At 36.2% G+C, this 71392-nt stretch overlaps 6 protein-coding genes, 3 long non-coding RNA genes and 3 pseudogenes across 10 annotated transcripts; 5 read left to right on the top strand and 7 right to left on the bottom strand.

Annotated features, from left to right (window-relative positions):
- Window positions 1-3116: 3116 nt before the first annotated feature.
- On the top strand, window positions 3117-5008 carry LOC104771596 (berberine bridge enzyme-like 23). Its single transcript, XM_010496146.3, has one exon. It carries the CDS (start codon window positions 3216-3218, stop codon window positions 4857-4859), a length of 1644 nt encoding a protein of 547 aa, XP_010494448.2. The 5' UTR covers window positions 3117-3215; the 3' UTR covers window positions 4860-5008.
- Window positions 5009-7672: 2664 nt separating this feature from the next.
- On the bottom strand, window positions 7673-9188 carry LOC147919643 (uncharacterized). The gene has a single exon (XM_087504264.1). The coding sequence runs from the start codon at window positions 8825-8827 to the stop codon at window positions 7796-7798; it is 1032 nt and encodes a 343-aa protein (XP_087360390.1). The 5' UTR covers window positions 8828-9188; the 3' UTR covers window positions 7673-7795.
- Window positions 9189-14438: 5250 nt separating this feature from the next.
- On the bottom strand, window positions 14439-15507 carry LOC147919642 (uncharacterized). Its single transcript, XR_015592146.1, has 2 exons — window positions 15000-15507; window positions 14439-14885 (listed from the first exon to the last, which is right to left on the bottom strand). It is a non-coding gene; the product is annotated as an uncharacterized LOC147919642 (long non-coding RNA).
- A 1583-nt stretch (window positions 15508-17090) lies between these two features.
- Window positions 17091-19079, top strand: LOC104771594 (tubulin beta-4 chain). Its single transcript, XM_010496143.3, has 3 exons — window positions 17091-17632; window positions 17815-18084; window positions 18185-19079. The coding sequence occupies exons 1-3, from the start codon at window positions 17239-17241 to the stop codon at window positions 18853-18855; spliced, it is 1335 nt and encodes a 444-aa protein (XP_010494445.1). The 5' UTR covers window positions 17091-17238; the 3' UTR covers window positions 18856-19079.
- Window positions 19080-19256: 177 nt separating this feature from the next.
- On the bottom strand, window positions 19257-19793 carry LOC147919641 (protein POLLENLESS 3-LIKE 1 pseudogene; annotated as a pseudogene).
- A 27-nt stretch (window positions 19794-19820) lies between these two features.
- On the bottom strand, window positions 19821-34203 carry LOC104772786 (protein POLLENLESS 3-LIKE 1). Its single transcript, XM_087504032.1, has 5 exons — window positions 34005-34203; window positions 20446-20468; window positions 20198-20349; window positions 20041-20109; window positions 19821-19950 (listed from the first exon to the last, which is right to left on the bottom strand). The coding sequence occupies exons 1-5, from the start codon at window positions 34105-34107 to the stop codon at window positions 19821-19823; spliced, it is 477 nt and encodes a 158-aa protein (XP_087360158.1). The 5' UTR covers window positions 34108-34203.
- On the top strand, window positions 23725-26809 carry LOC104729065 (uncharacterized; annotated as a pseudogene).
- On the top strand, window positions 27932-30443 carry LOC147919640 (uncharacterized). Its single transcript, XM_087504263.1, has 8 exons — window positions 27932-28131; window positions 28201-28290; window positions 28373-28480; window positions 28561-28812; window positions 28893-28931; window positions 29020-29319; window positions 29416-29934; window positions 30012-30443. Exons 1-8 carry the CDS (start codon window positions 27979-27981, stop codon window positions 30285-30287), a joined length of 1737 nt encoding a protein of 578 aa, XP_087360389.1. The 5' UTR covers window positions 27932-27978; the 3' UTR covers window positions 30288-30443.
- LOC109131989 (uncharacterized) lies at window positions 33758-33866 on the bottom strand (annotated as a pseudogene).
- A 5972-nt stretch (window positions 34204-40175) lies between the features above and the next one.
- LOC104771593 (uncharacterized) lies at window positions 40176-41984 on the top strand. The gene is made up of 5 exons (XR_764852.3): window positions 40176-40667; window positions 40778-40846; window positions 40982-41113; window positions 41227-41365; window positions 41456-41984. It is a non-coding gene; the product is annotated as an uncharacterized LOC104771593 (long non-coding RNA).
- A 2258-nt stretch (window positions 41985-44242) lies between these two features.
- On the bottom strand, window positions 44243-48058 carry LOC147919639 (uncharacterized). Of its 2 annotated transcripts, none has more exons than XR_015592386.1 (3): window positions 47901-48058; window positions 47651-47805; window positions 44243-44319 (listed from the first exon to the last, which is right to left on the bottom strand). It is a non-coding gene; the product is annotated as an uncharacterized LOC147919639 (long non-coding RNA). The 2 variants fall into 2 exon arrangements; XR_015592385.1 differs by lacking the exon at window positions 44243-44319 and adding an exon at window positions 47474-47550 and having other exon boundaries at window positions 47901-48039.
- Window positions 48059-64388: 16330 nt separating this feature from the next.
- LOC104772783 (putative FBD-associated F-box protein At1g05080) lies at window positions 64389-65895 on the bottom strand. The gene is made up of 3 exons (XM_019241938.1): window positions 64993-65895; window positions 64773-64907; window positions 64389-64679 (listed from the first exon to the last, which is right to left on the bottom strand). Exons 1-3 carry the CDS (start codon window positions 65893-65895, stop codon window positions 64389-64391), a joined length of 1329 nt encoding a protein of 442 aa, XP_019097483.1.
- Window positions 65896-71392: the final 5497 nt, after the last annotated feature.

Below are 71392 nucleotides of genomic sequence, written 5' to 3'. Positions count from 1 at the left end.
GCTGGATTATATTTATAGATATATTTATTTGGTATAATATTTATAATACAAAATTTTTGGTGTCACTCTTTTTGACATCTGAAAAATTGATGATCTGAAAATGAACTGTTAGAGAATCATACTTTTGTTTATTGACTCACTTGGTTGTTAATTTGTTATGCGAATATATATATTTATTTGCTTACGATAGATACATGAACTAAAATTTAATAAGTTAATTTGTTACTACAGAAAAATATTATTAATACCCAAGAGATAATAGGGGACAAATATTATTAGTGTTTATAGAACAAATGCACAGACACACTAAGCAGGAAGAAGATAAATTTATTGATAAATTTGCTTAATACATAGTTGACTAAATTTGATATATGATTGGAATGACCAAATTTTTGGCAGAAGTAACATCAAAGGCATCCGTCGCAATTACTATCGGGTGAACATTTGGTGTGACAAAGGTTGAAATAGTTATTTTCGCTCACGACTCACCTTAAATTTTTGGCTCCTCGACTCACACATCTCTGCTTCCATAGTGACAGCATACCTTAAAAATCATATAAACCATAATAATTTAATTTTTTTATATATTATTATAATTAGCAAAAACCTTGTCGACGTTGTTGACGTTTTTTGTTGTTGTGGTCTTCATCTTTATCACCTCTCGGTATATTAGGCTTTTTCATGAATTTTGTCTGCTTATGTTCAAGAGAAATACAAAGAAAAAATAAGAAAGATATAACCTAAACAAAAAAAACTACCAACATAGTTTTAAATAGGAAATGAAACTTAACTACGTTTATGTTTTTTGTTGTCACCTTGTTTGCAATATTTGTTAAAATGTTGGGTTGCTTAGTTAGTTTGTACTTGCCAAATAAAATACTAAAACCACATGCATTCATATAAGATCATTAGAGTTATGTTTCTGTCTAACTATGAAAACATTTGTATATATGTTTCGATAATTGAAACCGAACCTTTCTAACTCATGGTGTTGGATATTATAATATGGTTGGACCTCGACAGCAACCATTTACCATTTACCAAGTTACCTGCACACACACAATAACATATTATTAAAGATAATCCGGACAATGTAAAATCATGGTTATGTGCTAATGGTTGAATGTCATAACATACAATAAAAAAAAAAAACTGATCTTACTCACCATTTTTTCACATTCGCATATAAGATCAACATCTGTAAATTGCTAATATGATATACGTGGAGTAGGAAGTAAATTGCGAATGTGAGCCGGTGATGGAAGAGTCAGGAATAGGAGAGTATATATAAATTTTTAAATAAGGAGTAGGTTTTCTAATTTTTTTCAATAATTTGCACACGCATTTAATCCAGTTTATCAAATTTGGAACTACTACCAAGTTAAGCGGGATTATGAAAATATATTTTGATAGGTAATTAATGAATTGATTGGATGCAAAGCTATACTACAACAGATTTCCCGAAATTTTAGAGGCATATGGAATCGAATATATATACCATTATAATTTGAGTAAATAGTCAACGTATATATATTGTTAGTTAAAGAATATCTTACGTATATGGAATGAAATCACTCATACGAATGAATCATGAAAATAGGATACGAATTTAATTTGAATAACAAATAAAAGAAAAATCTTATTTACTTTAAAACGTTAAAATATAGAAATTACAAATGGGAAAGTAGGGAAATATTAGTAACAGCTTACTCAAAAATGCTTGAATCTGTTATGCCTGAAATTTCAGGAAGATAGCTAAATATGAATGATAAAACAACTAATCATGGAATCAGTTATATTCGGGATTTTGAAATTATATACATTCCTATATTTTTGTAAGAAACTCAGATATCAAGATCAAATTTAAAGGTAATATTATGGGAATATGGTAATTTAAATTATATTTGGAAGCATACATGGAAACTATAATATTCATGTTTTGGAAGCATATATGGCAAGTGCTATATTTGATCTGTGTAATCCGCTTATTTGTGGAAATAAGATTTTCTCACTAATTCTTAAAAAAATCGTAGTGGGATTACTATTAGAAACAGCAAAAATTGTAGCTAAGGTGCATCGAACTTGGCACCTTCTGAAATATTAAAGCTTTATTGGACCAATATGCTATTAGAATTTTCTTAACAAAATACACAATGTATTGCTTTTATTTATTATTTAGACGTAAAAAAACCATTTTAAAAGATCCGACCCGGAATCCGCGTGTTTATCCGTTTAGGATATGAACAAAATTTTGTTTTTACCCTTAATGAAGATATATTATTTGGTTATAACTCCAATGGCATACTCTTGTAATTTTTTACAAAACAAAGGTTTAGTCCATAAACTGTGTTTCAAAATAATAGTAGGGACTAATCTAAATTAGTTTAATCTTAGTTTAATAAGCTCACAGTAACACAAATGACTCATGCAGTGGGCAAGAACGATCAGTGGAAGACAACTAACATTAGAGAACGTCGACACGTTGCTTTCATGCCGTTGAGTTGCAGTAAATATAACCTGACGATCGCTTCATTTAATGTTTTGAATGCTAATTTGTTCACAAATACAAATTGTTGAAGTAATGTAAAAGATGATTTAATTAATAACCCTTACATTTACCAAAACTCATGCCTTTTTTACTGCAAAATAAACCACTTGCTTAAGATCCCACAATACAAGAGCTCTTTTGAGACGTTTGGGATCACCAGAAATTATAATACTACTATGATTAAAATAGTATACATATACGCATATATAGTCATAATGAATGCAGCAGGTTGGTAGGTTTTTGCCCGTATATTAACACAATTAGATAGGAAAATTTAAATAATTACTATATACTGGCAAAAATTGTGAATTTTTCTCTTCTTCTAGGTCTTTATTAGGTATAAGTTAATAATGAGAAAATGTTCCAATAACTGATAGATATAGTGGTAATGCATACTGGAACACGTAATTCCCATTGTTGGAATAAAATCACTACTCGAAATATAAAAATTAGTATACTTAATTTTCTTATACCCAAACTTAGAAGCCTATTATTTATAATTGTTTATGTGCAACACAAAATTCCAAAAAATCATTTTCATTGAATTTTATAATTTTAATCTCGTCGTCGGTGTTAGTTGGAACCTAGTTTACTCTTTCTTCCAACTCCATCAGTTCTCTCATTAAAATCCCTGATACTCCTTCTCCCATCACCAGAACAAGAACAAATGATCTATCTCTGTAACTTCAAACACAAGAAAACCAAAACACTAAAGATGAGAACGCTTGAAGCTTTTGCTCTGTCTCTTTTTCTTGTCTTCTTAGTCAAATGGGTCAATTCTGATTCCAATTCTCTTCCTGGTAGAGACCAATTTCTTAGTTGCATGTCTACACATTCTGATTCAAGCTTCAAAAACCCTAAAAGCTTCATCCACAATCCAGATTCAAGACTTTACGCCGATTTCTCGCAATCTTTATCACAAAACTACAATTTCCTGAGCTTGAATTTCACAAGCCAGAAGCCGATTATGATCGTTACACCAAGAACTGAATCAGAAGTCCAGAGATCATTACTCTGCAGCAGGAAACTTGGGGTGCAAGTAAGGACTAAAAGCGGTGGTCATGACTATGAAGGCCTTTCTTACCTCTCATTACACTCGCCTTTCATTATCCTCGACCTCGTTAATGTTCGATCGATCGATATCAACCTCGCGGATGAAACAGCTTGGGTTGGAGCCGGTGCTACGATCGGTGAGCTTTACTATAAAATTGCTAAATTTAGCGAGATCCATGGCTTCCCTGCAGGAACATGCCCTAGTGTTGGAGTTGGAGGTCATTTTAGTGGAGGAGGGTTTGGTGCAATGATGAGGAAACACGGTTTAGCCGCGGATAACATTGTGGACGCGCGTTTTGTAGACGCAAACGGGAGAATCTACAACAGTAGGAGAGAAATGGGTGAAGATCTGTTCTGGGCGATCAGAGGAGGTGGAGCAGCTAGCTTTGGTGTTGTAGTTTCATGGAAAGTGAAGCTAGTTAGGGTTCCAGAGAAAGTAACGTGCTTTACAAGGTACCTACCTTTTACACAGAACATGACGAAAATTGTTCATAGATGGCAGCATATTGCAGCTGATTTTGAAGCTGATCTCTTCATCCGAGTCATCATTTACAATTCCGGAGGATCTGTTCAAGCTACATTCCAAGCAAATTATCTTGGAGGTATCGATAAACTGATTCCTCTGATGAATCAGAAGTTTCCGGAGTTAGGGTTAAGGGTTCAAGACTGTTCGGAAATGAGCTGGATCGATTCAATAATGTACTTTAACTGGAAGAAAGGGCAGCCACTAGAGACTCTTCTCGATCGAGAACAAAGATACAATGATCTGTATTTCAAAGCAAAATCTGATTTTGTCAAGAACCCGGTTCCTGAAATCGGTCTAGAAGGTATATGGAAGAGGTTTCACGAGGTCGAATCTCCGATGATGATAATGGAACCATTAGGTGGTAAAATGTATGAGATTGGTGAAAGAGAGACTCCATTTCCACATAGAAGAGGGAATCTATATAATATACAGTATATGGTGAAATGGAGAGTGAAGGACATTGGGGAGATGGAGAAACATGTGAGATGGATGAGATTGCTTTATAGGTATATGAGCGTTTATGTCTCTGGATCACCACGAGGAGCTTACTTGAATTACAGAGATCTTGATTTAGGTATGAATAGAGGAGTTAATACAAGCTTTGAAGATGCGAGGTTATGGGGGTTTAGGTACTTTGGAAGTAATTTTAAGAGATTGGCTATGGTTAAAGGGAAGATTGATCCAACCAATTTCTTCAGAAATGAACAAAGTATTCCTCCTTTGGTTGTCTAGGAGAAAACTAAGGTTAATTTCTTAGACAAAAATAATGTTTGTTTGTGTTCTTGTTATCAATTGGACTTTATATGTCTCTATGAAAAATATTGTATAGTCCTCATGTAAAATGTTTAATTAGTGTGAAAGTGATCGTGTTATGTGGCTTATTCTGAATCTTAGTAGTATTAGTTTTATTGGTTTGGAACTTGGAGTCAAACCGGTAACGGGGAACATACAAAAAGAAAACAATCAAATCATGTGATTTCTTTCTAGCCCTTCGTTTTTTTAATATGCTAATGTTCTGTGATCGTGTATGTTTTTTTTTTTTTTTCAGTTATATACATTCTAACATGTTTGAACTCTTAAATAATTGCTACAACAACGACACTAATACAAATTACTGACCATGTTGTATACAATTTGTAGTTTTTAAAAACAGCATGGCAATGTCAATATATTATGGCTTCCAAAAAACGTTACAACTAAAACGAACAAGAACTCTTGTTTGCTTTTACTTATCAAGATGAAAACAAACAAAAGAACCTCTAAGATCACAATTTATTTCATATTATAATTAGCCGAAGATTTGAGTTAAACCAAACCAAATTTAGACCTTTTTGCTTCGATTGTTATTGCACTAATAATATATTGAATCGATCGGTTTCGATTTGGTCTATTATTGTCCCCCTTTATATCCATCTTTATCATCATTCTTAATTATATATATACAAATCTTGGCATAAGTCTAATGCTCAATTTGTATTGCTGTCGCTTTTTCGGAAGAAAGATGTTAAGGTACAGTAGAAGAACAAATTATGCGTGGCTACTTTATTAGACATTCGTTGATCATTGTATTTTAAAATCTTTTATAATCACGTCCGACAGATTTAACATTCACGCATGAGCTATTATTGGTTTCACTTATCTAATCTTTTTGACTTGTTTCCAACATTTATCCTAACGCTAACTCGTATAACTCGATTATCACGTTTTACTTTTTGGAACAAGTGATTATTTCCATACTAATAAATTTTCATCAAATACACTCTTGACCAGAATTTTACAATTGCAATACAGTTATCGACTTCAGTACCTCGAAAATCTGATTAAACTGATATACACTTAGAAAATATCCTATGCAAATGCACCACTTAAATATCTTAAGACTATTATGTAATCAAGGGTAAATACACTTACACTAATATGCAAATGCACCACTCCAAGACCCTGATATAAATCATAAGCAGAAAAAGACAAAAAAAATATTTGTTTCTGAAAATACTACATATTACACGTATCACATATCTTGTCAAGTGTTTTGTATATTATAAGTTTTATAAGATATTTTAAAATTTTTGATCAAAATATCTAAGATTTGCTGCCCAAACAAAAAAAACACAAGATCGTAAAATTTTTGGCTTGACTATAACACTTAGTGGTAAGCATGATATGCCCCAAAAAAAAAGACAAGTAACAATAAAATAAGAAAACTTAGCAAGGGAGGATTTGCCACTATAAGTTCATTTTGAATTAGGTAAAGATCTATCGAATCAAAACCCAAAGACACTTTGTCCGAAACTTGTTTAGTAGTATTTCTTTATTTTATTTACAAAGCTTTATAGTAAACACATACAGTATTTTTTATTCCTATTTTTTTCCTTTTTCCAAAAGCATGATTTGATTTCTTTGTCTATTATTATTCACAGCAATCATCTTGTGTTTTCATGTTTCAACAATCTACTGCTCCCTCCCTCTGTTTCGTAAAGAATGTTATTTTGACATAGTTTTTTGTTATAAAAAGAGTGTTATTTTATGTTTTCAATGCAGTTTTTAAGATTAAATCTTATTTTTATCCTTGATATTTTAGCTTATTAATTAGAAGAGAAATTGTTTTAGTGTATTTATAATAAAGGATAAAATTAAAATTTATATAATTTTTTTAATTTGTGTGCATTTTGTCAAAATGACACTCTTTATGAAACAGAGGGAAAATATTTTATTAATAAGGTAGGAAAAAACATTAAGAATTAAGAACTCTCTTATTTATACCATGAATTTCAGGAAACACATTTATACATTTTGACACCACACAAAATAAACCATTCCAAGTGATTTATATATATTTTGATAAAGGGAATTTCCAGAGTGATAATTTAGAAAAATAAGAAAACCATTCCAAGTGTAATACTCAGGTTTGGAGTGATATTGACCAAAATTATCACATCTATAACTCAGACTCCTATCATTATCACTGTAACACACAAACACTTATATTTGGAGTGATATCAACAAACAAACCACATCTCTTACCATATCAGTTTTGACACATAATCATTGAAACTTTTACATTTAGCACAACACTAAGAATTTGATCTTTATCTCCAATCAGAGTGAGTTCTCAAAACTTTTTAGCACAAGCTTAACTAGACTTAATTAACCTAACCATTTTTATTTGTTAAGTGGCTGACAAGAAACCTAATTGGTTACCTTTTTCCGTTAATAATTGTCATGTGATTTGATTAATATTGCCACATAACCTACCATCACTTTTTTTACACAATCTAGTGCTATTTTAGCTTAGTGAAACCTAATTGTCTTTCACTTACCAACTACAAGCACTTCTAAATTTATACTAATACATTACCTAACAATTTCTTTTGGTGCTAAGGTGCTAACATATATTTTCCATAAGCAACACTAATATATTTTCCAAAGCAACCCCAATTTTGATCATTATGAACTTTAATTTGTTTCAAACGCACTTATTATTATGTGAACAAAATAACTTTACGTTTGCAAAGTTTTGATATAAACGCCAAACGCAAACATTATGCTAAAAATTATGGATCATTGGAAAGCTTATTAAAACAAGAAAAATTTACAGTTTCATACACAAAACTACTATACATACCAATAATTTTGTTCAAAAGAATACAAAAAATTGTATGCAAAGATTAAATTTTCTTGGCAACTCCGAATCGAAGAACAAGACAAGATAGTGTAAGAACAATGGCTAAGATCTTCCCAAATAAGAGACTAGTCAGCACAATCACGATCAGAGCAGTCCCACTCAATGACTGGTCTTTCAACTTTTCTTCGTCTCTCTCAGCAGCAGCAGACTCAGTACGCAGCTCGGTTTTGTCTTCTACAACCAAACTCGAGACTTCAACCAAAGAAGAAGACTCTTCTTTGATCTTCATCGTCTTCTTCTTCTTCTTCATATTGTAACTCCTCAGCTTCTTCACAATCTTCGATTTTAGTCTTGAACTTTTACTTCTTGACTTCTCGTCCTTGGACAACAGATCACGAATCGTTGTATCTTTCGAGTTTGAATCCTCTGTTTCAGCTTTTACTGGCTGCTCTGTTTCTTTCGGACAAGGAACCGATTTGGGAACTTGAGTTTCATCTAAAGTTTCGATTTTTACGCGGGAGATCGCGTTTTTGTTTTCGTCGGTGTTACAGAGCTTGGGGCGAGTGAACACACGCGCCGCCACGAGCTCCGTTAAGAGAAGAGCGAAGGTGGAGAGAGTGATTCCGATAGTGAGCTTCTTCTTCGTGCTAAAGGCTAGCAACGCCACTATTAAAACTTTAAACGCCATCAAAACGAACGCACCGCCTCCACCGCAAACGCAAACGTTATTTTTAATCGCGTTCTTATTCTCCGCCGGTAGTTTACCATTAACGCAATTAGATTTCTCGATCTTACTCCTAACAGATTCCCTCTTCGGGGGCTTTCCCAAAATTGTATCTTGATGATTAATCAACGAAGAAGCGTTTGGAGCGGTTTGAATCTGACGTTCGATTCGTTGGAAGCGTTTAGACGTTGGTTTCTTGAAACGATCGCGGTTTTTGAAGAAAAGATCGATCAAAGAAGCTGGGAAGCCAGTTTCGACGAACAAAGAACCGCCGCGTTTCGGAGAATTCTGAAACTCCGATATGAATCTTAAGATACGGCTCGATTTTGGTATTTTCCATGGTTGAGACATGACTCTTTAATCAAAAAGGAGAGACCTTTGAGTTGTCTTTAAAAAAATTAATAAGTTTGGGTTTTTTTTTCCTTTTTTTAAAACAAGAGAGATTGATGAAGAGTTTGGGTTAGTCGAAGCAATTTAAATACTACTATGGGAAGTGAAGAAGGATCGCAGAAAGCGAAGTTGAAGAGACCACTTTTTTTTTTTTGAGTGTGTGATTTTAAAACACGAGCTAAATGATGAGTAATTGTGGAGAAAACGGAAAGAGAGAAATATAAAACAATTTAAGTATTGTAAAGTTTTAAACCGAGTTAAGGAATTAGATTATAGTAAAGGAAATTTAGCTTTTTAATTACTTTGATTTTGTTATAAATGGAAAAGATGATTTAAAACTTGGAAAATTCTTTTAAAAAATTTAAAGAAGTACGTTAAAGATCTTTATATTTATTTTTAATTTAGTGACTTTGGTTTAAAAGTTAACACCGAGTTAAGGAATTAGATTACATAAAGGTTTAATTACTTTAATTTCTTTAAATGAAAAGATGTTTGGAAAATTGGAAATTCTTCTAGAATTCAAAGAAGTACGTTTTTTTTTTTTTGGAATTAAAAATTTGAAGAAGTACCTTATCGATTTATATATTTTTAGTTTTAAAATAATTAATTTAGAATATTAGGAAATAGGAGCACACCCACCTTAGTTTTGAAGTTAAAACAGAGTTCAGGAATTAGATGTATTCAGCTTTTTCATACTTTATATTTTTTTTTTTGGAATGGAAATATGTTTGAAAGTTGAGAAATTTGGGAAATTCTTCTAAAGAAAAAAGTACGTTTTATAAATATTTAATTTAGAATATGAAGAGTACGCCAAAATTCCAAATTAGTGACATTGATATGGAATCTAACCTACAATAGGCAATTTTTATGGGTTGGCATGAGCCTGTAAACCATTTTATTTACAAAGCTTAGAACATTCCATAAAGTTTTTTTTTTCTTACCACAATCGTCCATTTTATATCAAAATTTGAGTAAAAGAATCAATTGTTTTAGATGGATACAAAGTGCAATCCTATTACAACAAACATCATCCATCTAGCATCCCACTAAAGAGGTTCTATATTTGTTTTTGGTATGTTTTCTCAAATTTTAGCTTAGAACAACCATTGCCAACTGTAAACAAGTAAACAAGGGAAAACAATTATCCAAGAAGGTTAATGACAGTAATAATATCCAACCTAGAGCCAGACTAGCTAGTCCTTGTTAATTAAATCACTTGCAAAACCTTCACGTCCTCTGTATGGTTTAGAAATATGCTAACTAGTTTATAAGGAAACACTTCAGTTCCTTGGATTTGAAGTCTTATGATTGTTTTTCTCTAGATATTGTAGAAGAAGTGGTCGAAAGGCACAATATAGCACGACGCCAACACAATTTCATTCGTCCGAGTCACTCCAACAATGTGTACGCCTACCACAATCTTGCCCAAAGCTGGTTGTATGCTTTGACCATTAAGCCTGTAACTGATTTACCATTGTAGTTAATCATATTTACATAACACCTTCGTCTATTGAAAGTTCCCTCAATTTGAATAAATCTGAACTTCCAACTGTAAGGAAAGGCTTAAGTGTATTGATTCAGAGATTACAATATATATACTCATGTGCATAAGGGTTTTATACAACACTAATTACATATTTAGCCTTAGCTATATTTCTCTACTCTATACGCCCCCTCAAGATGGAGGCAGTTTCTTGACTCCAATCTTGAAATTTAACTCGGTGAAGCGCGGTGGTGGTAGTGGTTTAGTAAGAGCATCAGTGAGCTGATCATCACCCGAAATGTGAGCCACACGAAGTGTACCAGACTGAACGTTTTCGCGAACGAAATGATAGTCAAGCGCGACGTGTTTCATCTTAGAATGGAAAACAGGGTTAGCACAAAGATAGGTTGCCCCAATATTGTCACAGTATATTACCGGAGCCGACGGAAGTTCAATACCCAACTCAGTCAACAAGGAGTATATCCATTTAAGTTCTGATGCGGTGTTAGCAACCGCTCGGTATTCAGCCTCAGTGGACGAACGAGAGACACTTCGTTGCTTCTTTGAAGACCAAGACACAGGACTGCCACCAAAATATATGATATAGGCATTTGTGGACACATAGTTCGCTTTATCTCGACCCCAATCAGCATCAGAAAACGCATGTATTGTAAGAGGAGCATCACGACGCAGAAAAATACCATGGGTTCGCGTGCCAGCAAGATACCGTAACACTCTCTTCACAGCTTGCCAATGGAGGTTAGTAGGCCGATGCATAAACTGTGAAAGTTGATTAACCGGGAAGGCAATATTAGGTCTTGTGAACGCAAGATACTGCAAACTACCAACTACCATCCGATATTCCTTCGCATCAGCCAGAGGTGTACCAGAAAGAACCGTGAGCTGAGAGGAAGAAGACATTGGGGTTGGTACTGGCTTCGCATCCTGCATTTTTGTTTTGGCGAGAAGATCAGTAATGTACTTCCGTTGCATCAAATGAAGGCCAGACGAGGTGCGTATTGCTTCTATACCCAGAAAGTAACTTAAAGGACCAAGGTCCTTCAGCGAGAAACGACGAGCAAGGGATGAGTGAAAAGCACGTACCAGAGACGGTGGACCAGTGATGATGATATCATCCACGTAAACCAGAGACGGTGGGATCTCGTAATGCAGCCGCTACGGTTGTCGGAATGGATGGTGTTGTGACAACAGCAAGACCGTACTTAGGATTCGGTTTGTGAATATTGTTTTTGGATCGTGTGCGCATAGAGTGAGGTATCGGAGGCGGAGGTTGCAGTGGCGAGGAAGCAACTGTCGGTGTGGAAGTTGCAGAGGAATCCGATCGAGTAGGAGATGGATCTATTGGACTTGGAGCGATATGTGATGGGCTTGACGAAGATGGGCCTTCGGAAGAAGAGGGTTGAGTTGGACCTGGAGAGGCCCGTATCGAAGAGTCATCGTGAACTCTCTTTGTTCGTGTCTCGTGAGTCAAATCAGCAGAAGTCGACGACGAAGCCGGAGACGAAGCCGGAGACGAAGTCGGAGATGAAGTCGGAGAAACCACGGATGGCGAAGACGTGGAATCGGGAACCGCAGAGGAGTCAGGATGAGAATCATTGCACGGGGGTGAGTCCGACGGAGGCAGAGAAGAAACCGGTGGCTGCGAGACCGGAATCAAAACCGAAGGAGAAGAAGACGACAATATCGGTGAGGAGACCGTCGTGGACAAGGGAGTCGCAGAGAGTGGGAACCGATTCTCAACAAACCTCACATGACGCGATGTATAAAGCCTCTTAGTAACAGTGTCAAAACAGAGGTAAGTACTCTGTGTGAGTGAGTAACCGAGAAACAGACACGGTGTCGAGCGAGGCTCAAGTTTGTTGTTTCGATATGGGCGTAACCAGGGATAGCACTCACAGCCAAAAACCCGCAGTTTGAGATAATTCGGATAGGTGCGGAACAACTTATGATACGGAGAATCACCTCCAAGAACATCGGTAGGCATCCGGTTGATGAGATAAACCGCCGTAGCAAAGGCATACGGCCAGTAGCTCTGTGGGACACAGGCATGACTGAGCATAGCGAGACCTGTTTCTACAACATGTCGATGCTTTCTCTCCGATAAACCATTGTGCTCAGGCGTGTGAGGCGGCGTGGTGAGGTGAGAGATACCGTGTAATGATAGGAATGGGCGCAAGGCAATGAACTCACCACCATTATCAGAGTACAATGTTCTAATCCGCGTTAGAAACCGATTCTCAACCAATGCTTTAAAAGCAATGAAAACATCTTTGACTTGGGACTTGAGTTTTAATGGGTAAAACCATGTATATCTGGTAAAATGATCAACCAAAATAAGATAATACTTGAAGTTTTCAGAGGAGGTTATTGGAGAGGACCAAACATCTGTATAAATGTATTCAAGTGGTTGAGTAGAAGAAATTGTATTTGTGGAAAAAGGGAGTTTATGACTCTTATTGATAAGACAATCGGAACAAGATAATTGTTTTTGTGTTTGTGTAGAAGAAGATAGAGGTAATGAAAACTTAGAAACAAGAGTGTTTAAAACAGATAACGAAGGATGCCCAAGTCGAAGATGCCAAGATGAGAGGTCGGTTTTGGATGTCACAGACGCGGAGAAGACATTGATGGTATCACGATCAACCGGCCACTCATATAGTCCGTTCTTAGTTCTGCCTTGGAGTAATCGGACCCCCGTGTTCAGATCCCTCACCTGAAAGTAAGCAGGATAGAATTCCACAAAAACCTTATGAGCATTACATAAGCGATATACAGAGATAAGGTTCTTGCAAAGATGAGGAACATATAGAACATCTTTTAAAGCAAGAGAACTAGAAGGTGTAGGGAGTAAGGCGGAACCCGTATGTGTGATTTTTAAACCAGAACCATCGGCAATCTGAACCTCTTCACCGCCGGAGTATGGTTGATGTAGGGCAAGGTTTGATAGATCAGATGTAAGATGGTGAGTGGCACCGCTATCCATCACCCAATTTGCCGAGTTGTACGGAGGAATAGTAGCAACGTTAGCATGCGGAGTCCCATGCGAGCCAGAAGACGGAGAGTATCCGCCACCAGTAGGTTGAAAGCCGCGAGCAGAGGCAGACAACTGAGAGCACCACCGGGCACTATGACCAACGACACCGCACAGCTGACAACGACCCTGGTAACCTCGACCTTGGCCATTGCGTGGGTTGGTAGAGGAACTACCACGAGAGGAAGAGCGTTGAGAGCGGGAGTTGTTGTTGTTGGCATGACCATATGGCTTGTTGAAGACAACATTTGCCGTGACAGGCACGACAGAGGAGATGGAGGCATTGGATTGAAGCTTCAACTCGAAGTTAATAAGCTTTTCATGAATCGCAGCCATGGTGGGAGGGGTATCACGACCCTCGATTTGATCAATGATCGATTTGTAATCGTCGGGTAGACTACTAAGAAGATACTCGATCTGTTCCTCATGTTCATATGGTTTACCAAGTGCAGCAAGTTGATCAAAATGAGAGACTAACCCTTGAACATATTCATCAATTGTGCGAGTACCTTTTCGCCAAAGTTTGATCTGTTCCCGTAGTTGCTTGATATGACCCCAAGTTGGCTTGCATAAGTGGCAGAGAGAAGACTCCAAATTTGGGCTGTAGTGGAGGCCTTAGAGAGGATTGGCTGAAGCTCAACAGAGATCGCACCGAGGAGACTAGCCACCAGAAGCTGATCTTGACGTACCCAGAGATCATACGCCGGATTGGGAGCCGATGCACCGGCAACAAGAACGGTGGAGTCCGGAGCGGCAGTGGTACCGTCGAGAAAGCCCGCAAGACCGTAACCAGCAAGCAATGCACGGACCTGGCGGTTCCACATCAAAAAGTTAGAAGCAGTAAGCTTTGTAACATTTGCCATGTTGATATTGTGGAGAGTATTAGGAGAAGAGGTGTTGATAACATCAGAGGAAGCCATTACAAGAGATCGAAGAAAGAAAGAAGAAAGAAGAAAAGAGAAGAAGAAGAGAAGAAAGCGCAGAGCGGCGAAAGAAAAAAAAAAATTTTAGGTCTAGGATTCACTGCTCTGATACCATGTAAGGAAAGGCTTAAGTGTATTGATTCAGAGATTACAATATATATACTCATGTGCATAAGGGTTTTATACAACACTAATTACATATTTAGCCTTAGCTATACTTCTCTACTCTATACCAACATAAAGCAAAACGACCACAGAATCCTCTGAAAACTTGTAACTGAACGTATGTAATTATACAAAACACCATTAATGGGTCTAATATAGATTCGATCATTAATGTCATAATTATTTGATGCTTCTCGAAACTATCAGACACAATGCCATTGACAACACCTTGTATTGTTTTGTTTCTCAACTGGATCATAGTATCATACCCAAGATAGCTCATCACCTTAACACTACTCGTCTCCACTTTTGGTAAGTTCAAGGATTTGTCCTGTGCCAGGGTTACAAATTACCTGAAACGTTTGCTTCATTTCCTTTTGTACATGTTTTAGACAGCTTAAGCCATTGACATCACATAATTACAAAATTTTATAAGTATATATATATCAAAAAGAAAACTCAAATGATAATTAACTAGCGACTAGAGTCTAGAGGAGACGAACAACTTACTGTCTTTTCTGTCTTTTAAGTAGGCAACCAATAGCTGCGGCAGAGCCAAGCCACGCTGAATAACAACTCAACGCTTCAATACACATCGACATCTCGAAATAGACAACCTCGATAGCTAAGGTTAAAAACAAAACCTATACAACCCGTTTCTTGTAGAGTAAACTAGAGGAACTAGGTTGCTTTTTTTGAAAAAAAAAAAAAACACAAAAAGAAACTGGAGGTGGAGAACGAAGATCTAGGTCTTAGATCATTTTATTTGAGATTGAGACCATAATATTTGTCTTGGTACACTGAAAATGAGGTTTTAGATCATTTTATTTGAGATTAATCGAGACCATAATATTTGTCTCGATAGACCAAAATGAGATCGTAGATCATGTTATTTGTGATTGAGACCATAATATGTGTCTCGAGTCTCGACACACCAAAAATGAGGTCTTAGATCATTTTATTTGAGATTGAGACATTAAGCTATTGAGAGGGCCCAACTCACACATGGTTTGTTTGTAGAGTAAAAAAAACAATGATTATGCATATTTTTGTATTCATATAGATATTCAAACTTTTGTAGCTTGAATTTTTTGGAACTAATCTTTCCCTTTTAAAAAATAATATTAATTATTATTGTTTTATTAAGACAATAATATAATATTTTGAAAAAACTGAGATTGTAAAAATTAAAATTAATACTTAGATATAATTTTGTTTGTCAACATTATGATATTTTGATAGAATCTTATCTAATTACACAATTTTTTTTTGTTTGCTTTATGATGTTATCAATTATAATGGATTACATTGTAACTATTGCTATAAGATTAAGATTATTAGTTGTCAAAAAAAAAGATTAAGATTATTAATACTTATGTTTTTCTTATTTCTATTTTATTAATATAAATATTCATAATAGTATATGTTTAGTAATAAATAAATTTATCTAATGAAAGAATTAAATCTATTTGAGATGTAATTTGATATGTTTAAATTTTTTTGATGAATATTTAATATTAATAATTTAATTTTTATCCCATCAATGGAGATATACTTTATTTAGCAATGAGGTATTTAATTTAAATTATACAATATATGCTAATATTTTGTTGGTAAAACCTATATATGTTGGTAGAGTTTTTCTCACTCTGTCAACATTAGACGAAAAGTTTTGAAGATGTCAGGCTTTGAAGATGTCAGGCTTTCAATAAACGGTTTTAAAATATCCCCTGATTGCTCAGATAATAAACCAACATTTTCAATTATTTTCAATTACAAACCAGTATGTATATTTATTTATAAAATTTATTATTACAGATTTTCTTAAAATAAAATGTTCAGCCCGCGGTATACACGCGGGTTAGTATATATATATTTGTTGAGTCTATATTTTATGTTATTAAAACCCAAACAAACTTAATAAGTTTAAAGTCCATAAAGAAAAGTCCAATAACGTGGAAACTTAAAATCAAAATTATGTTCATGTAATATCCATGGACGTGTGACTTGGGTTACACCAAATAAAAATCCCAAATAGCAAATGTAATGTAACGTTTCAATCTTCTTCTTCGTCAACCTTATTCACGAGAGACACAATTCTTCTTCGTCAACTTTATTCACGAGGCTATACCAAAAATGATGGGCCTTTTTGGATTATAAAGAGGGCCCAACTTTATGATCTCCCTTGGATAGTCAAAACTTTCATTTTGAACAAAAAAACCACTAAAATTTTGCTGTCTTTTAGTAGAAGAACTAATCTCTCTCTCCCTTCAATACATTGAAATTTCAAAATAATGTAATTTGTCATTATGTTATAATTTTGTAAACGGCGAAAAAAATTAATTATCCTTTGTACTATTCACAAACGTAATTAATATAATATTCTTGTTTTTAAAAATTTTACTTAAATACCAAAAATATCTTATAGACAAGTGGGACAGTACAGATATATTTTGAAATCCTCCGCTGTCATACAGCGCAGAGTGTACCAAAAAACGAAACAAACGAAACAATAAGGGTACCAAATAAAAACTAAAAGGACTAAACTGCAAATAATTAATTTAGAAAAGCTTATTGAAGAAGACGTAAACTATATATAGCTGATTATTACCCATTCCACAATCCCTTTTTAAACCTATTCCAAAGGACAACAAACAAAAAAAAAAAAAGGAAAAAAAAAAAGGAGTCGCCCATTTCTCTCTTTTTTTTTTCTTTGACAACATCGAGAGAGAAGAAGAAAAAAAAAAAAATGAGAGAGATCCTTCACATCCAAGGTGGTCAATGTGGAAACCAGATCGGAGCAAAGTTCTGGGAAGTGATCTGCGACGAACACGGCATTGATCACACCGGTCAATACGTAGGCGATTCTCCGTTACAGCTTGAACGTATCGATGTGTATTTCAACGAAGCTAGCGGTGGGAAATACGTTCCTCGCGCTGTTCTTATGGATCTGGAGCCTGGTACCATGGATTCCCTCAGATCTGGTCCCTTTGGTCAGATTTTTCGTCCTGATAACTTCGTCTTTGGCCAGTCCGGTGCTGGTAACAACTGGGCCAAAGGTCATTATACCGAAGGTGCTGAGTTGATTGATTCCGTTCTCGATGTTGTCAGGAAGGAGGCTGAGAACAGCGATTGTCTTCAAGGTGCCAACCATTTTTTTTTGAATCTCGATCTGTTTTTTTTTGTTTGAATCTGATTATTGCATCGTAGCCGCGTAGGAAACGAGAACAAACGAAATCGATTTAGGTCTTTGTTGATTGAGATGGTTTTCTGTTATGTACATTTTTGTGATATATATATATGGTTTTGTTTATTGGATTTTTAGGTTTCCAAGTGTGTCATTCGTTGGGTGGAGGAACCGGATCTGGAATGGGAACTCTTTTGATTTCTAAAATTAGAGAAGAGTATCCAGATCGTATGATGATGACCTTTTCAGTGTTTCCTTCTCCTAAGGTCTCTGACACTGTTGTTGAGCCATACAATGCTACTCTCTCTGTGCATCAGCTTGTTGAGAACGCTGACGAGTGTATGGTTTTGGACAATGAGGCTCTTTACGATATCTGTTTCCGTACCTTGAAGCTTGCTAACCCTACCTGTGAGTATATTATTTTACAATCTCTTGTAACTGGTTTATTCATGTGATGTGATGTGATTTGAGTCCTGACTTGTTTTGTTTCTTTTGTGTGTTTCATTAGTTGGTGATCTTAACCACCTCATCTCTGCTACAATGAGTGGTGTTACTTGCTGTCTTCGTTTCCCTGGTCAGCTAAACTCTGACCTTAGGAAGCTTGCTGTGAACCTCATCCCCTTCCCTAGGCTTCACTTCTTTATGGTTGGTTTCGCTCCATTGACATCGAGAGGATCACAGCAATACAGTGCCTTGAGTGTCCCTGAACTGACCCAGCAGATGTGGGATGCTAAGAACATGATGTGCGCTGCTGACCCTCGTCACGGACGTTACTTGACTGCATCCGCTGTGTTCCGTGGAAAGCTGAGCACCAAAGAGGTTGATGAGCAGATGATGAACATCCAGAACAAAAACTCATCATACTTTGTTGAATGGATCCCAAACAACGTCAAGTCCAGTGTCTGTGATATTGCACCAAAGGGTTTGAAAATGGCGTCCACTTTCATTGGTAACTCAACTTCAATCCAGGAGATGTTCAGGCGTGTGAGTGAGCAGTTCACAGCTATGTTCAGGAGAAAGGCTTTCCTTCATTGGTACACAGGAGAAGGCATGGACGAGATGGAGTTCACTGAAGCAGAGAGCAACATGAATGATCTTGTCGCAGAGTACCAGCAGTACCAAGATGCTACAGCCGGAGAAGAGGAGTACGAGGAGGAAGAAGAGGAGTACGAGACTTAAGATGTTGTCTAATGGCTCCCTTGGATTCGTAAGCTGTGTAAGCAAGCAGCATTCTCTTTCTTCTCTTTCCCTCAACCCTGAATTTTTTTCCGTAATATCTCTTTATTTCGTTCATGTGTGTTCCTTCTGTTATTGAAACCCATTCTCGTTCTGGATTTGTTTAACTTTTGCGTGTATTGCTTATTGTTTTTGTCAGTGGAAAAATATTGCTTTTGTTCTTTCAAGTTTGTGTCGCATTTTGCTCAGAGCTTTCATTTCCCTACTCGAAACATACACTCTCAATTTCAAAGTAACTCTATAATAGTGATAAAAAAAAATTCATTTCTTCAGTTGTTCAAACTATACATCATTTAGTGTAGTAATTAGTGGTAGTAATTGTCAAGCTTAAACACTTCGTTGACCTATGGAGAAGATTCTGAAGCAGTTCTCTGACATGCTTTTTCGTGATCTTCCCTTTCTTTGATTAAATCTGCACACAACTTCCTTGCTTTGCTTGTCATGCAATCTCCATCACCACCACCACTGATGAATTGATGCAGTTCGTCAATCAAATTCTGACCCAGTGTCTTCCCTTTAGTAGTCGAGGCTTCTGTTTCAACGCTCTTCTCATAATGATTCCCAAACCTTAGCCTTCGAGCAGCATCAACTGTCACATTCCATTTTCTCTGATCTACTTCCTCATCTCCTCCCCATTTACATTCCCGGGGTTGTGTAATCAAACCTGGCGAGTTTTGTTCAACCGATTCAGAGGAAGCATGTGAGTTCGTCTTGTAAATGTTATCCACTTCTGTGCTAGTTCCAGCTAGAGCCTCGGTTTCTTTCATCACACTTGAACACCTTGAAGAGATGTTATCTGCAGAGCTACTTCTCAACAATTCTTCTGGATTATCCGCTACTTTGGGACGTTCTCTTTCTGCTAACATATCATTAGCCCGTTCAAAAGACTTCCAAAATGATTCGTTGCTTCATTGATTCCCTAGAGACTGTCTTACATCCTCAAGCAGAGATTTAGCTTCCAGGATTCTCTCCATACGTATCAAACAGACCGCAAGATTGCACAGCTTGTTATTGTCAGGCTCCAAAGACAAAGCATTCCTATCACAGTAAAAACCCATTTCACATGTTAAGGCAATGAAAACAATAACATGTTTAATTATAAGCTCAATGGTCGTCTGTCACACAAACCTGTAATACTGCTCTGCAATTCCATAGTTATGAAGCTGTAAGTGAACCCAAGCTAAGTTCCCTAGAATCCTATATTCAACAAAGTCAGAGAAACTACTCTTAAAGCGGAAATAGGAGATATCTGTAGTGGTGGGAATGCACAAACTTCAGTTCTTACCGCGCTTTCTGTTGCTCAATAGTCTTGTTGTTCTGCTTCCCTCGGTTTCTTTTCGCAGCAATGATCCTACCACCATAGTGCGTGTCTTGTTGCTCAAGTGTTTTCAGTTTGTGTTTAAGTAACTCTGCTTCCTCTTGAATCCTCCCTGACTTCTGCAAAACTCACCAAACCAATCATATTTGTTACATACATGAGCATAGAAGTAGCTTCACATTAATTAGTCATCAGACTGAGAAAGTTGTTTATACCTTGTAGAGGTCAAGTAACAAGTGTTAAGGATACACAATATCATGACATTACTATTACGATATCTTCTTCCCTTGTATATTAACTTCCATATCTGTTAGACCTAGAGGCTCTTACGAGTACTGTATATATATGTTCTCTTGTAATTACTCTTGAGATATACAATAACATTCTCTCCTTACATGGTATCAGAGCCTATCGATACCCTAATTCATTTCTCTTGCAGCCGCCTCTCTTTCTGTTCTTTCGTCTCAGATCTCTAATTTTCTTTCGTCTTTTCCTATTTTTTTTTTTCTCTCTCTATCGTTTCTGTTTGCCATGGCTGCTGCTGCCGAAGCTGTTGACACCACTCAAGGTCTTCTCAACATCAACATGATGAACATTACCAAGCTCACCTCTACGAACTACATGACCTGGAGTCTTCAGGTCCATTCCCTCCTTGACGGATACGAGCTTGCTGGCTATGTTGACGGATCCTCTGTTCCACCAGATCAGATGCTCACCAGCACCAACCCACCAACACCAAATCCGGCGTACAAGATGTGGAAAAGACAAGACAAACTCATCTACAGTGGTCTTCTGGGCACTCTCTCTCCGACTCTGCAACCGCTGGTGTCCAAAACCAAATCCTCTGCAGACATGTGGAAAACGATCTCCACAACCTATGCCAATCCTAGCTGGGGACATATTCAGCAAATTCGCCTGCAACTCAAGCAAGCTTCCAAAGGTGAAAAATCTATTGATGATTATATGCAATCTCTTACCACTCGATTCGATCAACTGTCTCTTCTTGGCAAACCTCTTGCGCATGAAGAACAACTTGAATACATCTTTGGTGGTCTCTCCGAAGACTACAAATCTGTTATTGATCAAGTGGAAGGTCGTGAGACTCCCCCGTCAATTCTCGAAGTGCATGAAAAGCTCATCAACAAGGAGGCCAAGCTCTTGGCCGTCGCTCACTCCACCACAACTACGGGACCAACCTCTGCTCATATCGCCACCTCTCGTCCTGGTAATTCTGGCAAACAGTCTCCTCGCCAAAACCAGCACTGGAACAACAACAAACAGAACACACGACAGGACACCCGCATGACACGAGGATATCAAGGTAAGTGTCAGATTTGCGGTGTGTTTGGTCACAGTGCAAGACGTTGTTCGCAACTCCAGCAACCGCGTCAATACGGCAATCAGAGTGGTATGTTACCATCTCCGTTTCGTCATTGGCAACCGCGAGCCAACCTCGCACTTGGTCAATCCCAGCAGACAACTCCATGGTTGCTTGACAGTGGTGCCACTCATCATATGACCAGCGACCTCGGCAATCTCTCTCTCCACCAACCATATCATGGCAACGACTCTGTTCTCATTGGTGATGGTTCGGGTATTCCAATCACTCACACTGGTTCACTCTCCTTATCCTCCCTCTCTAAACCATTATCCCTTACCAATGTTCTATGTGTTCCTAACATTCACAAAAATCTCATTTCTGTTTACCGTCTTTGTAACTCTAACGAGGTCTCTGTTGAATTTTTCCCTGCTTACTTTCAGGTGAAGGATCTGATCTCGGGGGTCCCATTACTCCAAGGGAAAACTAGAGGGGAGCTTTACGAGTGGCCGGTGTCTTCATCTATCATCCAATCCTTCTTTGCGTCCCCATCCTCATCCCATCCCTCTTTAAAAGACTGGCACTCTCGCTTAGGCCACCCCTCACACTCTATTCTTAAATCAATTGTTTCCTCTTTTTCTCTTCCTCATTTACAATCAGATGCACAGTCTATGTTGTGCACTGATTGTGCTATCAATAAAAGCCATAAGCTACCTTTCTCTCACACCTCTATTGTTTCAAATAACCCACTCAAAATTATTTTCTCAGACGTTTGGACCTCTCCAATTCTATCTATCGACAACTTCAAATATTATCTTGTCTTAGTTGATCACTATACCCGCTATACCTGGATCTATCCCCTCAAAACAAAAGCTCAAGTTCGAGACACATTCATCACCTTCAAAGGCCTGGTTGAAAACAAATTCAACAAACGCATTGGCACCTTCTACACAGACAACGGAGGGGAATTCATAGCTCACTACAACAAATATGTACATTGATAGCAGACGGATATAGCTCATTTTCCGTCACTGCTATGAAAGATGAGATTTTTTTTCGCTTACTTTTTAATAGCATCTTATTAACGCTATGATAGGAAAATTATGTAGCGGGAAACAAAAGTGACTTTTGTCCGCCAATACTTAGTGAAATTATTCACTTAATCGCCAAATAAAAAAAAAACCCAAAAACTCGACACACTCTCTCTCTCTCTCTCGTTACAACCTAAGCTCAACCTAAGAAGATTTCTTCTTCTAAATTCTCTGTGTGTGCTCAAATTCTTCTAAATTTCTTATCAATTCTTCAGTTTTATCGCCGTTTGTGAAAAGCCCCAATTTCGCCGTTTGTGAAAAGCCCCAATTTCGCCCTAAATCTCCATATCCATCGCAATTGATAGCTCGAATCCATTTTTGAGGCATGTCTTTCTTCTTCCTCCTAATTTCGTTATTTGTTTCGATTATTTGTGATTTCAAACAGCTTTTGATTTCGATAAGGGTCAGATTTAGTTATCTGTTTTGTTAGGGTTCGATTTATCTAGATTTATTTCGTTATCTGTTTTTTAGGGTTCGATTATTTACAGATTTTGAGAATGTGGAGTTTCGAATCCATCTGTTTTGTTAGGGTTCGATTATTTACAGATTTGACTCAAAAATAGCTTTTGGATTTGAGTATTTGCGCCTTCATAAACTGAACGATTTTTTTTTTTTCCCAAGTGTTGGTGATTGAAATGTTGGGGAACTGAAGCTTCTCATTTCTCTGTACTCACACAACAGGTTAGTATCACTCAACCAATAGTTAAACATTATTATTACACACGAATATTGGTGATTGCTATGTTTTGTCCTTTGAGTCTGATTCGTATAAATAGTGATTAGATTAGTGAGATTTTACACAGTTAGATATTGGTTTAAGAGCATCTGTATGTGTCTGAAGTAGTGCAGTATTGTCTGAATTGTTGCTTAATGTGAGCTTTGTATAATATGTATCTCTATTTTATCTATAAAGGTTAAAATTTATATTATAACATATAATGTTAGACAAGGCATGGGTGCATCTATGCAGGTAAGGAATTATATTTCATAATTAGGTTTTATTTTGGGTTTGGATACTTTAAGATGTTCTTTTAGTTATGATTTTTTTCTTTAATTATCCATTGAAGAGCTGATCCTGGTTATAAAAGTGGAGCTTGGAAATTTGTAAGGGATGTGTCTGCGGCTTTAGGTGACATAGAAATGATAATATGTCCTTGTAAAGACTGTCGTAATGTAGTACGACAGTTAAACAGTGTTGTGGTTGAGCATCTTGTAATAAGAGGGATGGATGAGGCATACAAGGTGCATAGTGATTGGTATCATCATGGAGATGTGAAGTCAGTAGATGAATTTCAAAGTAAACCAACTCAGTGGAATGAGGAAGTTTTTGAGTTATATAAAGCTGCTGAATTTTTTGATCAAGAGTTGGCTTTTAGAGGTGACTTAGCTGACCAACCTGTGGGCGACTTAAGTGAGATTGCAGAGGGTGAGGACCAACAAGAGGATGAGTTCCTTGCAAAGATCCGGGATGCTGAAACCCCACTATACCCTAGCTGTTCAAACCACAGCAAGTTATCGGCTATTGTGACTTTGTTTAGGATTAAGACACATAATGGCTGGTCGGATAAGAGCTTCAATGAACTGCTTCAGACATTGCCAAGCATGTTGCCAGATGGTAATGTCTTTCACACATCATTGTATGATGTCAAGAAATTTTTAAAGAGCTTTCATATGGGATATGAAAAGATCGACGCATGTGTTAATGATTGCTGCCTCTTCAGAAAGAAGTTAAAGAAGCTTGATAAATGTCCCAAATGTAATGCTTCACGGTGGAAGACTAATAAGCGGACTAATGAGGTAAAGAAAGGTGTCCCACAGAAAGTATTAAGATATTTTCCAATTATACCAAGGCTGAAGAGAATGTTCAGATCAGAGGACATGGCTAAGGACTTACGGTGGCATTACACTAACAAGAGCACTGATGGAAAACTTCGACATCCAGTAGATTCTGTTACATGGGCTCAGATGAATGAGAAGTATCCTTCATTTGCAGCTGAAGAAAGGAACATACGGCTTGGGCTGTCCACAGATGGATTTAATCCATTCAACATGAAGAATAGTAATTATAGTAGCTGGCCTGTGCTATTGGTAAACTACAATTTGCCTCCTCACCTTTGTATGAAGAAGGAGAATATAATGTTGACATTATTGATTCCTGGTCCACAACAACCAGGTAATAATATTGATGTCTACCTAGAACCTCTTATTGAGGATTTGAATCATCTGTGGAAGAATGGAGAGCTAACGTATGATGCTTTTAGTAAAAGTACATTTACTCTAAAGGCAATGCTTCTCTGGACCATTAGTGATTTTCCTGCGTATGGAAATCTTGCTGGTTGTAAAGTAAAAGGTAAAATGGGATGTCCTATGTGTGGGAAAAATACTGATAGTATGTGGTTGAAGTTTAGCAGGAAACATGTCTACATGTGTCATAGAAAAGGTTTGGCTCCAACACACAGATATAGGGAAAAGAAGACTTGGTTTGATGGAAAAGTTGAGCATAGGAGAAAGTCAAGAATTTTAACTGGTCATGAAGTTCATCAGAATCTGAAAAACTTCCAAAATGATTTCGGAAATGTGAAAAAGGCTGGGATGAAGAGAAAGAGAACTGTCTATAAAGAACCAGTGTTTGACAGTGATGATGATGAAAGTGAATCCGATGAAGATGAGGAAGTAGAAGTAGATGAAGATGAGTTATCAAGGTGGAAGAAAAGATCCATTTTATTTACTCTGCCTTATTGGGAGGATCTACCAGTACGGCATAATTTGGATGTAATGCACATAGAAAAGAATGTGACTCACAGCATTGTATCCACATTGTTGCATTGTGGAAAATCTAAGGATGGTCTTAATGCTCGTAAGGATCTTCAACATCTTGGTCTAAGAAAAGAGTTGCATCCTACCACAAAAGGAAAGAGAACATATCTTCCAGCAGCACCTTGGTCTTTGTCCAAGAATGAGAAGAAGATTTTTTGCAAACGACTATTTCATTTTAAAGGTCCAGATGGATACTGTTCTAATATTTCAAGAGGAGTTTCAGTAGAAGAGTGTAAGGTAGGAGGTCTGAAATCACATGATTATCATGTCTTGATGCAACAGCTTCTCCCGGTTGCACTTAGAGGATTGTTACCAAAAGGTCCTAGAACAGCAATACTACGGCTATGCGCATTCTTCAATCATTTGTGTCAGAGAGTTATTGATATTGAGGTTATTACAGTATTGGAAGCTGAAATTGTAGAAACGCTTTGTATGTTTGAAAGGTTTTTCCCTCCAACCTTCTTTGATATCATGGTACACTTGACTGTTCATCTAGGAAGAGAAGCTAGACTAGGAGGACCTGTGCATTTTAGGTGGATGTACCCATTTGAGAGGTATATGAAAGTTCTAAAAGATTTTGTAAGAAATCCTGCAAGACCAGAGGGTTGTATAGCAGAGTCATATCTTGCAGAAGAAAGCATGCTGTTTTGTAATGAGTTTCTGAAAAAGACAACCAATGTAGAAGAAAAACCTGAGAGGAATGTAGAGTATGTGAACAGCTCTATATTAGAAGGTCGTCCAATATCAGCAGGAACGTCATTCACTCTTACTGAAATGGAGAAGAATATAGCCCATCTTGCTGTCATTCAAAATACAGCTGCCTTTGATCATTATGTGGAGTAAGTTACTTGTGTATTTCATTCCTTATAAATTATAAGGTCAAAATTATGCTGCTGATAGTTTCTTTTCGTATTTATGATTTGGTAGTATGCATTTGCAATATCTACAAGACTCAAATCCAAGGTGTAGACGTGATGCAACATATTTATGGTCTATGCATTCTAAGAATTTTGCTGCTTGGTTAAAAGGACAGGTGAGTAAAGTTATGAATTTGATGAGTCTGTTTATAAATCTATAGTAGACTCATTCATAATTTTGATTAGTCTGTTTAATTTTGTAGATATCTATTACTTCTGATGGACATGAAGACATAGTTAAATGGCTAGCATATGGTCCACGGTGTACTGCAAGGTCCTATACTGGTTATATAGTTAATGGACAACGTTTTCACACATACTCACTTGAAAGGCAGAGTCAGAACAGTGGTGTTTATTATGAGGCAACGGCTATGTGTAGATCTAGTGCTAAGGATACTTCACAAGTAGTTGATTTGGTGTCATATTATGGGAGAATTACTGACATCATATTGTTGGACTACCATGTGTTCTATGTGCCGATATTTAGATGTAACTGGGCAGTAAAAGGTAATGGAGTTAAAGTGGAAGATGGGTTCACACTTGTTAACTTAAATCAGAGCCAAGTAAGCTTTCAGAAGGATCCGTATATTCTAGCATCTCAAGCAAAGCAAGTATTTTATTCAAGTGAAGATGGATCAAGTTGGTCTGTTGTTATGAGAGGTGCTTCAAGAAGATATAGTAAAGAAGATGTTCAGTCTGGAAATGCAGATATAATTGGTCCATTGCCAGTAGATGTTGACATGGATACTGAAATGGATGAAGCTGAATATGCTAGATCTGATTGTGAAGGCATATATGTGCAAGAGTAGATTCTTGATTCATTTATATATATATATATATATATATATATATATGTTTTTGTTTATGGTTGATGTTTGTTGAATGTTGTAGATTTTATGATGTATTCTATTATATAAGTTCTACGTGATTAAGTTTCTGTTCTAAGTGATTAATTTTCTGTTTACGCAGGTGAATTAAAATGGGTGGAACTAAAAAGAAGGTTGGAGGGAAGAAGGGTGGAGGAAAAAGAAAGAGAAAGTCTAAGGATGATGACGAACCTGAGTTTATTTGTACTGTGGAGGCCCAACCTGTAGCAACAGAACAGCATGTGGAGGCCCAACCTGTAGCAACAGAACAGCATGTGGAGGAAGAGGAGCATCATTCCGAAGAACCACAAACTCAACAGCAACCAGAAGAACCAGTAGGAGAGTTTGTGTTGTCTGAAGAACATGAGCAGCCTGCTACGCGTAAAAGAAAACGAGGACCAACAAAGATGAAAAACCTAGCCAAGGATCCATCTGTTAGAGTGAAAGTTGATTACAATGTACTTGGAGTAGCGGTTGGTCCAGGGTCAGTCAAGTTGGCATCATATGTAGGGACATTGATGCGAGAACACATCCCTATCAACATACCTAACTGGAAGAAAGTGAGTCCAGATCTTAAAACACTTCTCTGGAGATCTGTTCAGGTAACAAGAATTTTTTTTTGTTTTTAAAAAGTCTCTCAATTGAACATGTTTACTTTTATAGTTATGGTGTGAGTGTAAGTGAATGCATGTGATTTGAGCTTGATGAAGATTGGCAAAGGATATCTGTGATTCACCAGATGGGACATTTGTGGCGATCACACAAGTCTGTCACGGTGAAGGCTATAAATTTGGCTGCAAATAACCAAGAGAGGATGAATTTGAGACCACCAAATATTGGTCCTGTTGATTGGCAAAAATTTGTCAAACTCAAAACTAGTGCTGCATTTAAGGTAATTACTTGTGATTATAATTGTTTAGTAGTTGATTGGTGATTAGTAATTAACATGTTTCATTATTAGGCCGTGAGTGAGAAATATAAAGCAAAAAGAAAGAATCAGATACCTCACACCACTAGTCGTAAAGGGATCAGCAGACTAACAGAAGAAATGGCAAGCATATATACTACAACTATGTTGTTTATTATTATACATAGTGCTTGTACTGTTACTGAAAATTTGTTTTCTGGAACAGAAAGCTGAAAGTGAAGATCCTTCCAGCGTGACAAGACTAGATGTTTGGATCAAGTCTCGCACCAAAAAGGATGGTACACCAGTAGATACGAATGCAGCTGATTTGATTGTAAGTCTGAATAGAGTTGTACACCAGTAAATAGTGTGTTATCGACTAGTAAAACCTGAAACTGTCTTTATGTTTTTCAGCAAAAAGCAGCTGAAATTGGTGGAAGTGATGCTCCAGCATTTTTAACAAATCCAGATGAAGATCACCTCGCCAAGCTTTTAGGACCTGACAATTCTGGTAGGCTGAGGGCAATGGGTAGAGGCATGAGTAAGACCAAATTAGCTTGTTTACAAATGCAGAGCAAGTGTATGGCTGAAATGGAAGAGCGGCAAGTAAAATTAGTAAAACAGGTCAATGCCTTGGAAAGTGAACTTGGCAGAATCAAGAATCAGGTTAGATACTTAAGAGTTCTCTACTATTCATCAGCCAGTTAGAGTAATATAAATTGATGTTATTTTTGTTTATGTTACAGAGACCAGAAGCTGAAATGGATGAAAACTCAGCTGCAAGAGTAACATATTCTTACTTCTTTTCATATCAGCTAAGTGATTCTTCTTAGTGTCGTTTATGATTCTTAGTTGCTCATGAAATTGTTGCAGAGTGTAAACAAAAGAGCACATCCTAAGTGTGTGTTTGTTGATTGGTCTGACATTGATGAAAATGTTGGTGAGGGTCGGATTCTTTCTTCTGATCCGGATGACATAGTGAATGACTGTCGTCTTGGCCCTTATGATCTCAAAGTGTTAGTTGAAGCTGCATATAAACCAGATGCATTTCTATGGAGACCTGCACAAAAGATCTTTCATATGAAAGAAGCTGTTGGACATATAATCGCATGGCCAACTGATAAGTGTAGACTGGTAGACAACAACATCCAAATGGAAGACATTGCCCCTATGGTATTTATAATTTCTAGCAATGTGTTAGCAATGTATTACCCCTGTCTATAATGCTAATTAATTATATTGGATTTGTTTACTGATTGTGTTTAACAGGGTATACAAGGAAACAAATGTAAACTATTGGATTTGTCTAAGGGTGACGTCATTGTTGCTGAGGGGCGTTGGGAGACACAAGAACCAAGTGCGTTGGTTAACGGAATTCCTCTTGGACCAAAAGCAGTTAAAGTATTTGTGGATTCAGTAAAGCAGCCTGATACATCACTATGGAGACCTACAGCTGAAATGTCATTTCTTGAGGACTGTTTGATGGCTTACGTATCTTGGCCCCTGAGTAAGGTTGATTTTGAAAATCCCTCAACTCCAACTGGTCAGAATGCTACATCACATGCTTCTTTGTCTGCATCAAAGGCCAAGTCTGCAGCCACAGCTTCTAAGTCTGCTACAGAGTCCAAAACTTCAGCAACAGCTTCAAAGGCTGCATCGCAGGCCAAATCTGCATCTATGTCTTCTAAGTCTGCATCTGGTTCTGAGTCTCCTGTTGATGATGCAACGGGTCCAATATCACCAATAAAGAATACTTTACCATCACAGTCTCCTCTCAGGAAGTCTCCAGTAAGTGTTTTCATATGTTATGAAGTTGTTTTTGTTAATTATATGATGACTGATGGTTTATATTGTAAACATGGCAGCGCATTAATAAAGTTATTTCCAAGGAGAATAAGAAGTGCAAGTTGATGGATTTAACTGAAAAGAATAGGGTTGTGGCTGAAGGACGATGGGGAACAAATGATCCAGAACATAAGGTTCACTTTACTCGCTTGGGTTCTAATGCAGTTAAAGTGTGGATAGATGTTGTGAAGGTGAAAAATGTAAAAGTTTGGAGGCCATCCGATGAAATAGAGATTATTGAAGATGCACTTAGCTCCTGCATTGCTTGGCCAGAGAACAAGGTCATTATGTCTTAAACTGATGGTTTTATTGTGTAATGTTAAGTACTTGAGATTGCTTGTTTATTTTGGATGTTCTTGAGACTTTGATGGTAAACTGATGTTCTTGAGACTTTTGTTATGTATTTTGGATCTGAGACGTTTATTAATCAGATTTTATGAGATTTTATAAAACAGGTTATGTGTGCTATAATCACATATCAGAAAATGCTATAAAAGTACAGGTAAACGTTATGATAAAAGAATATACCATAGCACAGTAAACAAGATAAAACAGCATTTCGCAACAGCTATATTAGATATGTATAACATAGCACGAAAAATTAAATATTGTATAAATTTTTGCAAAATTATAATCTTGATAATACAGCAGTTTATTAGAGCTATGCTATAAAACTATAACATAGCACGAAAAAACAAATGTTGTATAAATTTTTTCAAAATTATGATCTTGATAATATAGCAATTTCTTAAAGCTATGTTATATTTTTATAACATAGCATACGTAATAAGTGCTATTGTATATGGGGTACATATAATAACAGTGCCCTAAAACAGCGCTCATGAAAACGCTATCAAAGACCTATGATAGCGTTTTTCTCTGGTTAACAATGTGCATATTTGTTGTAGTGGCTCTCAAGTCATACCTGTCTGGTGCCGGCATCACTCACCTCACCACTCCACCTCACACTCCTGAACACAATGGAATATCTGAAAGGAAACATCGTCACATAGTGGAAACCGGTCTATCCCTTCTGACACACGCTGGAATGCCCAACAAGTATTGGACTTATGCCTTTGCTGCTGCTGTATATCTCATCAATCGCCTTCCCACACCAGTCCTAAACATGGAGAACCCGCTACAGAAGCTGTTTGGCACAGCCCCAAATTACACAAAACTTCGTGTCTTTGGGTGTCTATGTTTCCCATGGTTACGTCCCTACACCAACAACAAATTAGAAAATCGGTCAACACCATGTGTGTTCTTGGGCTACTCTCTCACCCAAAACGCATATTTATGTCTTCAACCTACCTCTGGTCGGATCTATGTCTCCCGCCATGTCCGATTTGACGAACAGAGCTTTATGTTTCGGAGTCCAGGCTCTCCAATCGCACCCACCACCGAATCTCCATCTGACTTCTTCCCGCATCCTGCTGCCGTTGTCATTCCGTCAAATACTCTTTCTCCTCCGACACAGCCTCAACCCACATCGCCGTCACCTCCTTTGCCACCACCGTCGCCACTCGTAACGCCACTTCTTCCCGACCCCTCGAGCTCGGAGCTTCACCGGACAGTACCTAGGGAGACTGACAACAGAGATCGTGTTAGTGCTGCAACAGATGGACCCTCACAAACATCACAAGCCCACCAACCGGCCCAACTACGACAATACACTCGCCGTAACTCATCTACAAATCCGACTCCTCAAGCCCGTCAACCTTCGTTACAGCCCATTAACAATCCATCATCCACAAACCCAAATCCACAACCTCCTATTCCATCAAACCCGAGTTCATTTCCTCAACTCCCAATTAATCCTCAACCTCAACCGCAACCCACTCCTGATAATCACCATCCGATGAAAACACGCCGGAAAAACAACATCACCAAACCAACCTCAAAACTCAACCTCTCTGTTGCCCTATCCAAACACATTCCACCAGAACCCACAACTGTGAACCAGGCTCTCAAAGACAAGAAATGGAGAGGCGCAATGTCAACGGAGATTGATGCTTTTGCTCAAAATCAAACCCTTGATCTAGTTCCTCGACAACCTCACTTTAATGTCGTTGGTTGTAAATGGGTGTATAAGAATAAGTTTCTTCCTAATGGCTCTCTTGGCAGGTGCAAAGCGAGGCTCGTTGCTAAAGGCTACTCTCAGCAACTTGGACGTGATTACACAGAGACATTCAGCCCCGTCATCAAATCCACAACGATTCGACTCGTTCTAGATGTTGCTGTCTCCAAAGCCTGGCCGATCAAACAGCTTGATGTGAACAACGCCTTCCTCCAAGGGACTCTCGATGAAGAAGTTTATATGGAACAGCCTCCCGGGTTTGTCAACACTGACTTTCCCACTCATGTCTGTCGTCTTCGGAAAGCTATATATGGACTCAAACAGGCACCCCGGGCATGGTACAATGAGCTTAGAAATTACTTGGTCGGTCTTGGCTTTGTCAATTCCCTGGCGGATACATCTCTCTTTGTGCTTCAGAATGGAAAAGATTATGTTTATCTTCTTGTTTATGTTGATGGCATATTAGTCACAGGAAGCAGTGGAGCTGATATCACTCGGATTCTCACTCTCTTGGCTGAACGATTCTCTGTCAAGGACCCTGAAGATCTTAACTATTTCCTTGGTCTAGAAGCACACCGCACATCAAAGGGACTCCATCTCTCTCAAAGGAAATACATTGTCGACTTGCTTCATCACTACAATATGACATATGCCAATGCTGTCACTACACCGATGGCCTCGTCTCCGAAGCTCACGCTCACCACAGGAACACCACTCTCTGATCCAACGACGTATCGCAAGCTGGTTGGAAGTCTCCAATATCTTGCCTTCACTCGCCTCGACATTGCGTATGCTGTCAATCGGCTCGCACAATTTATGCACAGGCCGACAGATATCCATTGGCAGGCAGCCAAACGAATCCTTCGTTATCTTGCTGGCACTCCAACACACGACATTTTCTTCTCTGCTACAACACCCCTCTCATTACACGCTTACTCTGATGCTGACTGGGCTGGGGACTCACATGACTATGTGTCCACCAATGCCTACATAGTCTATCTTGGATGCAATCCCATTTCATGGTCTGCCAAGAAACAGAATGGTGTGGCACGTTCTTCGACTGAAGCAGAATACAGGGCCGTGGCAAACACGGCATCGGAACTACGGTGGATTTGCAGTCTCCTCACTGAACTCAGCATAACACACACTGCTCCACCAGTCATATACTGTGACAATGTTGGAGCCACGTTTCTTTGTGCCAACCCTGTGTTCCATTCCAGAATGAAACACATTGCTATTGATTATCACTTCATCCGGGGTCAGGTACAGAATGGCAGTCTTCGTGTTGCACATGTACATACCGCAGATCAGCTTGCAGATGCATTAACGAAGCCTTTATCTCGTCAACGGTTTCTCCAACTACGGTCCAAGATCGGAGTTGCTTCAGCCCCTCCATCTTGAGGGGGGATGTTAAGGATACACAATATCATGACATTACTATTACGATATCTTCTTCCCTTGTATATTAACTTCCATATCTGTTAGACCTAGAGGCTCTTACGAGTACTGTAATATATGTTCTCTTGTAATTACTCTTGAGATATACAATAACATTCTCTCCTTACATATTAGGGATACAATATCCCACATTGGAAGTTGAGTAGGATCTTAAGTAGTATATATAAGATATGGGCCTCTCCACTCATTGCCAATTGGTTTTGAGTTGGAAGCCCACTATCTAACATGGTATCAGAGCCCGATCTGCACATACTCAACCCAATCCACAGTCGGCCCAGCCCAATAGTTGGCCCGCCGATTCATGTCCGAACATATCGAGATTGATGCCTAAAAGAAGCCATCATCTCGAGGGGGCGTATTAGGGATACAATATCCCACATTGGAAGTTGAGTAGGATCTTAAGTAGTATATATAAGATATGGGCCTCTCCACTCATTGCCAATTGGTTTTGAGTTGGAAGCCCACTATCTAACAAAGTTATCAATGGAATCTTGGGATTCAAAAGGGCAGAGATATCGATAAGACTTGACAGCTTCGATTCCTTCATTGGTTCGATCCAACTGGTTCATAACTAGAGCCATGTCTTTCAATGCACTATCAACTCGATCTCCAGCATTAATCGCAGCCCAATACAACGAGATTGCTCGATTCAGGTCTTTAGAAACCAACTGTTCTTGAAAACAAATCCAATGTCAATAACAACAATAAATTCATCATACACTAAAAAAAAAAAACTTAAATTTATCAAATTGATTAACATTACCTGAGCATGTTTGGCTCTCACGTAAGGAGAATCACCAGAAGGAACCTTGTGGAACGATTCTTGATTCTTGATCGAAGACGTTCGTTTTCTCTCTGACATTGGCATCGCAACGTAAACTCTTCTCTCCGTGTTCTGTGACGGTGGTGGAGTCGAGAAACCTCCTCCCGAACCACGACGGCTCTCGCGACGTGGCATACCGGTTTACAACCGGTATGTAAATATATAACCCATTTCGATTGAGAAAATCAATTCGGTGTAAATCCAAACCAAACCATATTTTTACTAGACGATTAGAAAAACGACATCATTTAACTGTATGAGATCAAAGTGGGCTTAAATTCTTATGACAATATAACCCATAAAGCCCATCTCACCTTCGTCCCCAATTTTATTAGGATTCATCGTTGACAAGATAAAAGACCTGAAGATCTTCTTTCATGTGGTGGAGTTGAGTGTTATGACTTATGATCGTATCACTCCTAAAGCTGAACATAGACTTGAACGTTTCAAGAACACGAGCTTGCCTTTAAGGTTACTACAAGTGATGATCTTGTGATTAGACGTCTCGCTAAGGATGATAAAGTTACTGTTTAGGTTTGTTTCATGGGTTCATCCTCGTGATCTTGTGATTATTAGATGTCTCGCTAAGGGTTATATTATCGGTTTTGGGGTATAAGCCAAAGGATTTCGCTGGACAGTTCAATCTTAACAATAACAACATGTGGGGAATTGTGAAGCCGATCGTTGATCAGTGTATGAAGCTAAGCGAAGGAAAGTATGTTCTGGTGAAGGATCCATCGAAGACACAAGTTGAGGATTTACTTAATTAGTTCCGGCTGATGCATTTGAAGATGATTATGTGGAAGAGCCTCTCCCTGAAGATGAACAGGTTCAGCCACCTGTGGAGAACACTAAAGTAGGAGCAGAGACTAATGGAGCTTCCTCTACTAACGTAGCTGCAGAAGATAAGAAACCCGTTGATCAAGTCTGATTTTGAGTCGTGTTCTTGAGTTAATATTTAAAAATGTTCCCAAATATTAATTTTTTTTTTTCTACCTTTCTTGGGTGGAGTTTGAATATTCCACCTTTCCATCAATGTGTTAAAACATTTATCTATCTAGGTTTTGAACTTTCAGCTCCTCTTGGTTTCTAAAAAGCTCTGTTTACTCTGTTCACGAGTTTATCTTGGTTCCTATTTTCCTCGTTAACTAAAGTTTCATATAGCAGAAATCTTGATTAGAGGAAGCTGAGCCGTGTAGTGTAGACACGACACAGACACTTGGATGTCTGAAATGATCATTTTATACAGATTGGATAGGGTTATAAATATCTGCATAGCATTAGACCACATTTATATTATTCTCTCGATTAATATGCAGGATTACATGTGTCCCTACTGTTACTGCCAGCCCAATCACTGCAAATGTACAAATGGATTGGTTTCTATAGTAGTCCCATGGACGGGAAAAAAAAATGAAGACTTACACATAAAGGTGTGCATAGGGAAAATAGTAAATAGTAAGTGCTGATGAACCTTGGGAGAATCTTGTGAAGTGAAATAGGAGAATCCATAAACTCTTATTCAAATAAAATCAAAATTAATTTAATGTTATTTATAAGTTAATAATTAATAGAAAAGAATAAAGATAAAACTGGAATTTTTATTTTGTTAAGAGATCGTACGTAGGTATGAAGATGACAATATGTAATACTTTGGATATTAAATTACACGGTTTTTTAAAACTATGTATTATTCTTCCAACCAAAAAAGACCAGGTATTAAACTTCCAAATAAAAAATAGATGAAGTATTTTTTTGGCTTTTTTCCCTCTGATGATAGGAAGCATGTTGAACTCATTCTTGTTTCTACTTATTATGCTAGTATTTCAGATCTTTAATAGTTTATGGCAACTTTTTAAAATCGAAGTAAGGCAGGTAAAAATTCATTTGGTTGTCATTTTTGCAAAATTTTTAGTTTGGTTGTATTAGTAAAACCGAGTTATTATAATTTTTTTGAATAAAATAATATTTCTTTAGTCTTTATTGAATTTCTTGTTAACATTTTTTTTTTGTGTTGTGCTTACATTGATCTCTTGATAGTTTTACCACAAAAGTTTTGTTGAATTATACGTTGAATGGCTAGAGATTATGAACCAATTTATGGTTTTTGATTTCATTCTAGTTAATTAGCCATTTATGATTCCAATAAAAATCTATTTTCTAAATAAATTGAAAAACCATATTTTAGGAAATTTGGCTTATTTGTTCACAGAATCTAAAAATCAAATATTGGTTGGTTTCTTATAATGCTTATGTGATATTTTATTTTTTAAAAAAATTAAGCCCAAAAAATAACTAAAAATTAAAATATAATAACTTAAAAATATTTTTAAAATATAACTATAGAAAAATCCAAAACCTAAACGAGTTACCATTCAAGTTATTATCTTGGTTTTTGATTTCGATTTAGTTAATTAGCCATTTATGATTCTAATAAAAATAGATTTCCTAAGAAAATTGGAAAACCATATTTTAGGAGATTTGGCTTATTTGTTCATAGAATCTAAAAACCAAAAATTTGTTGTTTCTTAAAAGGTTTATGTGATATTTTATTAAAAAAAAAACATTTAAACCTAAAACAGTAACTAAAAAATAAAATGTAAAAACTTAAACATATTTTTTAAAAATATAACTATAGAAAAAACCAGAAACTAATACCAATTAGAAACTGTAAAACATTCAATAGTTTACAAGCTTTCTCTCTCTTCTCTCTCTAGATCCTTCAGAGAGGGAAAGCTTTTCGACAGATCTCTTCCGGCGGTGATTAACTTTCATAGTTACATCGGCCGGCTCCTGACTCCGGCATCGGTGGCTTCTTAGCACCCTTGGCTGGCTTTTGACTCTGGCGATTTTGGTTTTCATAGCGAGACCGGCCGGCTTTGTTTGTCCGGTTAAATTCCGGCTTCTATATCCATCATTCTCTGGCTACTGTAGCGGTGCTTGGATGGATTTTCACTGGTGTCGTTGGCTTCCTCAGCAATCTCAGCCAGTTTGGATGGTTTTTTTTTTGCTCCGGCATGTGAGTTTCTCTCTCTTCTCTCTCTCAAATTTTTCAGAGAAAGAAAATTGTACGGCTTTGCTTCCGGCGTGTGTTGGTCCCTTCGATGATGTCATGTCCGGCTTGATCCCGGTTTGAGTTGGTCTCCTTGGCAACGCTAAGACTGGATTTTGTCTAGATTTCACCATCATGATTTCTCGGTGATTCATCTAGCTTTTGGATCCGGTTTATTCCGGTTAAGGTAAATTTCTTATGGCAATGAATTCTAAGATGCTCGATTTTAAAGAAAGAACGTATCTATGGGTATGCTTTGCTGGAGGGTATCGAGTTTCGACTTCAACTTCTAGTCGGAAGAAATCTCAAATCACAAAAGGCTTGGAAGTTCAATAAGTGCATCAAGATCTGTTATTCATAAAAAATCTGATCTTATGGTATTTTGGAGAAGATTCAAGCAAAGCAGAACTGAATTGTATCCTCAGTAGGAATCAGAGGAGATTCAGGTTCTGTTTTTGAGAATCATTAAGTTCTTCATTTTTATCATACCATTCTGTCTGTGTCTCTCTTTTTCCGGCGAATGATTCGTCCGGCGTAGACATGACAGCGATGACAAGTTGCACAGGTGTCGATGGAGTCGTGCGGCAAGTTTCCACCGAGCTCTTCAGTTTTCCTTGCTTAAGGGTTTCTTTATTGGGTTTGTGGGCTTTTCTTTTAATTGTTGGGTTGTTCTGTACTTTAGTTTTTTGGCTGTAATATTGGCCTGTTTTAGTCTTAATCAATAAAGACACTCTAGTGACAAAAAAAAAAAACTGTAAAACATTCATGGCCTAAAACTTTCCAAAATGATACGAACAAAAGTTTGTGGTGTTCTGCGTGCTTCTCCTATATTTGATTACTTTAATATGTTGCGAAAATATAATTTTCTTATTTGTGTTATCAAACTTTTTGAGTTACCGTACATTATTATGGGGTTAATGAAATTATCTATATTTTCAGAAATTGATGTATATTATGCAGCGCAAACTTATGAATGAATAAAGTACTTTTAAAAGAAACGTGGAAAAATTGTAACCAAACCAAAATATTAGGTTAAGATTGTTTAGAAAATCGCAAACAGAAAAACCTTATTTGGATTGGTTTAATGTGATCCATTGGTTACAATTATTGGTTACAATTGTTTAATGTGATCCATTGGTTACAATTGAGGGATCCGGGGAAGACTAAAACCAAAAGCATAGCATTGGTTTATTAAAGGGAAAAGGGCCATTTCATACCCGTACATACCCCAAAAGTGCGAATTGCTGCCTGTACAAACAAAGAGTGCCAATTTATACATGTACCATAATACATTTCAAATTTCATACCTGTACTCACAAAATTGAGCCAATTACAAAGTCTACATTAACGGATTTAAGTCAGCTGTTAGAGATGCTGACTCAGAATCCACGTGTGTATTGACGTGCCATCGAAAAATCAAAACAACGTCGTTTTGATATGTTTTCTTCACAAAAAATTATGGAAAATTCACACTTCGGAGATTCGAACCCGTGATCTCGAACATTTCCAGCGTAGGACTTAACCAATTGATCCCACAACAATACTCAATAATAGCATACAAATATATTCTTATAAACCTAAGGTAGCATCTAAATCGAAAAAAATTGTGGGAAATCCACACTACCGCGGTTCAAACCCGCGTTCTCAGACAATAATAGCGTAGGACGTAACCAATTGATCCCACAACAATACTCGGTTATATCACACAAATTTATCCTTATAAACCTAAAAAATATCTAAGTCCCAATTAAATGAAACGACGTCGTTTTGAATTGAGTTCGATAAACCTAAATAATATTCTTCTTCTTCTCTGATACCGAATTACAGTGATCGAACCTAATTACAGAGTATAGTGCCATAAATGTCCTCCTCTCCTCTTCAGATGCTGAATCCTATAAATCGCCGCCCTAAACGCCTTCGCGTTCACCGTCCAGCCATCCCCTACTCCTCCATAGTCTGTTATCGAGATCTTATTGTTTCGGTACCGTAACGGCACTATACCGGAAGACGTCACCTCCGAATCGCCCAACGACAACGAAGAAACGATTAGACATGAGAAGAGTAGAGGAAGAAGAATATTATTTAGGTTTATCGAACCCAATTACAGAGAAGAAGAAGGAAAAAAAATCCCAAATCGCGATTTGAGAAAAGAAGAAGAACCATAGGATTTTTATTTTTCCCCTAATTCAAAACGACGTCGTTTCATTTAGTTGGGACTCAGATATTTTTTAAGTTTATAACGATAAAGTTGTGTGATATAACTGAGTATTGTTGTGGGATCAATTGGTTATGTCTTATGCTATTATTGTCTGAGAACGCGGGTTCGAACCGCGGTAGTGTGGATTTCCCACAATTTTTTTTCATTTGGATGCTACCTTAGGTTTATAAGAATATATTTGTATGCTATTATCGAGTATTGTTGTGGGATCAATTGGTTAAGTCATATGCTGGAAATGTTCAAGATCACGGGTTCGAACCTTTGGAGTGTGAATTTTCCACAATTTTTTGCGAAGAAAACATATCAAAACGATGTCGTTTTGATTTTTTGATGGCACGTCAATACACACGTGGATTCTGAGTCAGCATCTCTAACAGTTGACTTAAATCCGTTAACGTGGACTTTGTAATTGGCTCAATTTTGTGAGTACAAGTATGAAATTTGAAATGTATTAGGGTACATGTATAAATTGGCACTACTTGTTTGTACATGCAGCAATTCGCACTTTTGGGGTGTGTACGAGAATAAAATGGCTCTTTTCCTTTATTAAAGGTGTAGTATAAAACGGCGTCATTTAGGTAAAGTGTGAGAGATTAGAGCTTAATGGGTTTCATAAAAAGGCTAAGGATGTTTATGATAAGATAAAAGCCCATAGGTCCATCTCGAAGTGGTTCTCAAATTTAGGGTTTTCCGAGTTGATGATACACATCTTCTTCTTCTCGACAAGATAACATCTCTCTCTTCTCTCTCTTCCTCCGGTCGTCCTAGTCCGATCAAGCAGTTAAACCGTGCGTGTTAGGAGCCAGGAGCTTCAGCAAGCGACGGATCTGGTCATCAGATTTGTGTGCGGTGGTTGGAGAAGAGAGATGGGCCCAGATGATCCGTTTGGCGAATCTAGCCAAGCCCGAAGATGGTTTGTTCGATCTCTACCGTGCGTCCGACCGTAGCTGATCCCACCCAGCTTGGTATGAAGTCCTTACAGTGCGCCTGATCGTAGCGGATCCCACCCAGTGACGGTTGTTTCGTACAATTCAAAATGTTCCTTAAGGTGAGTCCGATCGTAGGTGATCCCACCTTCCCATTGCAGTTAGAGATTCCGTTCAATTTTTGTTAGTCCTTACGGTATGTCCGATCGTAGCTGATCCCATCCCATTGCAGTTAGAAGTTCATGAATTCAAAATCTTCCTTATGGTGCATCTGATCGTAGCTGATCACAGCCCGATGAAAGTAAGTTTATATCTACTCAATCCTTTAGCTTTCCCTCTTCAGCTCAATTTGTTTTTTTTTTAGTTTCCCTCTCTAAATCTCTCTCTCTCTCTCCCCCCATCTCAATCTCAAATCCTCTCTCGTCAACAATGGCAGAAGAAGGAGGAAAAGCTAAACAGCAGACCTGGACTCCGATCAAAGAAGCTGTGGATGATTTTTGGACAGCTTTTCTCACTCCACCTCAAGGCCATTTGCTCTCATGGAGCATGACAAGAGATTCCCAGATGAGTGAGTTTGATTTTGATTTTGTTTGTTAGGTTTGTGTATTCTTGTTTTCGGATTTTTGATTTCTGATCATAATTGTCAACTTCTCTTTCTCTCTCTCCCTACGCTTGTTGTAGCTTCCTCCCTGGATTCATGGAAGAGTTGGAACTACGCCGTGGCTTGAATCCATCGGATGATCCAGTGTATAAGGCGATGGCTGACCTCGTTGAAGAGTACGATCTTGGCTGGAATCCATCGGATGATCCAGAGTATGAGGTGATGATAGTTGTGTATCTTTGTTTTTTTTTGTTTTTAATATCTGTGAAATCCACTAACAGATCTCTCTCTCTCTCTCTGCTTGCACAGACTCCAATGAAGATCATGAACCAACATTACAAGGAGCTTAGAGAGACAAGATCAAGAAAAAGGAAAGAAAGAAGAGGGGGAAGCTGACGAAGAGGGAGGAAAAGGAAATGGAGATTGAAATTGTCCCTACAGCTCAAGAGATCGAAGAAAACAAGAAGAAGATGAGGAAAAATTTGGAAGTCTCTCAAAGCCAATATGAAGAGTCTCAGAGAGCTCTTGTTCGTTCCAACAAGTTTGCAAGATATGTGACTAGGTATGCAGCCAAGGTTAAGAACGTCACAAGTCAAGGCTAGTCACTTTTCTGGTATAAGTCTGTGGTCACTTTTCTGGATTAAGTCTGTGTAGTGTTACCTATATGGAATAAGTAGTGTTTTGATATGTTTTCTTGCTAGTGTTACCTATATGGAATAAGTAGTAGTTTTTGATATGTAGGCTGCTACTGTTTACTAATCAACGTTTTCTTGCAACTGTTCTTCTTCTGTTCAACAATATAAATATCAATGAAATTGTGCTTCTCTGCTGTGGCTAATTGATATGCTAGTGAGTTTATTGCAATTTTTTTGTTCTCTTCTTGCTGATTAAATATGATTGCTGTGGAACTGTTTCTCCACTTATACTAACTTAGTCAAGAGAGTGAGTTTTGGTCATGGTTTCCTGATTTATATATTCTCCTCCAAGCAAGTTGTTTAAACTGATATCCCATTATTTGGTCTTCTTTTGTGTTCAATACAGCATGGTCAGCTTGCTTAAAACGAAATACCTTTTTTTTTTTTTTCTTAACAGTTCACAGCTTTAATTTGCCATCTATCTCAAGTTTTCCACTATGTATATATCTAAACAGTGCCATCATCCTCTTAGGAACAAAGATCAGTTAACATTTACTGTTTGTTTTGACTGATATTATTATTCTTTTACCCTAGTTTCAAACACATTCTGTTGCATCTCTTGTCACCCAACACATTCTGTTGCATCTCTTGTCACCCAACACATTCTGTTGCATCTCTTGTCACCCACCCTTCAAGGATGTTGATACTATTATAGTCTCTACAAAATTTTTTAATGCATGCTTCACTAGTTTCACTGCCTAGTCTTTGGATGTTTAGCTCCTGTCCTCCTCCTCACCTTCATACACTGATCAACGATCGACTTCACAATTCCTCACATGTTGTTAGTGTTAAGATTGATCTGCCTTAATACCCCAAAACCCGATAATATAACATGGTTAATGTAAAACTCTGATTAATGTAAAGGCTCTTCCGACGTTTCATGAACAACTAACAAATCTAGCGGTGACCCTGAGTCCTGACCCATCTCTCTTATCAAAGAAAAGCTTATTCCCAACACGTTGAATCACAAGATCCCAAGAATAAACCGATCTAGGAGCACATATAAGCGCAGCTAGAATCGCATCAGTAGCAAAAACAGTAGCTTTATCATCTTTAGGTAGACGTGACGTCTAATCACAAGATCATCACTTGTAACCTTACCTTAAATCTCCAGTTCTTGAAAACCAAACCCTTCCTCCATACAGTTAAACTCGTTTGAAGCAAATCCTTTTAGTAAAATCATGGTATGGTTTGGTAAGGAATTTACCAAGCAAATCCTTCCTCCATACACCGGATTGATTTTCTCAATCGAACTGGGTTATCTTAGACCGTAGATTTGATAAGGAATTTACGTATCGGTTTACAGCCGGCCCTTGATTTACAAGCGTTTGGGAAACTGAATAGACCCGTCAAGATTCAAAATTTTATAAGATGTGATTAAATTACAAATTTGTCTCCGTCTCAAATTAATTTAATTTAGACCAGTGTTCAAGAAAGTGCTAGGCGGTATCTGGGCGGTGATCCAGCGCCTAGCGCCTAGAACGCCTAATCGGGGTCTAGATGGGTTTTAGGCGATTTAGGCGTTTACAACATAAAACATTATATATATAAAATTATGTTAGAAAAATAAAAATAAATATAAATTATATACAAAATTAAGAAAAATACATTTATTTAAGTTATATTAACAACATATAAACATTTATAATTACGTATATAGATATAAAACTTAATAATTTAAATATATATAGTTAAAAATCAAAAATAAATATTAAAATTAAATTAATGTAATTTTAAGCAGTTTAGGCGGTTATGTAGGCGCCTGCTGAGCGCCTAGCGCCTAGACGACGCCTAGGTGGCCGCCTAGCGCCTAGACGACGCCTAGGCGGCCGCATAGACTGCTTTCTTGAACACTGATTTAGTAAAACAACCGGACCCGTTTTTTTTTAAAATAAGTACAATATATAATTAAGCATCTCATACTACTTAATTAACCACACAAACCACAATTCCTCATTAAACCGATAACAACCAATATGCACAGCGGAAACATACCAACATACAGAACCAACACATCATCGATGCAATAACATTCCTAAGCATTCTATCCATCAACCTAGCATAACTCTATCCAAGGTTCCAACATAATCAATATAACCAAGTCCAACAACACACAACCGAGACCCTAGATCATCCTCCTCCTCATCGCCATGATTCTACACTACACAATACCTGCACCACAAACACAATGAGATGCGTGAGTATTACCAGAAATATCCAGTGAGACGATCCTCCCATCTACGAGCTATACACACAAGCAAATCAAGAGTACAACCACAAATAAAACATAACAAACCAGACATTGAACAGAACATCCAATAACACATTCATCACACCTACACAACTTCACACAAAACAAGTTATACAACCCAATCGCTTAGATAAGCTCATGGTCACGCACTCACCTTATCAAGCTGATTCTAACAACAAATACAACCAGGAGAATTCTCCTTGCGTCTGAAACAGTCCAGAAACGTCCTACAACAAGTGACACAACCAAAAATAACCTTGAAGCAAACTGGACAGAAACATCAGAAAAGAACAATCTTAAAGACGAAACCCTAAAATAAAAACCAACCGTTAACTATCAAATCCCTCCGGTGAAAAGCTAATCCGAGACGTCACGAAGCTTCCCACAAAATCTCGTGCCGATCAGAAATCAGACGAGACCACGATCTCAGTTACAATCCCCGATGGTTCCAACTCGCGTCTGAGAAAACGTGTGTCACGAAACTGCACATAACTCATCGAGTTTAAATCCAAATCCACTTCTGTAAAAAGGAGAATGACGATGAAAGGCTTGAGATAACACTACCAAATTTCGTTACCTTTGACAACGATTTGATATATCGAAACTGTTTCTTCCCAAACCCTAACGATTCTGCTCCTTCTCCTTTAATCTCCTTCACACCACAATAGGCTCTCTCCTCTCTCTATATCTCTTTCTTCCTCTCAACACAAGTATTGAATAACAGCCACGACCAAATAGAGAGAAGAGGCGTCCATTTCATTATAAATATATCACTTAGGGTTTCCCAAAACCTGCTCTAAACCGGGTGAACTTAAACCAAACCGGGCAATTTCATGATTTCACATAAATTGATCGGTTCTTCCACTTTTCTTTGGGACACGGGCGTTACAATTCTCCCCCTCTAACAAAAGATTCGTCCTCGAATCTGAGAGCATTGTCCCTCCACCAAGGACCTCCGTGCAACCGTCACTACGGCCCGCACATTCCCCGACCGGACTGAATACCGTCAGTAAAGGTTTTCCGTGCAACTGTCGCAACAGCCCGCACATCCATATGACCCAACAGTCCACATAACCCTGGCCCCACTAGTCAAGACAACCCAAAACACGAGATCAATCCCGACCTCCGAAGTCTACATCCAGTCACTACGCTCATAACCACGTTCTAGACATTGTTTGCTCTCTCACTCATACATTCTTAGGTAGCAACCTTCGAACTGCACCGCCTGCACTCTCAGACCGTCGTCCTCGAGCCATACCGTCTCACTCTCGGATCGTCACCCTCGAGATCTCGGTAGCAGGGGAACTACTCATCCCCTCCGGGGAACTAATCATCCCCTAGGAGAACTAATCATCTCCTCTGCCGCCCTCAGGGTCGCAACCCATCAAGCCCGCGGTGCACCAGGGGAACTAATCATCCCCTCAGGAGAACTAATCATCTCCACAGGAGAACTAATCATCTCCTCTGGAGAACTAATCATCTCCACGTGAGCAAACAAGTCCTAACGTCAATAAGCATCTCCCGACGGGAACTACCTCATGTGATTCACGTAAAACATCGCAATGCACTACCAATCACCATATTCTCTCACCAGAATATCACCACCACCATGACCACTCTTCAGGCCAACTCAAAACATCTCAACCATTTGGGTGTTTGCACACGCTCTTTCCATAAATAGACAAGCTTTAACTATTCATAAAACTTCTCATTTTTAGAACCCACACATCTCGTAGCACCGTAACACCACCAATCAAAAATCTTTGAGAACCAATCATCTCATCTGTGACCACTCTTCAGGTCAACCTCTAAACATTCCCGCCACTCCAGGCATTCCACATCCCCTTTCCAAAAATAGTCAAGTCCTATCTATTCATAGAACTTTCTATTTATGGAAACTTCCCTTTTCTGGAACTTTTTATTTTTCCTTTGCAACGACACTTTCCATAAATAGCAAAGCTCTATCTCCCTAAACACTTTCCATATTTAGAAACTTTCTATTTATGGAAACTTCCCACTCCTAGAATCACATAATCCCTTAACCCATCCCTCGTCAAAATTTCATAAGAACTAATCATCTTATTAAATCTGCAATAAGGTCATCTCGGTCTGAGCAAAACCTGTTACCACACTCACAGAACCTGCTGGACCTCCAACAACACCAGTAAGCACATCGGCCACACAATGTCTCAGAAGACCGCCACACACGGGCACACACTAACTCAAAATTCGGCCACAAGGGCCACACAAGCCCCTCCAAGGCACACACCGCTAAAAATTGACAAATTCTAACTTCCATAAAACTTCCCATTTTTAAAACTTCCCTCTTTTGGAAACTTTCCACTTATAGTAAATTCTATTTCGGGAAACTTCTCTCAACACCACCGCTTCACGAAAATTTCGGACTCCGAACACCACCTCATCTTGTTAAATAGTGGCACTCCAGCCACTCTAGGCGAAGTAAGTCTCCAACTTAACTTCTTGGAAATCCCTTTCCAACACATCCACTTTCACAAATCACCGCCAACGGTATTTCCCGATACCGGCGTGGTCCACCAATTTCCAACAACTTGTCAATAGCCAACTGCACCTCCCGTACAGAAGCTAAAAACACTACACAACTAACAACACATAAAACAACTTACAGTGGAATCTCATTGAAGGCTCGAAGAGGATGATACTAGGACTCCATACCACATACAAATTGACTAACTACTCATAATCAATTCCATCACACATCAACATGTATCAAGCAACAGGAAAATATTCACCCAATTAAATTCCTAACCGCTCTAACCATCCACTTAACCATCCTAGAACCGTAAAGGCTCTGATACCAAATTAAAACAACCGGACCCGTTTTTTTTTAAAATAAGTACAATATATAATTAAGCATCTCATACTACTTAATTAACCACCCAAACCACAATTCCTCATTAAACCGATAACAACCAATATGCACAGCGGAAACATACCAACATACAGAACCAACACATCATCAATGCAATAACATTCCTAAGCATTCTATCCATCAACCTAGCATAACTCTATCCAAGGTTCCAACATAATCAATATAACCAAGTCCAACAACACACAACCGAGACCCTAGATCATCCTCCTCCTCATCGCTATGATTCTACACTACACAATACCTGCACCACAAACACAATGAGATGCGTGAGTATTACCAGAAATACCCAGTGAGACGATCCTCCCATCTACGAGCTATACACACAAGCAAATCAAGAGTACAACCACAAATAAAACATAACAAATCAGACATTGAACAGAACATCCAATAACACATTCATCACACCTACACAACTTCACACAAAACAAGTTATACAACCCAATCGCTTAGATAAGTTCATGGTCACGCACTCACCTTATCAAGCTGATTCTAACAACAAATACAACCAGGAGAATTCTCCTTGCGTCTGAAACAGTCCAGAAACGTCCTACAACAAGTGACACAACCAAAAACAACCTTGAAGCAAACTGGACAGAAACATCAGAAAAGAACAATCTTAAAGACGAAACCCTAAAATAAAAACCAACCGTTAACTATCAAATCCCTCCGGTGAAAAGCTAGTCCGAGACGTCACGAAGCTTCCCACAAAATCTCGTGCCGATCAGAAACCAGACGAGACCACGATCTCAGTTACAATCCCCGATGGTTCCAACTCGCGTCTGAGAAAACGTGTCTCACGAAACTGCACATAACTCATCGAGTTTAAATCCAAATCCACTTCTGTAAAAAGGAGAATGACGATGAAAGACTTGAGATAACACTACCAAATTTCGTTACCTTTGACAACGATTTGATATATCGAAACTGTTTCTTCCCAAACCCTAACGATTCTGCTCCTTCTCCTTTAATCTCCTTCACACCACAATAGGCTCTCTCCTCTCTCTATATCTCTTTCTTCCTCTCAACACAAGTATTGAATAACAGCCACGACCAAATAGAGAGAAGAGGCGTCCATTTCATTATAAATATATCACTTAGGGTTTCCCAAAACCTGCTCTAAACCGGGTGAACTTAAACCAAACCGGGCAATTTCATGATTTCACATAAATTGATCGGTTCTTCCACTTTTCTTTGGGACACGGGCGTTACATTTAGACACAAGTTACAAATTTGTCTCCGTCAAATTAGTTTCGTTTAGACACAAGTCCTTGTATTATATCATTATTTTGATTAATTACCCTTTGTTAATTGAAGTCCAACTCTATATATATACAAGGTAATATTCCGCGCATATGCGCAGGTTGTTGTATTAGTTATGTTAATTTATTTTACTTTATGTAATAATAATAAAACTATGAGAACTTTCTGAGAAGGTATTATTAATAAAGTTTTTTAAAATGATATTTCTGAAAATAGTATTGAAAAAGATGTAATTTTGAAATTCTCCTTAAAAATACATATATAACAAACAAATTTTCTAAATGTCAATAATACACTTTATTTATTCAAATAAAAAAATATTACCGGTTATGTAAAAAATATTGTTAATGATAAAAATAATAATTTACTATGATATTCAAAATTTACCTACAACATTTACTAATTAAATTGCAAAATTATTTTTGAAGTATCAATTAAAAATCCCAAATAATAATTTAATTTATAATCTCTTTTATTTTCACCTTAATTTAAGCTATATTGCTATGTTAAATTCTAATGATTTCCTCTTTGTAGGAAAATTTTAGGAAATGGAATATCAAATTGTTTTTTGTATAGAATATCATTAAATTACAAAATTTTGAATTAAAGAAACATTATAATGATCATTATATAATTATATTTTTGATCACAAGAACTAACTATAATGATGAGCATACAAATTCTTTAAAAAAACAATTGGAGGTAAGAGAGAGTTAAAATTTTTGATATAATAATTATATTATAATAGTTAACTTTGTTAAAACATTGCATACTTAAAAAAAAAAAAATATATATATATATATATATATATATATACATGTATGAAGATGATTTCTTTAGCTTGATTCCCTCATTGGTCTTTGGCTGAAATTAGTGTTGTTGAATCTGCATCAATAATTGTTTTTTTTTACAGCCACCAAAATTTTATTATACATATGTAATTGAAAATTTAAAATAATAAGAAGAGAAGAAAGAAGGAAGAAATACATTAAAAAAAGAAATAAAACTGAAAAAATTTAAGATAAATCCAGCAAAATGTATAATCATACTCTTACCATGAGTTTTGAATTTATGCAATAACATAAACATAACAAAGAAAATATTTAGAATTTATGATATGGTGGATGATGATGTGAGAATGATTATTTATAAAATTTCAAGGGTGGAAGTTACATTTCTAAAATAATTTAATTAGAAGAGTTACAATTATAATTTATAGTGTATTTGAGTGAAAATGAATGGAAAAAGTCAATTCATAATTTATGTAATTTCAGTTACAATTTAGTAGTAAAGTGTGGATTTACTATTACATTTTTATTCAATTAAAATAAATATAATTTTTAAGAAATTAAATGCTAAATGGACAATAAGGAGAGAGTGAAACCTTATAAAATCATATGAAATGCAATAAAAATCTCAAAGATTAATTTAATTAAAAAATTGAAAACAATGTCAAATATATATATATATATATATATATATTAATACTTTCAAAATTAAAATATAGAATCAAACTCTTACAACACATATGACATATAACAACATTTGATATTGGTGGGAGAGGAGGAGAGAATGATTACTTATAAGATGATAATCCAAATTAGATCATGGAGATGAATCTTTTAAAATAAGAACAATGTAAATATATATTGTGTATTCTCTAAAATTAAAATTTATCACTAAAATTTTACAATGATATTTCATTTGGTTTTTTGTAACCTATACAACAAAAATAAGAAATCGAAAACAAAAAAAACGAAAAATGATTTGGGGTATTGTGGAAAAGAATGAGAAAATGAGCTAATGTGAAAATGAAAAAGTAAAAGAATGCTAATATGAGAGAATGAGAGAATGAGAGAATGCTTATTTATATGATAAGAATTAGTGTAAGTTACATTTAGAATAGAATTATGAGAGTTACAATTATAATTTATTGTGTTTGAATGAAATTGAGTAGTGGAATATGATTAATGCATAATTTATTTTATTTTCAGTTATAATTTTATTTTAATGTGTGATTTAAATATATTGTGTTAATTGGGTCTTAAATATTCTTTAAAGCAATTAAACAATTGGAAAGCAAATAAAAAATAAAAAAGAATTAGAAAACATTAAATAAAAATCAACCAATAAAGAGAGACCAAAACTTACTTTTATATATATGATTCCCTCCGTTTCAAAATATAGTATGTTTTAAGCAAAACACGCAGATTAAGAAATCTTTACTTTTAACAAGTTCAACCAATCAAAAATAATACTGCATAATATAAAATACTAAACTAATCTAAAATTTGCATTGAAATTTGAAAACATCCTATATTTTGAAACAACAAATTTTTCCAAAAAATCTTATATTTTGAAACAGAGGGAGTATTTTTTTTTTCACTCTCTTCTTCAAAGAAATGTTCAAAACTTTGGGTTTTAACTCCAGTTTTCCAGGAAAAAATTTCTCATTCAGTCTCTTCTCTTCTTCCGGCTCGGAATTGTTGTGGGTTCTTGATCTTTAAACAAAAACGCTCTACGGAATCAAAGAATCTGACATCAGAAACGTTTTTTCTCGAGAAAACTAAAGTTAAGTCCGTGAAAAAATTCTTGATTTCCCCGAGAAAATCGAAGAAGGATTCACGCTATGCCGCGTCGCGAGAGCCATCGTGGGTCAAGAGGAGGTTTCTCGAAATACAGCGAGAAGTGCTTGTTAGGAGCGCAAAAATCAAATTGAGAAAATATGCGAATCATATATATGAAAGTAGGTGAACTCTCTCCCTCAGCTTGACACGTCAGCAAGCAAGAGAATGACACGTGTAACTCTTAAAATTGGTTTACCTTCCATAGGTTACATCTATTGGTCTTCTTCCGCAATTAGGGATTCTAAACTGCTAGGTAGCCAACCTAACGTCGATTTGTACAGAAAATCCCTTCCACTTTTTAACAATCAACATAAATTGAAAACGCCTTCATCAGTGAGATTCTTAAGATCTCTCACTTCGTGTAAATAGCATTCCCCCCTTTGAAAACCCAAACATCCTCACAACAAAAATTGCATTGCTTCTCACCAAGACGAAGAAGAAAGTATGCCGGAAAATAAAAGACTTGCTGAGAGAGTGCCGAGACGGCCCGCTGGTACAGAGTAATCTCGTCGATCAGTGATGGAGAATAACTTGTCAAGATGCTTAACAAGTACGTGTAATTCTTGAGGTTCGACCATTGTTTCCTATTCTTTAGGAGCTACAGAATTGCTATAATTGCCTGCTATGTCTTGAGGTTTTGCATCTATAGTTCTACTCTTTAGTATTATCCCCTGCTTTTATTTATTAACTTTTGATTAGGATATCCCAAATTTGGCGTTTACAGATTGGATTTTGATAAAGCATGTATTGTGAATTTGTGATGACTATTCTTACAATGAAAAACATGTACCATGCCTCCAGGTTTATATTTTCCTCACTTTGAAGCTCGTCGTGTCTGAACATATTCAGAATTTCGGGAGAAAAAAGCTGTGAGTATTTTCGATACTAAGTAGACTCATCTGGTAGGTTCATAGATTTTGTTGAACCATAAAGGTTTTTTATGAGGCATGTTGCCTTCATTCTTAACTTATACCGTGATTCTTCTCAAGTGTTCAGCTGGATACAGAAGCAACGATGGAATATATATTGCCAATAGCAAAGTGTACGTTTGCAAGCGGTGATGTGGAATAAGAAGGGTCATACCAGAGCGGTGTGGCTGTTTCAAAAATAAAAAAAACGAGTCTTTGCCTAATAGATTATTGTCCATAAAGGAACCATGAGTTTTGAAGTCATCATTTTTCTAATGATTATTCTTTCAAGACCGAATATTATTTCTCTGAATCATGGAAAAGGGCATACTCCTTTGCATGGTAGATCTTACTACCAAATGATAGAGTGTTTGGGTGCAAGTTTGGTATTGTCTTTTTTACTAAAGCTTATTTGTTGTATATAATGCCATTCTATTTTTATGGTATATGGGCAATCATTTGGTTATATGCTTGTGGTTTGAATTGCTTACCTGTTTCACTAGAAAGTGCTTATGTCTTAAGTATGCAAGATAGATAGTTATTTGATGGAGCAAGAATGGTCTAAATGCAAGCCATTGTTTATTTATCTATTATTGTTGTCACGTTGATTGGTGTAGTCTCTAATAGAGGAGAACAGGTTTGTGATGGTAAAGGAAGAGGCAAACGCTTCAGAACTGCCACGTCCTAGACCAACTACTGCTTCCCGTGGGTCGAGGCATATATGAGACAAGACGTGCGCTTCTCCATTTGAAATATGGTGGTTGGGTCTATTCTTTATCTCCATTTTTGTAACAACATATCATTAAAAATAAAAACAAAAATTATGATGCATTTTGTTATATTCACTCGAACATTACAATATCAATTAAAAATTTGTGTTCGATCTTAAGTTTATTTCGTTTAAATTATCTTCATTTTGACTCTGATGTGTAGTTTCTTAAAACTCCTTTCGATTAGATTGCTGAGATTCATTTTTTTGAGACTACTCACAATTTGAAATCATTTCACTCACTTCTACGTTACATGTTTCTTTAAACATCTAATAAGATCTATCTAAGCTCCATCATGCTATTGATGACATTTCCAAAACTTACAATATATAAAATACACTCTCCACTTACAATGTAATGATCGATGGATTAAACTATGTTGGTCATTTACTCATTTTAATTGAATTACTAATACAACTTAAGGAGCAGAAATAAACCTAAAAATAAAAGGAGTTAAAAAATAATAATTGTTGGAAAAATGATCATCACTATGCAAAACGAACAAAAGGTACACGAAATGTAGAAGACATCAATGTTCATTGCAATATGAAAACAAAAACTGATGTCTATGTAAATTTGAACTTTCAACATTAGCGCATGAAAACAAAGATTAGAAGAAAATATCTGGATACAGTTTTTTTAACAAAAAGTAAAAAGTATGAAATTTATAAAACTTAAACCGCGCGTAGCGCAGGTATTCATGTAAATAATTAAACAGTTTTTAAAAAACAAACAAATACATTACAAGCAATGACTTAAGCCGAGTAGACAACCTACTAACTATTAAATTGGAAACTGTTATCTACAAGGGCAGTAATAAAGGACCTAAAATACGAAGTTTGGAACTACTAAACCTTTTCGTTTTCTAAACATCCAAATTATTAATAGCGCAGAATTTGGAGAATATTAATACACAAATACGGTAGTGAAATACTAATAAATTGAAATAAATACATATATCCATGATTAGGTTGTAACGACTCAAAAGACACATTAAATCCCATAACCACGATTAGGCCGTCACGAAGCTACATTACATATGTGGACATTACATAAACAAAACTTAAACACCAAGCCATACTGTTTATATTTATTAGTTATACAAAAATGTTTTGAACTTATATATCATCAAAATTCAAACGTTATGTTGTCCACCATTACCAATATAAATAGCATCACACACATTCTCAAGCATAAACCTTCACATTCTTAATTAGTGAGATAGCAGGTATGTAAATCTTCAAAATTTAGGTTTTGCCTTTTTTTTTCTTAATATAAACCCCGTATGGACTACTTGAAAATTTATCCATGGCAGGTTAACTAATAAATTGATTTTCTATGTATTGCTAAATCAGAATCATAATCACTCTAAAGCAATATGGCTGTAAAACAATCACCATCTACAAAAGGACAACTTGAAACCATTGATATAAACAAGCATACAATCGGAACTTCTATACATCATATAACTGTGCGATTCATGCGTATGTGGGAAGCTCATAATTTTAAACGAAACGGTGAGCTTATGAGCTTAGATCTCCTTCTACTCGATATGAAGGTACGTACGCCACAGATAGAATTATACTTACATTATTATTTTTAAAGAATTATTAGTGTTGTTAAATTTAACTCTTAAGTTAATTGTTTTTAGATTTAACCCGTGAAATAATTATATCTGTAAATGTTATCATGAGGTATACTGCAGGTTAAGTTCAATTACATAAGTTCAATTTATTAGATATAGCCCGTGAAAGAATTATTCTTACATTTTTTATCAGCATATTAATAACCATTAAAAAATTAATTGTTTCATATCAGACAGTAAAGTTATTCTCAAATATTAGAGTTTTAAAGGAAAATAATAAATATATTGTATATATATATATATATATATATATATATTTGGAATATGTTATTAAGTGTAATAATTTTTTTAATATAAAAATTGTTTTAGGAAATTATAACGCAAATTGTTAGAGATATTTTAGGAATCCAATTGATTTTCTTTTTTTTTGTGCAATTTTTTAGGGATTAAATTTGTAAATAAGTATAATTCAAAGGTTAGAACACCAAATGTGCTTAATAAATTTTAATATAGATAATTCAAAAAATTGCTACAACTTAGTGTTTTATTTACTTCAATTTAAATACTTTTTAACTTGTAAAAATAATTTGGGATTTTTAGCAAACAATTGAACTCTGTAAAAAGACAATGTGGTTAGGTTTTGTAATTATAATTACAATCTCACTTTACCAATTTAAAAATCTTATGCAAAAACAAATAAATAAATAATGTAAGAAAATTTAAATAAAATTTTTTCAATTGTCTTATTAGTTTCTTCTAAAGTTATTAACGGATTATTATGAACCAACTTAGTAATACAATCAATTGATTTGACTAATTACTATTTTATAACTTATGTCCCATTTCAATTAGATACAACTGATGTACAAGTTGCTGACTGCTGCAGATGAAACTGTTGCGGCTGAAAAGAATGTGTTTGATATTGTTGTTTGTGCGGTTGTCGAGAAAAAGGAATTAGTATCCTACTATTCTTCAAGCATCTATTGCTGAGTTTGAAATATCAGTTGATGCGTCGATATTAAACACACAAAAACATAAAAAATTATACACAAACCATACAATAAACAAATGTCAAAATACCAAAAAACAAAACCAAAAAAATAATAACATAAACGAAAACAATAACCCGCACGTAGTGCGGGCTCCCACCTAGTTATATTTAAAATAACAAAATTATGAACGAATTACAACAACATAATATTAAGCAGAAAATAAATCATGGAAGCGAGATATGATATCTCTTTAATTCAATAAATCGGCCGTAAGTGCTTTCGGACAATCATGATTTATGAATCTCAGGATACAACCGATCACGAACTATAACAGTAGCACACCAGTAATAGAACTCAAGCGAACAGATATACGTTATACTCTCAAGACTACTAAACTAAGAACTTACTTTGACTAAGCAAGGGAGAGGGAGAGAGAGATCTTCAGAGGAAGGAGTCTTTGTGTTTTTGAGTGTGAGAAATAATGAGAGACTATGTCTCTATATATAGTAGAAGGAGGGAGGAAGAATATATTCTCGGAGTACTGCCCAAGTTTGCTTGGAGTTCACACCAAGTCTTTCCAAAAAATTAAATGAGCCTACAGCAGTTTCAAGAGCCCAAAAGCCCAAGAGTCCAAGAGGCCATGGTCCGTTTCCGATGTGAGACTTTTTCCTAAACATCCCAAGTAGCTCACTTCACACTCCTATTTTGCATTCAAATCAACTCCGTTTTGGACGTATGAGTATACCATCTTGTAGTACTTGTTACCAGCTTTCCATTGCACTATTGACCCGACAATTCCGATCAGCCATTGGGCCGGAATTGGGCCGGAAAGTCGCCAGAAAGTAATTGTACTAAAACCTGCAATTTTCTTAAACTTGTTTCTGAAAATTCAGTTCTAACAATCCCCCACATGAATAGAAATAAGTCTAAACATATAACTAAAAGACTTAACCCTATAGACTGAAACTACTAGCTAGACTAGACAGACTTTCGAGAGTATATGAGAAAACTAACTGTATCTAAGTTGTTGGCGTTTTTCAACCTTGAACCGACTCATTATTATACATGTCGAGTTTACTCGGCCAGATGGTGAACATGATGTCTTGAACCATCCGGATTTATATGTAAACTTAGACAGCAGGCATAACACAGCTTCGTTTTCTCGTAGAACGAGATTCTCTATTGTGTTCATTGTGGCTGATATGCTCAAATTGTAATACCCTAATGGTACTAAAAGCCTTACAGTTGTAATACTCTAGGGGTCGAATCCGCAGAGACTCTAGTTCACACAATAAACTTATTATTCTTTTAATTATACTAAATCATATTAAATTAAAGACAATGCAAAAACATAATTAAAAGTGTTGTAAATTCAAAGGATCAAAGAGCTAGGCCTAGGAAATTTTTCAGGAAACTACAGAATATTAAATCAATAAATTACTAGGGTTCAAGCAATTAAAAATCAGATCTAGAACTCTAAACTCTTATCTAAAATAATTAAGTTCTCACTGCAAATATTATCTAAATTTAAAACCAGAAAATCCAAATCTCTTTGCAAAATTCTAGGTAATAAATCAGCTTTCAAATCAAGTTTAGATTGTTCACAAAATCACTAAATCAAATCTCTTTGCAGAAAGTAATTTTGCTCATCAAAAGGTTTTATCAGGAAAATCAATTATATTCTCATATCAATTTATTTTCCTAAAGTATTAATTCTAGGTGATCAATCAAGAATCAATATGAAGAACAACCTAAGATGAAGATCACAGAAGATAATGAACCCTAAAAATAATAGATCTAATAAACCATAAAAACCCTATAAAAAAACCTGAACCTAACAAACAAACTACTCAGACATGTTTAATAAAGCACAAAACATCTTTCTGAATAATAAGCAATTGATATTAAGAAGTAAGAAGGGAGTTCAAGAATCTTCTCTCTACAGATGAAATCAGATTCATCTCTCCCAAAAGCTCTCTCAAAAAGGTGGCTGGAATCAAAATTGCTAGAATAAAACTTAGGTCTAAACAATGACCATAAAAATCCTATTAATAATCTAAAACACGTCTTGGCCTTAATTACAAATAAGGAAAACTTGGGCATATTTTGTAATTCTTCTAAAGCTTGTGGAGACAACTTCCGTTTGGCTTTGTGGCAGCTGCATCGATCAATGCTGAGGGTGCATCGGTCGATGCATAGTCTTGATCTCGTCTCCCAACTTCGTTGATCAGCCTTCATGCTTTGATTATGCTCCAAATCGTCCTCTTTTAGCTTCTTTATGTTCCATCCGTGCAATTGAGTACCTAAACCTATAAAGACTCAAAAACAACCTAGAAAACAAATCAAAAGACTCAAAAACACACTTATACCATGGTTAAAAACCACAAAAACTATGATATATCAGTGGCCTTGAACATGCCTGGTTAATCATGAGTGAACTTAGAGAGTATAGCCTCATATATTCTCCTAGAAACGGCCCCATTTCACACTCACAAGGTGATTTTATAAGCTGCTTGTATTTAAAGAAATATCCTGTAATTATTTCAAATATTTTACAAAGCCACATTTCAAATCATTAAAAGCATATGCTTAGCCTCTAACATAAATGAAGCACTTTACATCATTTTAGGAACTGGGAAAAGACAAAAGTCTCTTAGTGCTTGTAGCAGATTCAGCTTGATTTATTGTCCCTTAAACCTAGGTTATGGAGTCTCCAATCTGAGTAGGTGTGGTTACCATCAAACCTCCTCTTAATTCGTAGGCTTTAAACTCATTCCTCCTGATGACTTTATAACTTGATCTCGCGCCAAACCTTTTGTAAATGGATCCAATAGGTTTTCTTTCGTATGGATGTAATCAATCGTAACTACACCAGTTGAGATAAGTTGTCTAACAGTTTTATGTCTCCATCTGATGTGACGAGATTTGCCTGTAATGGGTATTCCTTGCCCTGCCCAAAGCCGATTGGCTATCATAGTGTACACGTATTGCAGGCACAGGGTTCCCCCATATTGGGATGTCTTCCAAGAAATTACGAAGTGATTCAGCTTCCGACATAGCTATCTCCAAAGCTATGAATTCAGATTCCATAGTTGATTTAGCTGCAAGAGTTTGTTTGGAAGATTTCCAGGAAACTGCTGCACCTCCAAGTGTAAAAACGTATCCACTCGTGGATTTTGTGTTTCTCGATTCTGCGATCCAGTTGGCATCACTGTAACCTTCCAAAACTCCGGGTTCTCTACCATAGTGCAAGCCATGATCTTTGGTATAACGCAGTAGCCCAAAACTCTAGTTATAACCATCCAATGCTTATGTCATGGATTACTTGTGTAGCGACTAAGTACATTTACATAGTGCGCTAAATCCGGTCTTATACAGTTTGTCAAGTACATTAGACTGTCAATTACCCTTGCATACTCCACCTGTTGCATAGGTTCACCAGAATTTTTGGTCAAGTGAATTTGAGGATCCTCTGGAGTTTTTGCAGTCCCATTTGAGTAATGCTTGAATCAATCAAGCACTTTTTCAGCATAGTGGGTTTGAGACAAGATAAGCCCTCATCAGTTATGATGATTTTTATCCCTAAAATTACATCTGCTAAACCTAAGTCATTCATGTCAAAATGTCTTTTGAGCATGTTTTTCGTTCGAGTTATGATGTGTTTGTTGCTTCCAATGATGAGCATATCATCTACATATAAGCATAACAAAATGTACACTGATGGAGTAGTTTTGTAGTATATGCATTTGTCACATTCATTAATGCGAAAACCATTAGACATCATCATAGTGTCAAACTTCTCATGCCACTGCTTAGGAGCCTGTTTGAGTCCATATAATGACTTCACAAGTTTACACACTTTTTGTTCTTGTCCTGGAATAACAAATCCCTCTGGTTGTTTCATTTAGATTTCCTCTTCTAAATCTCCATGGATAAAAGCAGTTTTTACATCCATTTGATGGATTTCAAGATTTCTCAAGGCTGCAATACTTATGAGCATCCTGATCGAAGATAGTCTTGTTACCGGTGAATAGGTATCAAAGAAATATAAGCCTTCTTTTTGCCGAAATCTTTGCACTACAAGCCTAGCCTTGTACCGCTCAATATCGCTATTGGGTTTTCGTTTTATCGTAAAAATCCATTTATACGCCAAAGGCTTAAATTCTTGTGGTAGATCTACCATCTTGTACGTATCATGTTGCATGATAGAGTCTATTTCAGCTTTGACAGCTTCCTTCCAATAAGGTGCATCAGGTGTAGACATAGCTTCTGCGTATGTTCTAGGTAGATTTTTAACTAGAAATGCCATCATCAGAAAATCATCACCAAACGATTTAATTTTGCGAGCTTGTTTGCTTCGTGTAGGTTCCAGTTCTGTTTCTACAGAAGTAGTATTACTCAAAATATTGCCAGCTTCAGAGGTCGCTGCATCTCGTTGTTCACGAGTCCATTTTTGAGTTTTCCTACAGGGAAAAATGTCTTCAAAAAATGAAGCATTTCTTGACTCCAAAACTGTATTCACATGGATATCTAGAATATCTGATTTATGAACCAGAAATTGATATGCACTACTGTTATGTGCATATCCGATGAAGATACAGTCTACGGTTTTTGGCCCAATTGTGACCTTTTTAGGAGGTGGTAAAGCCACTTTTGCTAGGCACCCCCACACTTTGAGGTATTTGTACGAAGGTATTGTACCTTTCTAAAGCTCATATGGTGACTTGCCAGTCACCTTATGCGGTATCTTGTTGAGGATGTAATTTGTGGTAAGCAAAGCTTCCCCCCACATGTTCTGGGCTAACCCAGATTCCCGCAACAACACATTCATCATCTCTTTCAGAGTTTGATTCTTTCGTTCTGCTACTCCATTAGATTCTGGCGAGTAGGGAGCGGTTGTCTGATGTATAATGCCTTTTTCTCTGCAAAATGCATTGAACGGATCATTATATTCTCCTCCTCTATCACTTCGAACTACTTTTATAGTTTTCTGAAGCTGATTTTCTACTTCGAGGGTGAACTCTTTGAATTTTTCCAGTGCTTCATCTTTGCTATGCAAGAGATATACATAGCAATATCTTGTGCAATCATCAATGAAGGTAACCAAATATTTCTTACTTTAAATCACATAAGTCTGTGTGAATTAAGCCTAGAGGTTCGGTTGTTCTTTCAACACGTGGTGAGGGAGTTTTAGTGAGTTTGGCATGTACGCACACTTCACATTTTTCTTGGTTAGTTTTGAATTTCGGAATCAAATTCAAGTTTTGCATTTTTTGCATTGTTTTGTAATTGACATGTCCTAAACGTTCATGCCAAGTAGTAAACGACTCAACCAAGTAAGCAATAGGGTTTTCTTTCATTTCAGCAACAGAAGCAGAAGCTACAATTTTCGGATAGACTGTCGTTACAGACAACTTGATCAGTCCACCCTTAACAAAACCCTTTCCCAAATACATCCCATTTTTCTTAAGAACTAACTTATCAGCCTCAAAATTGATGGAAAACCATGCTTTCTTAGCACTGTTCCAGAGATGAGATTCTTCCTCATGTCAGGTACATGCTTCACGTTCTGCAAGGTGAGCTCACGATCAGAAGTTAGTTTCAGAACCACTTTTCCCTTACCTTCAATCTTGGACATCACCTTGTTGCCCATGAAAAGCTGCTCATTTGACTTGTTATGCACATAGGTGGTGAACATGGTCCTATCAGAGCATATGTGTGTGGTAGCACCAGTGTCATAGTACCACTCCACTAGGTTGTTTTCCACCATGTTACATTCCGTAACCACAAAAACCATGTCTTCTTCAGTTAGGTTTGCCTGCAACTTGAGATCTTTTGCTTTGCTTTTGCAAACATCAGCCTTGTGTCCAATCTTACCACAATGATGACACTTTCCTTTGAACTTCCTCTCAAGGTTGCTCTTCTTGAAGTTTGGTCCAGATGACACCTTCAACGGTTTATGAGGAATAGAGATCCCTTTACCCTTGCCTTTATACTTGGCCTTATGCTCAGCTACATGAACATCATGCCCTTGGTTTTGAGCATCCGAATGAGCTCCACGATTGTTGTCCTCAACTCTCAACCGATGGATGAGATCATCAAGAGACATTGCCTTACGCTTGAAGTTAAGGTAATGCTTGAAATTTGACCATCCAGGTGGAAGCTTCCCCATCAAGCAATTCGTTTTGAAGACATTGCAGATCGACATCCCTTCCAAATCGGTCTCCTGAAAGATCCGTTGAAGAGCTTCCACTTGTTCCATAAATGGTTTGGAATCCACAATCTTGAAGTTCAGGAACTTCGTAGTTGAGAATTTCTGCATCCCATGCTCATCAGTCTCGTATTTGGTCTCCAAAGCTAGTCACAATGCTTTTGAAGTCTTGTACATACTGTAGAGGTCATACAGATCATTGACCAAACGGTTCAGAATCTGACCTTTGCAACAATAGTCTCCTTGAGCCCAGCTATCCATACTTCCAACCACCTACACATCAATATCACCTTGTGGAAGCGTTGGTGGATCCTCTGTGAGATGTCGTTCCATGTTCATGCTGGCCAAGTAGTAGCGCATCTTGTTTTGCCACGTTTTGAACCCAGCTTTGCCATCGAACTTATCTGGCATCATCCCTTGGAAGCCGAAGGTGGTATCCCCATGTGGGTTGATCCATTACCGAACAGATTTCGGCGCACGTTTTCCATACCCGAATTGGTAAGCTTTGTGTTTTCAAGTTCTTTAACAAGACGTAAAGCCAACTCTGCAGGAGTTTCAATAGGGGTTGCAGGAACCCTAGCACCGTCAACGTTGTTGGTGTTAATAAACATATCTGATTAATATATTAATCAAATAATTCAAGTAATTAAAATACACTGAATTAGTTTTGCAAACTCGCTTAACAAGCGTTCGCAGAAACTTGTTTCACAAACTCACTCAATTAAGAGCGTTTGTGGAAATCAGAGAGAGTAGAAAAGAAAGAATTAAAGTAAAAGTGTTCTTCAAAAAACTTTCCGCGTAAGCACCGAAAGATGAAAGCAGAAACAGTTTTTCAGAAGATTTTGAAATCGTTTATAAAAAAAAAATCGAAAAATTCTCAATCCGTTTATAGCGATAAGCAGAAAGCGGATTTATTGAATTAAGACTGTTAGGAGCGCAAAAATCGAATTGAAAAAATATGCGAGTTATATTTAAAATAACGAAGTCATGAACGAATCACAACAGCATAATATTAAGCAGAAAATAAATCACGGAGGCGAGATATGATATCTCTTTCCTTAATTCAATAAATCGGGCGTAAGTGCTTTCGGACAATCACGATTTATGAATCCCAGGATACAACCGATCACGAACTATTACAGTAGCACACCAGTAATAGAACTCAAGCGAACAGATCTTCATTATACTCTCGAGACTACTAAACAAAGAACTTACTTTGACTAAGCAAGGGAGAGGGAGAGAGATATTCAGAGGAAGGAGTCTTTGTGTTTTTTTAGTGTGAGAAATAATGAGAGACTATGTCTCTATATATAGTGGAAGGAGGGAGGTCTCAGGAAAATATTCACTGAATATTCTCGGAGTACTGACCAACTTTGCTTGGAGTTCACACCAAGTCTTTCCAAAAAATGAAATGAGCCTACAGCAGTCTCAAGAGCCCAAAAGCCCAAGAGTTCAAGAGGCCACGGCCCGTTTCCTATGTGAGATTTTTTCCCAAACATCCCAAGTAACTCACTTCACACTCTTATTTTGCATTCAAATCAACTTCATTTTGGACGTATGAGTATACCATCTTGTAGTACTCGTTACCAGCTTTCCATTGCACTATCGACCCGACAATTCCTATCAGCCATTGGGCCGGAATTTGTCCGGAAAGTTGCCAGAAAGTCACTGTCCCAAAACCTGCAATTTCTTAAACTTGTTTCTGAAAATTCGGTTCCAACAGAGTTTACGTTGGGATGCCAATGTTAGAGAGAAAACGAACGTCTTTGATCAAGAATCAAGAATCGTATCACAGGGTTCCTTCTCGTGATTATTAGCAGAGCACCAACAGCTCCGATATCTTCTTGTAAGAACACAAAAAGATCATTTCAGACATCCAAGTGTTTGTGACGTGTCTATCTACACAGCTCAGCTTCCTCTATTCACGATTTCTGCTATATGAAACTTTAGTTAACGAGGATAAACTCGTGAACAGAGTAAACAGAGCTTTTTAGAAACCAAGAGCAGCTGAAAGTTCAAAACCTAGATAGATAAATGTTTTAACACATTGATGGAATGGTGAAACATTCAAATTGCACCAGAAAAGCTAGAAATGATTAAATATATATGTAGTAGTCATCTTCTCAACTAAAAAGAGAACAAAAACTGAAGCCTCAGTCATTATAAGTGCTGTTGAAACTTGGAGAACGAGGAGCTTCTAAATTCAAAGGGTTAATTATATTAAAAAAAAAAAAAAACAATAATTATTGTTGTTCATTTAGCTAAAAAGCATGAACCAACACACATAAATAGAATGAAAACTGAAAAATTTGGGAACATTAAAAAAAAAAACTACCTCAAAACAACACGAGTCAAAATATATCATGATCATCAAAATCAGGCTTGATCTACGGGTTTCTTATCTTCGTTAGTAGAGAAAGCTCCATTAATTAGTAAGGCAATGAAAGGCTTTAAATAAAATATACTGTTGCATCAGATTCAAAAGTTCCGTTTGTACTAGATAAAGATTGACCGGAAAGCTCTGTTTACTCTTCTGTTCACGAGTTAGTTCCTATTTTCTTCGATAAGGATTTTCTGATTTTCCCAATAAGTTTCTTATGGCACAGCACAAATAAGCACTTGGATCTCTGAATTGATCATTTCGTACAGACTGTATAGGATTTTAATATCTAGATAGCAATTAGATTACAGTTATATATATATATTGGTCTGTCTGATCAATATGCAGGATTACCTGTGTACCCTACTGTTACTGGCTTACTGCCAGCTCAAGCACTGCAAATATACGAGTAGTAATCCCATGGACAGGGTAAAACAATGAAGACTAATTAAGATAAAGGTGTGCACAGGGCAAATAGTAAAATAGTTAAGTGTTGAATGCTGATGAAAGTTGGAGATCTTGTGAAGTAAAATAATGTATGAGAGAGTCTATGAATTCTTGTATCTGATGATAGGAGGGGATGCCTTAAGATGTTGTTTCTTCTCTGTTTAGGAGAAGCTTTATGTGTAAGAATCCCCTATGAAAATTGTGTCTAGGTTTTGAACAAAAGTTGCGATGTAATTGAAACCCTGGGAATAGCTTTCAACTCCTTCATCATTGTGTCTTTGTCTTTGAGGTTTAAGTCTGGCAATGATCTCATGGAGATTGTTGCCGTCTCCAAAATTTTAGAGGTAGTTAGGATGTATTCCACCAATTCTATCTCTTCTTCTCTTCCCGTATAGTCTATCAACTCAAACTTCTCGAGGCTTGATGACAAGCATTTTGGATCAGAGCCCGTTTCGTTCCACAAAGGAGAGGCAATAGGGGGTTTATGGGTTGATCTCTGAGAAACAATATGATCAATATATTAGACGCCAACATATATATATATATATGGTTTAGATAGATTTATTATTAGTGAGGAGAGAGTACGTACATAATCAACTATAAAACACTTTAGCTTCGGAGTATTTTCAAGGAATGGCACAAGTGAGTCCATCCAGTCTGAGTCCCATGGACGTATCCTACACGTTGTCAGCCGAGAGAATTTGATGGTTGTGCAACACAGAATCTGCCATGGTGAAAATATTGGGCATAAGTAGATGAAACAATATGATCACGACGGAAGGAAGAGAGAGAGAACGAGAGAGAGTTACCATTTCGTCTGTCAAATCCAACTCAAGAAAGGAGACTGCGGAAAAAGATCTTAAGAAGTTGTCTATATCAGGAAAAGACCGATCAATGTCGATATAAACTTGCTCGAAACAAGGTGTATTCTCGATTGAGCAAGAGTCTCCTGAGTAATCAGTTATGTCAAACTCTGTTAATGCAGGAGTGTCAATAACCAAGCACCTACAGGTATCTTCTTCTACATCATTGCAATCATTAACATACTCTAATTCCAATAAAGAAGGAACTTTCACAGTGAACCTTTTGACATTGTCATCCTTTATCCGTTTAACAAACATACTCTCGAGGACGGAGCAGCCTGATAAGAGCCTAATGAGAGATTCATCGTTTTTATACACCACACAGTCTAAGCAGAGCATTGTTAGTGATGGGAGGCAGGCGGTACAAGGAACATCCACGAGAATCTTGTGGGAGAGATTCAGTAGCTCGAGAGTTTTGCATGAGTATAGACTATTGGGCAATCTTGCTGGATCTGCGGACCAGCGAAGCTCGAGTGTTAGCACAACCACTCGGCGATCAACAGCCTTCGCAACACACTTTCCCACATCAGCATCACTAGGACATCGTGGACCGAGTTCTATCAACAACAAAGTTAAGACTGGTGCTTTGAGGAGTTGCAATGACTTTTCAAGAAACCACCAAACGCTCCTCTTGCTCTCATAATCTTTGTTTTCTTTGTAGTCAAGTTTAGGCAACATCGTCCACGTAAATCGCCATCGTTTAGACAGAATCATGGTGGTCACTGCATCTTTAGTCGGCACATACTTGAGTATGTTTACAAGCAAATCTTCAGGTAAAGCACTGATCATGTCTTCACCAACTCTCTCTTCAATTCTCCCACCACCACAACTTTTTCTTGTTTCCAACATCTTCACATGCAGGCAAATTAAAACCCTAAGAGAATAAGAATAACGAGAGCTTAATAAAAGAATATTTTTGTTACTTTTCTTTTTCTCCACGGTTTCTTTTAATTATCAATTATTTAATTTATTCATTACATAGTATATTATCTTTTTGTCATTGTAAATTTTTAGTTAGAAAAACACAAATTCGATTTTTACTGGAGCAAATAATATATACCTGACTATTAGAATTATATGTTGAATTTTATTGAAACTATTTAAATATGAAATAGTTACCCGTATATTGATTTTAAATTTTAAAACCGATGTATCTTTCAAACATTCCATCTTGTAATATAATATAACTAACTGCACTATAATAAAATATAACTAATTGCATTATAATAAAATCAATTTTAATTCTATGGACTCCGTATAACAGATAAGATTATAAAATTTCAAAATAATATGAGCATTGTATAAAAGAGAATTTTTGAGATATATCTTTTTGTGTCTTTTTCAAAAGTATATCTTTTAGCTGCTCATTTAAAATATATACTAGGTTAGTACTCGTGCTACGCCACAGGATTATTTCTCATTTTTTTTGAAAAATAATATTTTGTTTTGTGTTTTCTGAAAAACTAATTGTTTTCAATTTTTTTTGTTATTATTTGTTGCTGCATATTTTAATTTATTATCATTACTTTCAAATCCATTAAATGTATCTTACCGAGTTAAACATTTCATTATGTAAACATTGACTACATAAAATTTTGATTACTATGATCAATCTGCTATCGCAATAGAATTAACGCATCCCACTTATAGAATTATTTATTTCTCATTTTATACCCCACCGGATCAATTCCATTTAACTTAATCCATAATTTTATATTTATACATTAATTTCATCTAATTTGTATTAAACATAGACTTTGTATCTACAATATATTTTATGAAAACTACCCTATGTTTTTTTTTCTCTTTTTCTAAACTAACTCTTTTTTTCATAAAAAAGACAGTCCTATCTTCACTATTAAATTTAAATACATATTTACTCTTAAAAAAAATTGTTTTTAAATTTTCGTGATTTTATATTAACATTTGAAAAGAAGAAAAAGCATTAGGTAGTTTTTAAAAAAAATGATTGTAGATACATTTATTCAAAAACTCTCCTTATTTAAAGTTTTAGTTACTCATATACTTTGTAAAGAAAAGTTAGAATGAAGAATTTCAATTTTGGAATTAAAAAATAGGTTTCAATTTCATCAAGACAATTAGATCCGTTGACGATCTTTATGTAGACTTCATTTAGGAAGGAGCATCTCAGAATGTGCATTAGATTTTTAAAGAGGCTAATTCCTAATTGAAAATCACACGGTTGGTTTGAGACTAACCACAAAAGACAACATATAAACTTTTAGAAAACAACAACATTCAGAGATAATAGATCTAAGCCTCACACTCTCACTTATGCGTCGGATAATCTATGAAAGCACTTGACATTTGCACTGCTGTAGAAGAAGAAGCATCATCCTCCAGAAGTTATTCCCTTGCACAAATCAGAACCTCCACTATCCCGGGCCTCATTGGCGTCTTGTAATTTTCCATTTCTCTTGGTATTTTAACCAAAAAATCCCCAAGTGTGCTTCAAATATGTGATTATTGATTCGCCCATCATTGACGTCTTGTACTCATCTAACTCTTTGTTTATCTCTCAAATGCTTCTTTGAAGCGATGACGTTTAAACTTTTCAAGCTGTAGAAGCTTCCTTGAACCGATCACAGCTTCAGCAAATCCACCGATGTCTCCACTGTCGAAATGAAGCAAGTGTTGGGTATGTAATTATCAAATTGGGCTTTAGTATCAAGTTTAGTGTTGTCGTAAATTGTGTTTCGACAAAAGTCTTTCTTCTTAAAAGGAGAAGTCAAGATCGACGGTTTTGCTCTTTGTTGGTTGTAACAGGCAGAGAGATCAGAGATGGCTGAAATCTCTGATAGGAGGTTAGATTTTGTGCATATAAAAATAAGAGTCCAGCCTTCAATTTCATAATGGAAAAGAACTTCTTCTCTTTTCTACTTCTTCGTCTCCTCCTTCTTCTTCTTCTTTTAATTTCTGAGTTTGAGAGTTTCATCTCTTTTGAATTGAGTGCACAGTTCAACTGAGAGCAGAGTAAATCCTGGAGTGAGCCGTCTTGGTTATCTTGCACTGGGATTAGGCGGTTTTTTGCTCAAGTGTAGTAGATTCTCTACGGCTATGCAACTTAAGCTTCTTTGTTCTTTCTTGTTTTTTCTGAGTCTGAGTCTGTTCTGATTCCAACTGCAAGTCTTTGATTTGTCTAATTAAATGATGGAGTCCTATGAGTTTGATATACTCTCCCTTTTATTATTTATCAAAGATTTTCTGAGCTCGATTCTGTGTACTCATCGACAATCTCATACACCTAAGTCTTTGAGTGCCTTATTTTAGTTATATACATCTCGCGTTATGCAACCCCTCTTTTTTAATTCCAACTACCATGATTCCTATGGTTAGAGTTAGAGGGAGAGAGAGAGTGAATAAAGATAATGACGTGGAAGAAAATAAAGCTTATATGTATTAATCGAAATGTTTTAATTGGCTATTCATTTTAACTGATGTGTCAGCACCAGCTTCAATGTTGAGGCTGATGTGTCACACCAGGAATGCAACACATCCTTATTTTATTGTATTGATTCTTCATCAAATCTGAAAATTTTATTAAGTTGTATGGAGTTTAAAAAGTACTTCTTAATAATAACTGATACTTGGATAATTCATGTGATTATAAGGTTTATAAGAATTTAAAAGATATTTTACAAGGTTTAAAATTAATGTTTTACAAGAAATTTATATGGTTTTTATTAAGTTTTTAATAAAATATTTATAAGGTCATTATAAACTGTTTATAAGATATTTATAATAATTTATAATGTATAAAGGTAATTTGTGTATGTTTTTATAAAACTACACACTTAGGGGGTGTTATTGGATTGAGGATTTTAATAGATTTTAATTAATTCAGGACATTAGTGGATTTAAAAGTCTAATGCATTTGTGTGGACTTTATAATGCATATAAGGTGGATTTGAAAGTCATTGATAATGTATTTTTGGTGATTGTTATGGATTTTTTAAAAAGTTATTGTTAGAAAAATATATATATATATATATCTATAAACTGTGTTATACACCAAAATTATATTAAATTAATAACACCCAGACTTTTACACATGTCACAGAAAACTTGAATTAAACTGTATTTGTTTTCAATCCAGATTTTTGGTGTAATTAAAGAACCCAGATGTCATGAACCCAGAAAAAAAAAATTAAAGAATACAAAGAAACACAGATCTGATGAATAAGTGTGATTATATACAAAGGGTTTGAGGAGGAAGAAAGAGAGATTGAACCCAGAAAAAAAAAGGTGTGATTATATCATAAACCAAAAAAAAAAGTTATAGGTCATGAACCCAGAAAAAAAAGTTAAAGAACACAAAAAAAAATTCTCAAAAATAATACATATCTGATGAATAAGTGTGATTATATAAAAGGATTGAGAAAAAAAATCAAACAATAATATGTCAAAGGCTAGAGATACATCTGAAGAGAGGAGAAGAAAATGAAATGATTGAGAAAAGTGTGGTATTGTGTTTGTTCATATTTTAGAAGCAAAGTACGTTGAAATCCAAAATCACACAAAATCCAGTAGATATTGAATAACACTAGATTTTAATGGATTTTTAAAAATATCCAATTAAATAACACCTGATTCTTAAATACATCAAACTCCTTTAAAAACCACAATCCAATAACACCCCCTTATTTAATTATATCTCAAATATTTTTAAAAGCCTTTTGGAGCATCCGAATCTCCCATCATCAGCACCAACGAGTCTCCCAGCATCAGCGCTAACAACATATGCACCTTGTTCCAAACAAGAAACCCAGTCCCAGCTTATTGTGGCATCAAATTCCATGATTTTCAAGACGGAGTAAGAAGTAGAATAATATCAAATCTTCGTCTTGATTGAATTTCTGCAACCTTTTCTAAGAAACCACCTTCCGAAGTGATCGTGATACAAACTCTCTCTCTACTAGCATGCAACCACTAAAATCTAAAATCTAAAATCAGCAAAATTTGGGATATCTGAAATATAATTTACAATTGTAAATTATGTAAAATTTACCTCCATATAATTGCAACATGATACATTAATTAGCTGATCTTCAGCAAAAGACTATGCTTCTTCACGTGGCTATGTTGATAAATATCCAGCTTAACGCCAGAGAGACCTTTTGGAACAGATCATAAGACGAAGATATGCAGTTTCAGTGGAGCTTCCCTTTAGAGAAGAAGACATATCACAATTTGGTGGAACTCCACTATCAAACGAAATCCATTAAATTTTATAACAGATTGAAGACTCTAGGAAAGCGAAGCAAAGCTAGTACCAAAACAACAAATCATTCCATACTTGAGTATTTAACTACTTAATTCTCTTTTCTTGAAGGTCCTAATTAACAGACCAAATACTTATGAAGTCTCTCTAAAATGGGATTATAGGTTTGAGACTTTGAGGTAATGGTGTTCTTGTAGACCAGATGCAAAAAATGGGTGTACATCTTAAACTAATGTTTAGCCAAATTATTTTGTGGTGAAAGAACCTTAATCTTAATATTTTACTTCATTCGTCTAAACTCTAAAAAGAATTTGTGTTTAAAGTTTTTGGATGAATTTTTTAAAAATATATATTTAAATTTCATATGAAAACCATAAGAATCTCAAAGAATCCAACCTTCTTCAGCCGCTACACCTTGCTGATTATATCAACAATCATAGTTACATTTGATATAACCATGTGATTTTATAGTTTTTGCTGGAAACTTTTGATTTTTTTTTTTTTTTTTTTTTGTGCAAAAATGTGATTTTACGATTTTAGTAGAAAAAATGTGATTTGAATTTTGGCGGAAAATATTGATTTTTGATTTTGGTCAAAAAATAGGAAATATGTTTTTGGGTTTTGAAAACCAAAATTTGATATTTTGCAAGATATTTGTAGAAAAGGTTATTTATAATTTTGTAGACAAATTGATCATTTGGATAATAAGGTTCTTTTTTTTTTAAACAACCGAATAATAAGGTTATATTTGTTATTTTTGGATGAATCATCTCCCGCCAAATAATATAATTGGAAAATCATCCAAATGAATTTCAAATTTTTGACTAAAATTTAAAGATTATGCTTGATGATGCTCATTTTTTTTTAAAATGAACAACATCTAAATGATCCATTGAGATAGTCCATCCGAATGAACAAACAAAAAAGGCCATATATTAACAAACTGACTGTCGTGTAGAGAAGAAGAGAAACTCATCAAAGTAGAAAAATGAACTCAAAACCAAGACCAATATGAATGTTTCTTTCTTCTTATTCTTCTTATAATAATGGACCACTAAATGATAAGAGTATTTTTTAGCTTTGATTGATGCACAACATCACAAC

Source organism: Camelina sativa, chromosome 20, assembly GCF_030686135.1.
Source record: "Camelina sativa cultivar CO46 ecotype springtype chromosome 20, ASM3068613v1".
Classification (NCBI taxonomy): Eukaryota; Viridiplantae; Streptophyta; class Magnoliopsida; order Brassicales; family Brassicaceae; genus Camelina; species Camelina sativa.
The sequence above is the reverse complement of the archived record's forward strand: the minus strand, read 5'-3'. Positions and strand labels throughout refer to the sequence as shown.

Excerpts from the sequence above, each read along its gene's own strand:
- LOC104771596 (XM_010496146.3), top strand. The coding sequence starts at position 3,216 with ATGATCTATCTCTGTAACTTCAAACACAAGAAAACCAAAACACTAAAG.
- LOC147919643 (XM_087504264.1), bottom strand. The coding sequence starts at position 8,827 with ATGTCTCAACCATGGAAAATACCAAAATCGAGCCGTATCTTAAGATTC.
- LOC104771594 (XM_010496143.3), top strand. The coding sequence starts at position 17,239 with ATGAGAGAGATCCTTCACATCCAAGGTGGTCAATGTGGAAACCAGATC. Across the intron at positions 17,633-17,814 it reads GAACAGCGATTGTCTTCAAG|GTTTCCAAGTGTGTCATTCG; the intron begins GTGCCAACCATT and ends TTGGATTTTTAG. Across the intron at positions 18,085-18,184 it reads GAAGCTTGCTAACCCTACCT|TTGGTGATCTTAACCACCTC; the intron begins GTGAGTATATTA and ends GTGTTTCATTAG.
- LOC147919640 (XM_087504263.1), top strand. The coding sequence starts at position 27,979 with ATGGGACATTTGTGGCGATCACACAAGTCTGTCACGGTGAAGGCTATA. Across the intron at positions 28,481-28,560 it reads CGAATGCAGCTGATTTGATT|CAAAAAGCAGCTGAAATTGG; the intron begins GTAAGTCTGAAT and ends TATGTTTTTCAG. Across the intron at positions 29,320-29,415 it reads TGGAAGACATTGCCCCTATG|GGTATACAAGGAAACAAATG; the intron begins GTATTTATAATT and ends TGTGTTTAACAG.
- LOC104772786 (XM_087504032.1), bottom strand. The coding sequence starts at position 34,107 with ATGGCTCTAGTTATGAACCAGTTGGATCGAACCAATGAAGGAATCGAA. Across the intron at positions 20,469-34,004 it reads ATCCCAAGATTCCATTGATA|ACTTGTTACTTGACCTCTAC; the intron begins ACTTTGTTAGAT and ends TGTATCCTTAAC. Across the intron at positions 19,951-20,040 it reads ATTGCAGAGCAGTATTACAG|GAATGCTTTGTCTTTGGAGC; the intron begins GTTTGTGTGACA and ends TTACTGTGATAG.
- LOC104772783 (XM_019241938.1), bottom strand. The coding sequence starts at position 65,895 with ATGTTGGAAACAAGAAAAAGTTGTGGTGGTGGGAGAATTGAAGAGAGA. Across the intron at positions 64,908-64,992 it reads TGGATTTGACAGACGAAATG|ATTCTGTGTTGCACAACCAT; the intron begins GTAACTCTCTCT and ends TCACCATGGCAG. Across the intron at positions 64,680-64,772 it reads AGTGTTTTATAGTTGATTAT|AGATCAACCCATAAACCCCC; the intron begins GTACGTACTCTC and ends ATTGTTTCTCAG.